General features: G+C 45.8%; 1 protein-coding gene across 3 annotated transcripts; it reads left to right on the top strand.

Moving 5' to 3' along the window:
• The first annotated feature begins 51,396 nt into the window (after positions 1-51,396).
• On the top strand, positions 51,397-71,853 carry KMT5A (lysine methyltransferase 5A). 3 transcript variants are annotated; one of them, XM_073676189.1, is made up of 8 exons: positions 51,397-51,560; positions 56,927-57,024; positions 58,768-58,921; positions 62,770-62,965; positions 63,724-63,811; positions 63,908-63,967; positions 64,435-64,625; positions 70,218-71,853. In XM_073676189.1, the coding sequence occupies exons 1-8, from the start codon at positions 51,551-51,553 to the stop codon at positions 70,426-70,428; spliced, it is 1,008 nt and encodes a 335-aa protein (XP_073532290.1). In that variant the 5' UTR covers positions 51,397-51,550; the 3' UTR covers positions 70,429-71,853. The 3 variants fall into 3 exon arrangements, with proteins under 3 accessions (XP_073532290.1, XP_073532292.1, XP_073532291.1); XM_073676191.1 differs by lacking the exon at positions 56,927-57,024 and having other exon boundaries at positions 51,399-51,560; XM_073676190.1 differs by lacking the exons at positions 51,397-51,560; positions 56,927-57,024 and adding an exon at positions 56,780-56,926.
• Positions 71,854-72,089: the final 236 nt, after the last annotated feature.

The following is a 72,089-nucleotide window of genomic DNA, read 5'->3' as shown; positions in this document are numbered from 1 at the left end:
CAGACACAAATATCTCTTTGACAAACTGTGAGAAGCCCTGCTATAGGTCTTTACTGCTGCGAGGGGGGGGGGGGGGGGAGTCTCCATAATCACACATTCCTCCTGGCTCCACAAATATCTCTGTGACAAACTGTGAGAAGCCCAGCTATAGGTCTATACTGCTGCGAGGGGGAGGTGAGGAGGGGGAAGTCTCCATAATCACACATTCCTCCCAGCTCCGGGTCATGCAGTATCTATCTTCTCAGTCATCTGCCTCTTGTTTTCAATAATCAGAGCTGTGTACAACCCCCACTCTCCTCACAACCGGGAGGGAGCAATAGTGACATATACAGTTATTTGAAAATTGTGCAATATTTGGAATTATTCACCTTATTAATTTTCCAAACATATTCACTGAATATTTAACTTCTAAAACTTGCATCATAAACAACAAAATCTATTAAAGGTCTTGCGCAACATGGTGAAGCCTGTGTGTTGTATACAACAATGTGTAGCAGGCTTCACCACGTTCCGCACAACCTCTAGTGATTGAAATGTTGAGGGCCCCACTATGAAGTTTTGCCCCGGGGCCCCGAAGTTTATAGTTACGGCACTGCACAAAGTGTATTATTTCACCTTACATAAGTTTGTTTAGATCAAAAGATGGCTGCCATTTCCTGTTTCATCACATCATGCTCTGTTCTGGAAGAAAGCTGCATTCTATAGAAGGACTAACCAACCACAGAGCGACACATCGCATAGATCACGCCCCCTTATGACCTCATGGATTACGCCCCCTGATGACCTCATGGACCAACCCACCCTGATGACCTCATGGACTACGCCCCCCTGATGACCTCATGGACCACGCCCCCTGATGACCTCATGGACCAACCCACCCTGATGACCTCATGGACTATGCCCCCTGATGACCTCATGGACCAACCCACCGTGATGACCTCATGGATCACGCCCCTGATGACCTCATGGATCTGCCCATGGACTAACCAATGAATACATCTGGTTACTCCCATTCTAGGGTGAACCGAGCCCCTATTTACAGTTTATATAAGTCTATGTTCGCGTTGAATAAAGACACTTGGAGCTGTGCCATAACTGATCAAGGAGAGCTTACATCAGACTGTGTGTGTCTGATGTTATTCTTTCTTGCATGCACTTGATCATATTCATTAGGCCAGAAGCAGGCAACTAGTGAACATATCAAAATGTTCGCCCTAACATTTTTGGCTGCCCAACGTGGGGCCAGCAGAGGAAGAAACACTACACCATGAGGACCGGCAAGTGGAACGGCAGGACGCACTGAATACCCCGAGCCAGGAGACTTGATCACCTCCATAACCAAACACGGTAAGTCTGCTGATTTTTATAATCTGTAGTCTTTTCCTGTGTTCCTCGGGGTATCCTGTGCAGATTGCCTGACTGTGTCCGGTTTTCGAGGTATCAGTAAGACGGCAGAAGGGTCTCTCCGCTGCTGGCCATTTAATTGCAGAAGAACCGTCACATGCTCAGGTGCCTGCTGCCTATTATGTGTCATGTTGAGGGGAGATTGACTGGTATTAAAGGGAGCAAGTTCGTTTTTGAGCGGTGTCTGGAGAAGTAAAGGATATTGTCTGTGGTACAGTTCACGCTTGTCGCCTGTGATACGATTTTCAGTTCTGGTGGAGAAAGTAGGGATAGAATCATAGAATCATAGAATGTAGAGTTGGAAGGGACCTCCTGGGTCATCTGGTCCAACCCCCTGCTCAAAGCAGGATTCACTAAATCATCTCAAACAGATGTTTGTCCAGCCTCTGTTTGAAGACGTCCATTGAAGGGGAACTCACCACCTCTCGTGGCAGCCTGTTCCACTCATTGATCACCCTCACTGTCAAAAAGTTTTTTCTAATATCTAATCTGTGTCTCCTCCCATTTAGTTTCATCCCATTGCTTCTAGTTTTTCCTTGTGCAAATGAGAATAAAGATGATCCTTCTACAATGTGACAGCCCTTGACATATTTGTAGACAGCTATTAAGTCTCCTCTCAGTCTTCTTTTTTGCAAGCTAAACATTCCCAAATCCTGCAACCGTTCCTCATAGGACATGGTTTGCAGACCAGTCACCATTCTGGTCGCTCTTCTCTGAACTTGCTCCAGTTTGTCTATGTCTTTTTTAAAATGTGGTGCCCAAAACTGTACACAGTATTCCAGATGAGGTCTGACCAAAGAGGAGTAAAGTCCGATAATGACTTCACGTGATCTAGACTGTATGCTTCTGTTAATACATCCCAGAATTGTATTTGCCTTTTTTGCTGCTGCATCACACTGTTGACTCATGTTCAGTCTATGATCTATTAGTATACCTAAGTCTTTTTCACATGTACTGTTGCTTAGCTCTATTCCTCCCATTCTGTATATGCTTTTTTCATTTTTATTGCCCAGATGTAGTACTTTGCATTTTTCCCTGTTAAAAACCATTCTGTTGGTTGCTGCCCACTGCTCCAGTTTATTTAGGTCTTTTTGAATCCTCTCTCTCTCTTCTCTAGTATTAGCTATCCCTCCTAGCTTTGTGTCATCAGCAAATTTAATCAGTTTACCCTCAATTCCTTCATCTAAATCATTGATAAAGATGTTGAACAATACAATACAACAATACTTAGCCTAGAGTGAGTGACTCGGCGTGGCCTAGAGTGAGTGACTCGGCCTGGTACCGACACGGAGCCTGGAGTGAGTGACTCGGCCCGGAGCCTAGTAAATTGAGTTTCGGCACGTAGCCTAGAGTGAGTGACTCGGTACGGAGCCTGGTAATTGGAATTGTAAATTGAGTTACCGGCACGGAGCCTGGAGTGAGTGACTCGGCATGGAACCTAGTAAATTGAGTTTCGGCACGTAGCCTAGAGTGACTGACTCGGTACGGGGCCTGGTAGTTGGATTAGTAAATTGAGTTTCGGCACGTAGCCTAGAATGAGTGACTCGGTACAGGGCCTGGTAATTGGATTAATACAGGTGTTTTATTTATTTATTATATATATATATATATATATATATATATATATATATATATATATATATATTTATATATTTATATATATATATATATATATACGGAAATCAGACAGGGACCACATGGCAGGACGGAGATGGATAGAAAGTGTGTGCTGCAGACTCAGTTTTCCTTTAGAATCTCAGGTTTGAGTCATTCTCTCCCGTCTTATTGTTTGTTTTGTGTTTATCTTGGTCTATATAGAGAAAGATGGAGAAATTAATGCAGTTTTGTCGTATTGGCACTAAGCCGAATTCAGATGTCAAGTTGGACCCGTGTACATTAGTCACGACTCATGAAGGGAAAAGTCATGTTAAACAATGTAAAAAGCTTATGAAGTTGTGTAGAATGCCAGAAGGGGGGAGGTTACAGCCCCTGGAGTGGAAGACTGTCTTAAAAGAGAGAAAAGGTACTTTAGAAGATAATGGATTGTTGTCTACAGCTAGGGCATGGGAAAGAGTCTCTGAAAGTTTGTATAGAGAAAATTGGGTAGAAGAGGAAAGGAAAAAGGACAGAGTTTTGAGTTATGTGTATTACAAAAATGTATCCTGTGAGCGGCCACTGCCATATAATGGTGGTGATGGTGGCACATTGCCATGTGCTGTTTCTGGTGGTGGCCATTTTGTGGATGGCACATGTGCTCCTTCTGGCGGCAGTCATTTTGTGGATGGCAAAAGTGCTCCTTCTGGCGGCAGCCATTTTGTGGATGACACATGTGCTCCTTCTGGTGGCAGCCATTTTGTGGATGGCAAATGTGCTCCTTCTGGCAGCAGCCATTTTGTGGATGGCAAATGTGCTCTTTCTGGCGGCAAACATTTTTGTGGATGGCAAAAGTGCTCTTTCTGGCGGTGGCCATTTTGTAGATGGCACATGTGCTGTCTCCGGTGGTGGCCATCTTGGAATGTTGCCCCAGATCATACAAACTGAGTCATATCATCATGTAACTGACATAGATCCGGCTAAATCAAGTGAGGCATAATCCAGGAATATACACACGACTTTCGGTGGTGAACATACTAGCCCAATGCTACACACCACAAGACCAGATCCTTTTTACCCAGTAATGACCACTAATGGCCAGCACTATACTCCTTCGGGAAGTGAACAGGCTTTACCCATGTTCCCTGTCACAACGGTGTCCAGTGGGCCACCGACCCTTTCACCTAATACTCCCATTGTGAGCCCAGCTATCCTCCCCACCTGGATCATCCCCAGCACCGACCCTTTCCATTGTCACTTCCACTGGCAACTCAGCCGCACGTCCACACGAGCTACTTCAAGCAGCGACCTCTCCTCCCAACACTTCCGCTACAACAGCACTCTCATGCAGTCTACTTAACTCTATTCCCAGTACCTCACAGCCGAGCGCACACCTGTATGGAACGGTGGCCACTGAATCAAGGAGGGGCTCAATCTTGGGGGGGGCACCAACATCACAGGAAGCACAAAGGGGAGGGAATGTTGGCAACCCATTTTTTGAAAAAGAACTTCCCGAGGGACCCTTGTTAGTGGTGGGTAAGGGTGACAATGGAAACGGACGCTATTGTTAATGCTGCCAACCCTCGGTTAGAGCACAACGGAGGTGTGGCTAGAGCTATAGTGGAGGCAGGAGGGGCGACTATTCAAACTGACAGTCGTATAATTGTTGAGCCGCGTGGTCAGATAGCTGTTGGGGACATAGCAGTGACTAAATCTGGCAATCCTCCTTGTAGAATGATCATACACGATGTAATCCCTACTTTTGACCCTATTCATCCAGATGTCAGTGCTCGACAACTTCGCACTGCAATAACTCGTATCTTAGAGTATGCGAATATTAGTGAGCAGATTTAGACCTTGACAATTCCTGCCGTTGGTGTTGGCATCTTCGGGTTCCCTGTTCATGCGTGTGCTAGGGACATTGTTGGAATGGAATTATAATGAACAAGTGTAGCCCCCCAAGCATTTGCTGCCTCTCCGAAATCAGGTTAATTAGTAATGAGGACAGGACTGTTAAAGCTTTTAAGACTGCCTGTGTCATCTGGACTCCACCCCATGATATAGGAGCTTCCCAAATAGAGACCCTCATTCCAGGACTGTTACCTCCTCCTGCTCCTCATACACAAGTAATTACACCTGTATTTCCGGTGCCATCTTTACTCCCGCCTCAAGTGCCACCACCAACCGTGCCAATGCCCACGTCTGAGGAGACCACCCTTTGTCAAGTTTACCCCCCAACAAGCTGCTACTCTACTGAACCAACTCCCAGATCCAGAAAAACAGCCAATGCCTTTCTATAGAAGCATGCTTCAAATCCAAAGGAATTACTCAGCCACATGGCAAGATCTCATTTCCCTGGCAAATCTTAAAGCAGGCGATGCATATTGGCCTGTTATGGACACTGCATTTAATGATGCCTCACTTGTCAGTGACACCACATGGGACTCTGGTGCTCAGTTCTGCCAACAACTTAAGCTCCGAGCTGTTAATGTGGCAACCATACTAGAAAGTCCCATTGTGCCCAATCCACATACATTGTTGTCAGAAATACCATCAGATGCAAAACGTTTCACTGTCATCGATCTGGCCAAATTCAATTCATCGCACACTCAAATGTTGTGAATGCAAAAACAATTATTAATACACAGACAATTTGTTCAAACCCAAGTGCAAGGCGACAGCGGTAAGACGTTTCGGCCTCAATTGCGACCTTAATCATTTAGTCGCTTCCTAAAAAGGAAAACATACAGGTGTCAGTACCAGATTTGTAATATCATAATCAAAATCAAAATTCCAATCATATTGTCGAGAAGTATGACGAAGAGGTAGGGGTGGAGGGGAAGACGGGGTGGGGAAGAAGACGGGAGGGAGGTGGAGGTAAGGAGAGACGAGGGTGAAGGTGTTGGGGTAACATATAGTATATACAGTATAAACACGCAGAGCAGGGTATAAAAACCATAAGAGTAAAAGGTAGATAAAAGCCAAATTTGTTCTTACTTGTATGGGTGGTTTGAAATTGTTTAGAGTCTGAGAATAGGGCTAAAGTCCAGGAAAGATGAGAGCTGCAATATCAAGATGTTACAGTTGAAATATATTACCCATGATTTTGCCAGTAAGATGATTGTATAGTCTAGGGTGGTTACCTCAACAAGGTCCAATAGTGGTGTGGGGCCACGTAGATCTAAAGGATAGTATGGAGAGTTAGAGATAGTTGTATAATGGCATGTGTAACCCATCATATGTTGGCTGGACTGTAGCTTACCATGCGGTCATATGGAGTCCATGCATAGTCAGGGTGTAGGTCCCGGAAGGGGTTGTATCATTCATTGGTGGTATAGAGGGGTACAGCGGTGCTCCTGCACCTTGCTGTGGCTCTGGTAAATGTCAAACTGAGGAGACTGTACTTTATACACCGGCGAGGAACGCCGGACCGGAAGTGCGTCATTTGTGGGGGCGTGTCACCGGAAGTGACGTTCTGCGAGTCCCCCACTGCGTGATTGGATGGCCGGACATTGCCTGTGTTTACAGGCACGGTACCACCTCTCATGTTGTGTATGGTGGTAGTCAAGGAAACTGAGCTGTGGCGCATGTGCAGGGGACAGGCTGTGCAGACGCAAATAAAGTTGCTTGCATATATTAAATGTATTGTATGGAGGTATGTTACATATTTGTCTCTAGGGCACAGTATGTTGTACATGTCATTATAGTCCCAGTGCATGACATATAATGGATAGGTTTAATAAGACAGTGTTAGATGGTAGTGAGTGGTAATCATGTAGTTGGGGCATAATTATAGAGTATAGTAGGTGTTGGGTTGTAACATGGAGCACCTTGAAATATTATAAAGATTATAAACACATTAATATATACATACGAATAGAAGTTCATAGAGCACCTTGTAACATTATAAACACATAATTATATACATACAGTACAGACCAAAAGTTTGGACACACCTTCTCATTTAAAGATTTTTCTGTATTTTCATGACTATGAAAATTGTACATTCACATTGAAGGCATCAAAACTATGAATTAACAAATGTGGAATTATATACTTAACAAAAAAGTGTGAAACAACTGAAAATTTGTCTTATATTCTAGGTTCTTCAAAGTAGCCACCTTTTGCTTTGATGACTGGTTTGCACACTCTTGGCATTCTCTTGATGGTAGTCACCAGAAATGGTTTTCACTTCACATGTGTGCCCTGTCAGGTTTAATAAGTGGGATTTCTTGCCTTATAAATGGGGTTGGGACCATCAGTTGTGTTGTGCAGAAGTCTGGTGGATACACAGCTGATAGTCCTACTGAATAGACTGTTAGAATTTGTATTATGGCAAAAAAAAAGCAGCTAAGTGAAGAAAAACGAGTGGCCATCATTACTTTAAGAAGTGAAGATCAGTCAGTCCGAAAAATTGGGAAAACTTTGAAAGTGTCCCCAAGTGCAGTTGCAAAAAACATCAAGCGCTACAAAGAAACTGGCTCACATGAGGACCGCCCCAGGAAAGGAAGACCAAGAGTCACCTCTACTTTTGAGGATAAGTTTATCCGAGTCACCAGCCTCAGAAATCGTAGGTTAACAGCAGCTCAGATTAGAGACCAAGTCAATGCCACACAGAGTTCTAGCAGCAGACACATCTCTTCAACAACTGTTAAGAGGAGACTTTGTGCAACAGGCCTTCATGGTAAAATAGCAGCTAGGAAACCACTGCTAAGGACAGGCAACAAGCAGAAGAGACTTGGTTGGGCTAAAGAACACAAGGAATGGACATTAGACCAGTGGAAATCTGTGCTTTGGTCTGATGAGTCCAAATTTGAGATCTTTGGTTCCAACCACCGTGTCTTTGTGCAATGCAGAAAAGGTGAACGGATGGACTCTACATGCCTGGTTCCCACCGTGAAGCATGGAGGAGGAGGTGTGATGGTGTGGGGGTGCTTTGCTGGTGACACTGTTGGGGATTTATTCAAAATTGAAGGCATACTGAACCAGCATGGCTACCACAAAACCAGGGGAGGAGTCCTGAGGAGATAATTTGCATATTCCCACTGCATTTTGGGGTAAGTGAAGAGTCTCCGCGAGCTCAAAGAACACTGGATTTTGGCTGTTGGAGCTAAAAAGAGGACATCGGCAAACCAGGGGAGGAGTCCTGAGGAGATAATTTGCATATTCCCACTGCATTTTGGGGTAGGTGAAGAGTCTCCGCGAGCTCAAAGAACACTGGATTTTGGCTGTTGGAGCTGAAAAGAGGACATCGGCAAACCAGGGGAGGAGTCCTGAGGAGATAATTTGCATATTCCCACTGCATTTTGGGGTAAGTGAAGAGTCTCCGCGAGCTCAAAGAACACTGGATTTTGGCTGTTGGAGCTGAAAAGAGGACATCGGCAAACCAGGGGAGGAGTCCTGAGGAGATAATTTGCATATTCCCACTGCATTTTGGGGTAAGTGAAGAGTCTCCGCGAGCTCAAAGAACACTGGATTTTGGCTGTTGGAGCTGAAAAGAGGACATCGGCAAACCAGGGGAGGAGTCCTGAGGAGATAATTTGCATATTCCCACTGCATTTTGGGGTAAGTGAAGAGTCTCCGCGAGCTCAAAGAACACTGGATTTTGGCTGTTGGAGCTGAAAAGAGGACATCGGCAAACCAGGGGAGGAGTCCTGAGGAGATAATTTGCATATTCCCACTGCATTTTGGGGTAAGTGAAGAGTCTCCGCGAGCTCAAAGAACACTGGATTTTGGCTGTTGGAGCTGAAAAGAGGACATCGGTAAACCGCGCGCCGCATTTTGAAGCTTTTTTTTTAAGCTTTTTTCACTGTTTTCAGAACATTAACAATAAGAACATGGAAGAGTCCAGGAGCCATTTGGTGAGCTGCATATCCTGCTACATGTTCACAGACTTGCCAGTGGAAAAGCCAAACTTCACATGCCAGAAATGCAAGCTTGTGTCCCTGTTGGAGGAAAAGTTGCGAAATCTAGAAGAGAGGTTAACTACCTTGAAAATCATTAAGGAAGGTGAAGAGTTCTTAGACAGAGCAGAATTATCTCTTCATGATTCAGAAAGAGAAGAAATTCGAACTGCACCTGACGAAACAGAGGAATGGAAGCATGTGACCCACAGAAGCAGGAGGATCGAGAGGCAGTCAGCACCCATACTGCTCAGGAACCAGTACCAGGCTCTCACGCAGGAGAACCATGAAGAAATACAGCAAAATAAGACTTTGCCAGCAATGAATAACCTTGTAAGCCCTCAGAATCCTCCTGGATGGAGAAAGAAGAATGTTGTGAAGAAAAAACGGAGAGTGGTGGTCATGGGGGATTCCCTGTTAAGAGGAACAGAGGCCGCTATCTGCAGACCAGACATAACCTCAAGAGAAATGTGCTGTCTTCCAGGAGCAAAAATTAAAGATGTGTCTGACAGGATATCAAGACTCTTCAGACCTACAGATCACTACCCATTCCTGCTAATACATGTGGGGACAAATGACACCGCAAGAAAGGACCTGGAAACCATCTGCAGTGACTTTGAAGACTTAGGCAAGAAAGTGAAAGAATTGGGAGCGCAGGTGGTCTTCTCATCCATCCTCCCAGTGGATGGCTATGGAACAATGAGGTGGAATAAGATTCTACAGGTGAACAACTGGCTACGTCGATGGTGCCGTCAACAAGGATTTGGATTTCTGGATCACGGAATGAATTACCTATACGATGGACTACTTGCTAGAGATGGGGTGCACCTTACGAAGACTGGAAAACATGTATTTGGAAGTCGCCTTGCTACACTCATCAGAAAAGCTTTAAACTAGAACAATGTGGGAAGGGAAGCAAAAGGCCAGAAAAAGCCATACAGCTGACAAATACTATTGAGATCTCTGCTACTGGAAGTGGAAAGGAAGAACAAAGACAAAACAATTTAAATAATAAAAATATGGGAGGAAGAGAAACCAATCACAAACTAAAATATTTTTATACAAATGCACAAAGCATGGGCAACAAACAAGGAGAATTGGAACTACTAATGCAGGAAAAGGAATATGATGTCATTGGAATCACTGAAACTTGGTGGGACGATACACATGATTGGAATAAAAGGCTAAAAGGATACAACTTATTTGCAAGAAACAGACTTGATAAACGAGGAGGAGGTGTTGCATTGTATGTTAGAAAAGTGTATATCTGCACAGAGATTGAAGCTTCAGAGACTGGGAGTTCTGTGGAAACTGTTTGGGTAAGAATACAAGGAGAGAACAACGGAAAGGACACCATTGTAGGCATTTACTACAGGCCACCTGGGCAAGCTGAAGATATGGATGAACTCTTTATGTATCAAATGACCAAGTTCTCCAAAAAATATGACGTAGTGGTCATGGGAGATTTCAACTATCCAGACATTTGTTGGGAATCTCTCTCAAGTAAAACTAACAGGTCAAGCAAATTCTTATCCTCTCTTGCTGACAACTTTATCTTCCAAAAGGTAGGGGAGAAAACAAGGGGATCTGCTACTTTGGATCTAATCCTTATAAACAGGGAGGAAATGGTTGAGGAGGTAAAGGTGGCTGGGACCCTAGGAGGCAGCGATCATGCTATTATAGAATTTTGGATAACTAGAGGAGGAAGACATGTGAAGACTCAAACTTCAAGGTTAGATTTTAGAAAGGCAGATTTTAAGAGACTCAGAAAGAGAATAGGAGGGATCCAATGGCTGGATGTCCTTAAGGACAAAAATGTCCAGGAAGGATGGGAAATTTTTAAAAATGAGATTCTCAAAGCACAATCGTTAACAATCCCGAAAAGTAGGAAGAATGGGAAGCATTTAAGGAAACCAGGATGGATGAACACAGAACTTAAACACATGCTAAAAAGAAAGAAAGAAATGTTTATTAAATGGAAAGAGGGAGGCATATCTAAAGAAGATTATAATGCAGTCTGCAGATCCTGCAGGGCACGTATCAGGTTAGCTAAAGCTGACAATGAATTAAGGCTTGCAAGAGATGTCAAAAGCAATAAAAAAGGATTTTGGGGGTATGTCAAAAGTAAAAGAAAAGTCAAAGATGCTATAGGATTTTTACAGGATGAAAATGGAGAAATGGTAAGAGAGGATGTTGAGAAGGCCGAACTTTTTAATTCCTATTTTGCATCTGTTTTCTCTCAGAAAGAAAATGTAACATCAACTGATCTTCACTGTCCTTTTAAAGGAATAGAGGAATCCAAGTTATCTGTAAACAGAAAGATTGTGAGGGAATATTTAGCTAACATAAATGAGTTCAAGTCTCCAGGTCCAGATGAATTACACCCCAGAGTACTGAAGGAGATCGTAGAAGAAATTTTAGAACCACTCTCCATAATCTTTGAAAATTCTTGGAGAACAGGAGAAGTCCCAGAAGACTGGAGAAGAGCAAATGTTGTTCCTATCTTCAAAAAGGGGAAGAAGGTGGACCCAGGGAACTATAGGCCGGTGAGTCTGACTTCTATACCAGGAAAGATCTTTGAACAAATTATTAAACAACATGTATGTAAGTACATGGATAAGAATGAAGTGATTAACCAGAGTCAGCATGGGTTTGTAACTAACAAGTCATGTCAGACTAACTTAATTTCCTTCTATGACAGAATCACTGACTGGGTGGATCAGGGAAATGCTGTAGATATAGTATATCTTGACTTCAGCAAAGCATTTGACAAAGTATCTCACACCATCCTTATTGAAAAAATGACCAAGTATGCAATGGACCAGGCAACTGTTAGGTGGATTCATAACTGGCTTAGTGATCGGACTCAAAGGGTGGTTGTAAATGGCTTCACATCCAGCTGGATGAATGTCTCAAGTGGGGTACCACAGGGCTCCGTCCTGGGACCTGTATTGTTCAACATCTTTATCAATGATTTAGATGAAGGAATTGAGGGTAAACTGATTAAATTTGCTGATGACACAAAGCTAGGAGGGATAGCTAATACTAGAGAAGAGAGAGAGAGGATTCAAAAAGACCTAAATAAACTGGAGCAGTGGGCAGCAACCAACAGAATGGTTTTTAACAGGGAAAAATGCAAAGTACTACATCTGGGCAATAAAAATGAAAAAAGCATATACAGAATGGGAGGAATAGAGCTAAGCAACAGTACATGTGAAAAAGACTTAGGTATACTAATAGATCATAGACTAAACATGAGTCAACAGTGTGATGCAGCAGCAAAAAAGGCAAATACAATTCTGGGATGTATTAACAGAAGCATACAGTCTAGATCACGTGAAGTCATTATCGGTCTTTACTCCTCTTTGGTCAGACCTCATCTGGAATACTGTGTACAGTTTTGGACACCACATTTTAAAAAAGACATAGACAAACTGGAGCAAGTTCAGAGAAGAGCGACCAGAATGGTGACTGGTCTGCAAACCATGTCCTATGAGAAACGGTTGCAGGATTTGGGAATGTTTAGCTTGCAAAAAAGAAGACTGAGAGGAGACTTAATAGCTGTCTACAAATATGTCAAGGGCTGTCACATTGTAGAAGGATCATCTTTATTCTCATTTGCACAAGGAAAGACTAGAAGCAATGGGATGAAACTAAATGGGAGGAGACACAGATTAGATATTAGAAAAAACTTTTTGACAGTTAGGGTGATTAATGAGTGGAACAGGCTGCCACGAGAGGTGGTGAGTTCCCCTTCAATGGACGTCTTCAAACAGAGGCTGGACAGACATCTGTCTGAGATGATCTAGTGAATCCTGCTTTGACCAGGGGGTTGGACCAGATGACCCAGGAGGTCCCTTCCAACTCTACCATTCTATGATTCTATGATTCTACAGCATCTTGCAGCGGCATGCTATTCCATCCGGTTTGCGTTTAGTTGGACCATCATTTATTTTTCAACAGGACAATGACCCCAAACACACTTCCAGGCTGTGTAAGGGCTATTTGACCAAGAAAGAGAGTGATGGGGTGCTACGCCAGATGACCTGGCTTCCACAGTCACCAGACCTGAACCCAATCGAGGTGGTTTGGGGTGAGCTGGACCGCAGAGTGAAGGCAAAATGGCCAACAAGTGCTAAGCATCTCTGGGAACTCCTTCAAGATTGTTGGAAGACCATTTCTGGTGACTACCTCTTGAAGCTCATCAAGAGAATGCCAAGAGTATGCAAAGCAGTGATCAAAGCAAAAGGTGGCTACTTTGAAGAACCTAGAATATAAGACATATTTTCAATTGTTTCACACTTTTTTTTTAAGTATATAATTCCACAGGTGTTAATTCATAGTTTTGATGTCTTCATTGTGAATGTACAATTTTCATAGTCAAGAAAATACAGAAAAATCTTTAAATGAGAAGGTGTGTCCAAACTTTTGGTCTGTACTGTAGGTCTAGAAGGTATGGATTAGGTGTATTGTATAGGGGTATGGTATACAATTGTCTCTAGGGTACGGTATATAGCACATGTCATTGTGATCCTAGTGCATGGCATATAATGGATGGATTTACTGGGTCGGTGTTGATAGTGTAACCTGGGCACAATTATGAAATATAGAAGTTATTGGATTGTCACATGGAGCATTATAAACACAATAGTAAGGATAGAGACACTCACCCAAAGGTCAGGATGGATTCAGTGTGTCTGTGGAGGGAACAGACCAATGAGTCAATAAATCCAATCGATTTCTCTATTCAAACCATTAGGCGCAAGGGTTTGCAGGGTGTAGATCCAATATGCTTCCCGTTGTTTTAATAATTTCACATGGTGACCACCCCTCCTAGGTCTTGGGACATGTTCGATGACTTGAAAGCGGAGTTGTGCTACAGTGTGTTTCGCTTTCGAAAAGTGGTCTGGTAGTGGTAACCAGGTTTTACCGCATCTAATGGTTGATTTGTGACTTACTATGCGATCCTTAACATGTTGTGTTGTTTCACCCACATAGAGAAGGCCACAAGGGCACTTGACTAAGTAGATGACAAAATTGGAGTCACAAGTATGAAATCCCTTGATGGGGTAACTTTTGCCGGTCCTGGGGTGCGTGATGTTGTCTGATTTGATTACATTAGAGCAGGTGGCGCAGCTCAGACAAGGAAAGGTCCCGCACCTGCGGGTACTCAGTAGACGTTGTGAAGGTGTGGTACGTGAGCTACCTTTGTCAGCCTTAACGATCTTGTCCTTGATGTTTGGGGCTCTCCTTGTGTACAGAGCTGGAGTGGTAAAGGCTGGAATGTGGGGGTGTGCTTTGGTGAGGAGGGGCCAATGTTTCCTTATGGTAGTGTGAACTTTGGACATGAGTGGATGATAGGTATGCACAAAGGGTACCCGCTCTGGTTTGGGGGAGGGGGATTTGGTAGGTCTGGGTTCCGGTAATCTAGATCTTTCATCTAAAAGGAGTCAACTAGGGTAGTTCCTCTCCTGAAATTTAAGTGACATCTCCTCAAGGCATAGGGGGAGGGTGTCAGGGTTAGAGACAATTCGCCTAACTCTGTGGAATTGGGAACAGGGCAGGCCGTCTCTGGTGGCCTTGGAGTGGCAACTTGTGTAGTGCAATAAGCTATTGCAATCGGTTGGTTTTGAAAAAAGGTCGGTTGTAAGGGTGTCATTGTCCCCGCGGATTACCATTGTGTCCAGAAAGTAGATTTGTTGTGGATTGTAGTTTAGTGTGAATTGAAGTTCTGGTCTGATAGAGTTGAGGGTGGTTAGGAATGAAGAGAGTGTCTCAGTTGACCCCTGCCAAATGAGGAAAATGTCATCAATATAGCGGTGGTAGGCGGTACAGTGTCTTTGAAAGAGCTCATTGGGATAAACAAAGTCAACTTCAAACTTATGCATATACGCATTAGTATAGGCTGGTGCTACATTCGAACCCATCGAGGTGCCCTGTTCCTGTACAAAGAACTCATCTCTGAACATGAAGAAGTTCTCATGGAGAACTAGTGACAGGAGTTGAAGGCAAAAATGGAGAGAGGCAGGTGACAGGTCAGACTGTGTGCGAAGATAGGAGGAGGCCTCCAGGCCTTTGTCATGGGTAATGGAGGTATATAGACTGCATACCTCCATTGTGGCCAACAGGCTGCCTTTGGGTAGGGCCGGCAGATTTTTGATAATGCCTACAAATTGACTGGTATCTAGTAAGAAGGATCAGGTTTTCTTCACCAAGGGGGTTAAGATTTTCTGTAGGTAGATGGCAAGGAGGGAGAGGATGGAGTCCGTGGAGGCTACAATGGGTCGGCCTGGTGAGTTGATCAGTGATTTGTGGATTTTAGATAAGATATAGAATACAGGTGTTATCGGATGTTGATTGGTCAGGAACGTGACTGTCTTGGAGTCTATTGTGTGTAGATGAAGGTGTCTAGTGAGTATCTCTTGTATTTTGGTATGGATGGTAAGTGTGGGGTCGGTATTGATCTGTCTATAGGTAGTGGTGTCTGCTAGTTGTCGATTGATTTCACTGATGTAAGATGACTTGTCCATAACTACTGTGGCACCCCCCTTGTCAGCAGGTTTGATGACCATAGAGTTATTGCTTTGTAGTGAACTAAGGGCGTGTTTTTCCTCATTCATTAGGTTCTGGTGTGTAGGGAAAAAGCCGAGTCGTTGTTCGTGTATCAGATTTTTTATGTCTCTATCAATGAGTGCTATCGTTGTTTCTGCCACATGGTTGGTGTGGGTAGGATAGTAAGGACTAGTGTTGCGTAATCCCAGGGCGGTAATGGAGAGCTCCGGGACAGGTGAACCCCCGGATGGAGGTGCCCTGTTCACGGAGGTCTCCTTAGATACACCATAATGAGTCTTTAAATGGATCATCCTATAGAACCGCTGGAGGTCCTTCTCTAGCTGGAACGAGTCCCAGTTAGGTGTCGGACAGAAGGAGAGACCCTTCTGAAGGACTGAGAGTTCAGTGGGAGTGAGGGTATAGCTGGAGATGTTCTTCACCAGGTTAGGTGCCTTACCTGGAACCGGGTTGTCATCCTTTCTCCTCCTCGACCTCCTTGTAGGTCTGTACGTGGTCGTCCTCCTCTGCGATTTTTCCATAAAAAAGGTTGTCCACTTGCACCGGTTGAGGAGTCGCTGCCCGAGCTGAAGGACCCCATGTTGCGCTGGCCGGGGTAAGGTCTGTGAGTATAGGTGCCTGAGGATGCGTTCCATCGATATACACGGTTGTTGGTGTAGTCGTCATGATCTCTTTGGAACTTTTGTCTCTTCCGCTCTTGGAGGTTTCTTTGATGGTCCAGGAGAATTTTGTCAGTTTTGGATTTTAGGTTGCTCCAATCAGTAGAAGATAGATTAGCAGATAACTGTGTTTCAATTGTAGTGATGGTCTTCCTACTTTCCTCGATTGCCTTCTGTAAGAAATCAACTGTTAATATAATTATATCAAGAGAACATTTATTTAAGATCTTCCTGAATTTTTTGCAATACTCTTGGTTGTCTACAAATAGGGTTGGGCGGAGGTGACTTCTCAGCCCCTAGGGATTTTCCCTTGTTTGTGGTATTCGGCTAGGGTTATCGAGTGTAGATCATAGGAAACGAGCTTTCGTCTTTCCCTCTCGTAGTCCCTACTCCTTATTTCCTCAGACGGAGTCTTGAGGAATTCGTTAGAGTTTGTGACCAGTGCCAATATGCTGTTGCTGGTCGTATCGTCATAGGCAAATGTGTCAGTCGACATTGGAGGACAGGTGCAGACGCACAAGAGTTTATACAGTTCAAAATAATAGTTTGCATGCACTCTGTCAGAAGTGGAGGTGCTGATGTAATGGGCAGCAAGTGCCCCTTAACTGTAGAAAATTCAATTCATAGCACACTCAAATGTTGTGAATGCAAAAACATTTATTAATACACAGACAATTTGTTCAAACCCAAGTGCAAGGCGACAGCGGTAAGACGTTTCGGCCTCAATTGCAGCCTTAATCATTTAGTCGCTTACTAAAAAGAAAAACATACAGGTGTCAGTACCAGATTTGTAATATCATAATCAAAATCAAAATTCCAATCATATTGTCGAGAAGTATGACGAAGAGGTAGGGGTGGAGGGGAAGGTGGGGTGGGGAAGAAGACGGGGGCGGTGGAGGTAAGGAGAGACGAGGGTGAAGGTGTTGGGGTAACATATAGTATATACAGTATAAACACGCAGAACAGGGTATAAAAACCATAAGAGTAAAAGGTAGATAAAAGCCAAATTTGTTCTTACTTGTATAGGTGGTTTGAAATTGTTTAGAGTCTGAGAATAGGGCTAAAGTCCAGGAAAGATGAGAGCTGCAATATCAAGATGTTACAGTTGAAATATATTACCCATGATTTTGCCAGTAAGATGATTGTATAGTCTGGGGTGGTTACCTCAACCAGGTCCAATAGTGGTGTGGGGCCACGTGGATCAAAAGGATAGTATGGAGAGTTAGAGATAGTTGTATAATGGCATGTGTAACCCATGATATGTTGGCTGGTCTGTAGCTTACCATGCGGTCATATGGAGTCCATGCATAGTCAGGGTGTAGGTCCCGGAAGGGGTTGTATCATTCATTGGTGGTATAGAGGGGTATAGCGGCACTTCTGCGCCTTGCTGTGGCTCTGGTAAATGTGAAACTGAGGACATTGTGCTTTATACACTGGCGAGGACCGCCGGACCGGAAGTGCGTCATTGGTGTGGGCGTGTCACCGGAAGTGACGTTCTGCCGGCCCCGCACTGCGTGATTGGATGGCCGAACATTGCCTGTGTTTACAGGCACAGTACCACCTCTCATGTTGTGTATGCTGGTAGTCAAGGAAACTGAGCTGTGGCGCATGTTCAGGGGACAGGCTATGTATTATGGCGCTGTGCAGATGCAAATAAAGTTGCTTGCATATATTAAATGTATTGTACGGAGGTATGTTATATATTTGTCTCTAGGGCACAGTATGTTGTACATGTCATTATAGTCCCAGTGCATGACATATAATGGATAGGTTTAATAAGACAGTGTTAGATGGTAGTGAGTGGTAATCGTGCAGTTGGGGCATAATTATGGAGTATAGTAGGTGTGGGGTTGTAACATGGGTGATTCATGGAGCACCTTGAAATATTATAAAGATTATAAACACATTAATATATACATACGAATAGAAGTTCATAGAGCACCTTGTAACATTATAAACACATAATTATATACATAGGTCTAGAAGGTATAAATTAGGTGTATTGTATAGGGGTATGGTATACAATTATCTCTAGGGTACAGTATATAGCACATGTCATTGTGATCCTAGTGCATAGCATATAATGGATGGATTTACTGGGTTGGTGTTGATAGTGTAACCGGGGCACAATTATGAAATATAGAAGTTATTGGATTGTCACATGGAGCATTATAAACACAATAGTTAGGATAGAGACACTCACCCAAAGGGCAGGATAGATTCAGTGTGTCTGTAGAGGGAACAGACACATGAGAGGTGGTATCGTGCCTGTAAACACAGGCAATGTCCGGTCATCCAATCACGCAGTGCGGGGCAGGCAGAAAGTCACTTCCGGTGACACGGCCCCACCAATGACGCAATTCCGGTCCGGCGTTCCTCGCCGGTGTATAAAGCACAGTCTCCTCAGTTTCACATTTACCAGAGCCACAGCAAGGCACATGAGTGCCGCTATACCCCTCTATACCACCAATGAATGATACAACCCCTTCCGGGACCTACACCCTGACTATGCATGGACTCCATATGACCGCATGGTAAGCTACAGACCAGCCAACATATCATGGGTTACACATGCCATTATACAACTATCTCTAACTCTCCATACTATGCTTTAGATCCACGTGGCCCTACACCACTATTGGACCTGGTTGAGGTAACCACCCTAGACTATACAATCATCTTACTGGCAAAATCATGGGTAATATATTTCAACTGTAACATCTTGATATTGCAGCTCTCATCTTTCCTGGACTTTAGCCCTATTCTCAGACTCTAAACAATTTCAAACCACCCATACAAGTAAGAACAAATTTGGCTTTTATCTACCTTTTACTCTTATGGTTTTTATACCCTGCTCTGCGTGTTTATACTGTATATACTATATGTTACCCCAACACCTTCACCCTTGTCTCTCCTTACCTCCACCCCCCTCCCGTCTTCTTCCCCACCCCGCCTTCCCCTCCACCCCTACCTCTTCGTCATACTTCTCGACAATATGATTGGAATTTTGATTTTGATTATGATATTACAGATCTGGTACTGACACCTGTATGTTTTCCTTTTTAGTAAGCGACTAAATGATTAAGGCCGCAATTGAGGCCGAAACGTCTTACCGCTGTCGCCTTGCACTTGGGTTTGAACAAATTGTCTGTGTATTAATAAATGTTTTTGCATTCACAACATTTGAGTGTGCGATGAATTGAATTTTCTGCAGTTAAGGGGCACTTGCTGCCCATTACATCAGCACCTCCACTTCTGACAGAGTGCACGCAAACTATTATTTTGAATCGATCTGGCCAATGCTTTCTTCATGTAATGCAGCAGGTTGCTAGCATTACTGTAAATGGTCCAGGATGTGCTTACCGGACCATGTACCTTCCCCTTTATCTGACTGGTCACATGACTGTGACATCACCCAGGTCCTGCATGCACAGTAAAGCTCTGTATACATGACTGGGACAGCGCACAGGACCTATACACACAGCTGACTGATCACATGACTGTGACATCAGCAAGGTCCTGTCAGTATGTGGCTGTCTGTGCACAGCATATATAAACCTGCTTAATTTGAGACAGGTGTGTTCGGTGTGAGGCGTGAGGCCTGTTCCCCATGTGTGTGGGATACTGTGATACCGTTTGTGAGAGGCCTAGTGAGGCCGAGAGTGAAGCCTGGCAGCCTGAAAGGCCAAGCCTGGATCCGATGCATGGATGTCAGTGGCCTTTGAGGGAAAGCCGGCTTGTGGAAGAGTCCTGAAAGGCGCAGGCTGGATGTGAGTGGAGACATACCAGTAGCCTTAGACGTAACGACGGCTGGAGACCCCTACCTGGGAAGCCGCAGAGCCACAGTGGTGGCAGAGTAACGGACTGAGACAGCTATACCCGGCAAAGGTAATACCCGGTGCTATATGGACATTGTGATATGAACATTGCTACTTTATTACCTTGCCGTAAGCTGTACCCTGGAGCAAGTGGGCCGGTGTGCCACTTGGCTCATGAATTGTTTATGTGTGTAAACCTGCCGGTGGCGGACTAAGATGAACTGTGTGTGAACAGCGGTTTATGAAGTGCCATAATAAACTGCAACACTGTGTGAAAAACGTAAAGACATTGCACGTGTGCATTGATTGACGCAGCGAAGCGAGTTACCCCCAGTATGATGACGAGCGCTGCCTTACATATGGTTCGAGAGTGCGGGCAACGGCAGCCCGGTTGCTAGGGGCAACGGCACAGGACGACGAGTGTGGATAAAGCATCTTGCGGCAACTCGGCGGGGTTGCGAAGATTGGCGTCGCACTCAAACCTGGTTTGCTGTGGCTCGGCGGGGCTCACGAAGTATAAAGCATCTTGCGGCAACTCGGCGGGGTTGCGAAGATTCTCATCGCACTCAAATCCGGTTTTGCGGTGGCTTGGTGGGGCCACGAAAATTTTTCCGGGAGAGCGATGAAGTGCTAGTGTGAACAGTGTACCGCGATGGCTGTGAGCAAAGCAGCAGATCTGTCTGGAGCTATTGAGCGGTTGAAGGGCCGGTTGGGACCGGAGCAGGTATTTGGGAAACTTTTACTGGACATGGTGCAGGAACCGCAGGAGCTGTGGGCACCATATGGAATGGCGGCAGTGGACCATTCTATAGACTCTCCGGGGGCGCCAGTGTTGTCCCAGAGTGCCCGGGGAGGTGGTAAGAGATGTTGTGAACTGAGTCCTAAGACTACTGCTGATTTTTTGTGTAAAAATTACCCTGCCGGTGTGGTTGTTAAAAAGGGGGCGGAGTCTAAAAAAGGGGCGGATTTTCACAAGAGTGTGGAGTGTAGAAAACTGAAAATTGTTACTGGTGGTGGGTTGGTGCCTCCTAAAAATGACAATGTGACCGTTGATAACGTGGTAACTCCAGTAGAAGGGGGTGACGTCAAAGTGGGAGGTGACCTGTTAGTCCACAACACCATGGGTAGTGACACAGACCCCGTAGCTGACTGTGACACTATGAAAGTAAAAAGTGAGTTCAGTCAGGAGGGGCTAGACGAGGTGAGAGAGTCCCCATCTCGTAGACGGCGCAAGGGCCACAAAAAGGTTGCTCCTGTAGACTTGGCTGAAAATGAAAATAAAAAGAATGTAGTACTGTGTGCCTATGCTTCAAGTGTGGATCCTCCTTTAGAGGTAGAAGAGGAGGTGACGTTTCCAGTAGCAACCTCCGGTACGGTACTGAGACTGACGGATCAGGATCTGACAGCCCCGAAAGAGAAGGTGGCCAGTCATGACCAGGAACTGGAGCCTATCAGGCAACAGTGTCAGAATGACGTGTCCGCAGACCAGCTGAACCTGGAGTCTGAACAGCAGAAAATATACCAGGTTATGAGGAACTGGCAGCGAGACGTGGAGGGAAGCAACACGGAAATTAACCATTGGAAGGAAATGTTCTACGCAATTAAGGAGGACCGCCGCAAAATCAAGGAAGAAGTTTTGCAGTTGAAGCTTGAGAAGGAGGCGCGGCAGGATGGTGTTTCTGGACGTGAACAAATCCTAGAACGACTGCGCAAACAGCTCAACCAGGAGCTGTGTGACTCCAAGAAGGCGTGTGGTGAACGCAGTAGGGAACTGCAACAGAGTAAGAGAGATTATGAGGATCTCCTCAAGGTGAAGGAAAAACTAGAGGAGGATAAGGCGGGTGCAGAGCAAGTGCGCCAAGTGGTTGAGACCACTCTGCAAGACACCCGTGAGGAGAATGATGGTCTCCGGGGAAAGACCCTAGATCTGGAAGCTCAGGTGAAGGAGCTACAGATGTCCTGTGATACTCTCCAGAGGGCGGAGACGTGCCTTAAAGAAACAGTCAGCAAGATGGAAGCTGAGCGGAAAAAGATGGAGGAGTCCGTCAGAGAAGCCACAGACCAGGGCCAGGAGTTGGCCGCTGGTGAGGGGAGGTGTGAAACAGATACCTCCTCGAGTGATGCGAGCTTGGATGATTCGGTGGAAGTAAGAGCCGAGATCGGGGAGCTCAAGGAGTTGCTACAAACCCAGTGGACGCAAGAGAAGCGTGAGAGACTGGCTATTGAGAGCCGAGTGGGCACATTGGAGACGGAGAGGTCTGAGAGAGCTCTGCTGCTGGAAGAGCAGTTGAAGCAGGAAGAGCTTCAGAGACGGGCCGCTGAGAGGCGAGTAACTGAGCTGGAAGGAGAAGTTTTAGAGCTCAAAGGTCGCCTAGCAAAGTGTCACGTGGTGAACGAGGTCTCCTTGGAGAAGGGAAAAGGCAAACAAGTTGCACTTACTCCCTTAGACCCTGAGAAGGTGGACCTGAGGAGAGCTAAAAGTATGGTGTTGGAAGATAAAGGTGAAGTGGAGGTGGTCAAGACGAAAAGTTGTGAAGTGGTAGCTGTGAGTCAGCTCAGGGGAAGCGTCCAGGGTGAAGAAGCTGGAAGTCAGTTGTCCCTGAAAACTGAGCTGGTTGATCGTCTGGAAACCACTGGTGAGACCGAAACGTCTCGGTACAAGTGCCTCGTAGATGTACCCGAGGACTTGAGGGAAGAATGCACCCGTGAGTTCGTGCATGAGGAGTTTAAGAAAGCCGTGGGAGCCTGTAAGGTGTACCTGACCTCAGAAGCTAAACAGCTGGTGGTCCTGTCCACGACCGAAGTCACAGTGAAGAGGGTGGCTATCCTAAGTGACATGCACTGGCGATGTATTCGTACGAAGCGGTTTCTCCGGTTGAAGACGGAACAAGCCGTTAGGCAACTGGAGCTTAGGAGAAAAGCTCACAGTATGCGTGAAGAGGTCATCCGGGTGACTCATGTTCTGGTGAGAAAGCTCATTGGGAGAAGCGGTCGAGCCATGCAGATGATGGTCAAGAAGTCTGGTGTGGTGAAAGTAAGCAGTCCACGTGATCATCAGGACTGGATACCAGACGAAGACGGCATGGTGTCCTTCTCCACTGTAGGAACAGAAGAAAGCCTAGAATATATACGCATGCTGATTGAGTACCGAGTGACCTACCTGCAGGAGGTAGAACAATTGAATCTCGCTAGACTGCGAGTAGATAGACAGCATCATCTGAGCAGCAGAAGATGGGAGCCGTCTAGAAATAGTGAGACCCGACAGAGAAAGGGCCCCCTAAATAACAGAACAGCTAAAGCTGAATTTAGGGACCTTTCAAGATGTCCTGAGAGTAGTGGGCGTGGGTTTAGAGGTAGTGAGACCTCCAGTAACTCAGGTTTGAGCAGTCCGTACAAACGACCCAATAGAGGACAGGACAGTACGGAGTCGAACCGGACCTTAGATACCAGGGCATGTGAGTCGCACTGCTGTATTGACCGCTGGGAGCGGGGAAGACCTGACAGGGTTTTGATTGACCGCTGGGAGCGGGGGAGACCTGACAAGGTTAAAACTGACCGCTGGGAGCGGGGGAGATCTGACAAAGTTACGACCCGGAAAGGTGACCTGACGAAGTCAGTGACAGTGACAAATGGTAGGTCCCTAAGGAATGGGCTAATGTCATTGACTAAGGTTCCAGGGGCTGAGTAGCACAATTGTAAAGTTCATGGTCTATATGTGAGCTGGGGGTTATAATGTTATTGTGTATATTATGTGTTCAACCCCACAAGTTTGAACAGAGGTGGGGGATATGTAATGCAGCAGGTTGCTAGCATTACTGTAAATGGTCCAGGATGTGCTTACCGGACCATGTACCTTCCCCTTTATCTGACTGGTCACATGACTTTGACATCACCCAGGTCCTGCATGCACAGTAAAGCTCTGTATACATGACTGGGACAGCGCACAGGACCTATACACACAGCTGACTGATCACATGACTGTGACATCAGCAAGGTCCTGTCAGTATGTGGCTGTCTGTGCACAGCATATATAAACCTGCTTAATTTGAGACAGGTGTGTTCGGTGTGAGGCGTGAGGCCTGTTCCCCATGTGTGTGGGATACTGTGATACCGTTTGTGAGAGGCCTAGTGAGGCCGAGAGTGAAGCCTGGCAGCCTGAAAGGCCAAGCCTGGATCCGATGCATGGATGTCAGTGGCCTTTGAGGGAAAGCCGGCTTGTGGAAGAGTCCTGAAAGGCGCAGGCTGGATGTGAGTGGAGACATACCAGTAGCCTTAGACGTAACGACGGCTGGAGACCCCTACCTGGGAAGCCGCAGAGCCACAGTGGTGGCAGAGTAACGGACTGAGACAGCTATACCCGGCAAAGGTAATACCCGGTGCTATATGGACATTGTGATATGAACATTGCTACTTTATTACCTTGCCGTAAGCTGTACCCTGGAGCAAGTGGGCCGGTGTGCCACTTGGCTCATGAATTGTTTATGTGTGTAAACCTGCCGGTGGCGGACTAAGATGAACTGTGTGTGAACAGCGGTTTATGAAGTGCCATAATAAACTGCAACACTGTGTGAAAAACGTAAAGACATTGCACGTGTGCATTGATTGACGCAGCGAAGCGAGTTACCCCCAGTATGATGACGAGCGCTGCCTTACATTCAGCATACCACTACATCCAGAAGATTGATACATGTTTGCCTTCACTTACAGAGGATCACAATACACCTGGACGGTCTTACCACAAGGAGCACAGAACTCACCAAGTCATTTCTCTCAGGCCCTTGTCTCTTGTTTACGGCTGTGGAGAGAGACTAACCATCAAGTTGTCTTTCTTCAGTATGTGGATGATCTCCTACTATGTTGTCCGGATCAGACGACAACTGAAGAGTCGAGTCTCAGTCTTCTCCTTCATCTTGCACAATAAAACTGCAAGGTGTCCCTCAACAAAATCCAGTGGTGTCAGCCCAAAGTTGTGTTTTTAGGCCACTGTCTCTCTCCAAACCTGAAACGCCTAACGGGTGAAAGGAAACTTGCTATTGAGACCGTTCCTCTACCAAAAGGACCTGAGCAATTACAAGCTTTCTTAGGACTTATCACATATTGTCGCCAATGGATTCCAGATGCCTCAAAGCTGATGCAACCATTGTATGATGACCTCAAGACATCAGCTTTTCCACTACGTCCCAAATCCGTGGAAGCCTTCTACGCTCTTAAACAGGCCATACAGTCTGCACCAGCCCTTGGAATCCCAAATTATCAACTACCTTTTTACTTGTTTGTCAGTGAAGTAGCAGGACACGCTTCCGGAGTCCTAGCACAGAAACATGGGGGAAGAACAAGACCCATCGGCTATTACTCTGCCCGCCTGGACTCGGCGTCTCAAGCTTCCCCGACTTGCCTTAGAGCCGTACATGCTGCACATATGCTTCTGGACAAAACTTCTGATATCATCTTAGGACATCCGGTTCTTTTAATAGCTCCACACGACATAAAAGCTATTCTTGACCAAACTCAACCTAAACACCTGTTGCTGCAGCGTCATATGAGACTCCAATGTTCCCTCTTGATTCCGGATAATGTCACTCTTGTGCGCTGCACCATCCTCAACCTGTCCACGCTACTTCCTCTTTCCAGGGGGGATGTGGATGATGATACTGATGCTCTCGGTGAAGACGCCTTTACACACTTAGAGAATCATGATTGTCTCAAACAGATGCAGGAAGAATCAGCCTCCAAGAGAAACGTGTCTGAAGACCCACTCCTGCATGCTGACCTGACGTTCTTTACCGATGGTTCCAGATTTGCAGATGAAAGAGGAAGATTCCATACGGGATATGAAGTGGTTACACATGACCAGGATTCATTTAGGAAAGAGAAAGCAGCGGTGTACGTGTCTCAAGACACTGAAGGAGGGCCTCAAAGCTCTCTTATGAAGTTTATCCGTTTACATCAAGACAATACACCGGATGATGAAAAGAAGTCGTGGCAAGAAGAAGGAGCTTAAAAGGATGAAGATGGAGTCTGGAGGAAGAACAAAAAGATCTGTCTACCTAGTAATCTGTACCCCTCGGTGACAGAATGGGCAGACGGTATTACCCATAGAGGCAAGAATCAGATGAATGACTTGATTTGGAAGACTTATATGGCACCTGGGTTTTCTACTGTCACCCAAAAATATTGCAAGTCCTGCTTTGTGTGTGCAACATGCAATCCAGCACCGCCTCAGAAAGTTACTCAGAAACATTTGGCTAAACCACTCTATCCCTTTCAAAGAATTCAAATCGATCATATTCAAATGCCAAAAGTAGGTAAGTATGAGTATGTACTGGTAGTGACTGACATGTTCCCGGGATGGCCAGAAGCCTATCCAGTAACCAACATGACTGCCAGAGTGACTTAAGAGACTGATGACTTAGGTAGTATGCAGATATGGAATCCCAGCGGTGACTGAGAGTGACCAAGGTCCCACATTCATTGCAGCACTGACTAAGGAACTATGGACATTAGTAGGGGCTGATTTGGGTTTACATACTCCGTATCACCCCCAGAGCAGTGGTAAAGTAGAAAGGCTAAATGGCACCTTGAAAAACAAAATACTGAAAGCCAGTCAGGAGGTCAAACTTCCTTGGACAGACATTTTGCCCACTGCCTTATATTCAGTCAGAAACACTCCGAGAGGTCCCACTAAACTTACACCATATGAGATTCTTTTTGGGGGGCCTCCAAGGTTGGGTCAATATTTTCCACAACAGCTAGCCTTAGGAAGTGATACTCTAGTAAATTATGTCATTGCTCTTACTAAAGAATTGTCAGTAACACATGCATGAGTTTTATCATCCATTCCAGATCCAGATTTTAGTGAAGGTACTCACACTTTCCAACCTGGTGACTACGTGCTGGTAAAGAAGTTCACCAGAAAGACATCCCTGGAGTTGAGATTTGAGGGTCCCTACCAAGTGCTCCTGACCACTCCTACTTCAGTCAAACTTGAAGGAAGACCAACGTGGATACACGCCTCCCACTGCAAGAAGTTTATGCCTCCATCAGAACCTTCTACATAATGTTGCATATCCTTTACTTTGTGTGTTGTGCCATTCTATACTCATTTGTAGGAGGACAACAGGTCGCAATCACCCAAGCAAGGGGGGTGATCACTCACTGATGGGTGAGGGAACCACAGTAGGGACAAAAGGTTAATAAAGTATTTAGGGGGGACTGTTGAGGAGAGCCACAGGATCAAATGCTTAATTAACCTCCAGACATAGGAGATTGAGAGAAAAGACCCACAAAGTGTATTATTTCACCTTACATAAGCTTGTTTAGATCAAAAGATGGCTGCCATTTCCTGTTTCATCACACCATGCGCTGTTCTGGGAGGAAGCTGCATTCTATAGAAGGACTAACCAACCACAGAGTGACACATCGCATGGATCACGCCCCCTGATGACCTCATGGACCAACCCACCCTGATGACCTCATGGACTACGCCCCTGCTGACCTCATGGACTATGCCCCCTGATTACCTCATGGATCACGCCCCCTGATGACCTCATGGATCTGCCCATGGACTAACCAATGAATACATCTGGTTACTCCCATTCTAGGGTGAACCGAGCCCCTATTTACAGTTTATATAAGTCTATGTTCGCGTTGAATAAAGACACTTGGAGCTGTGCCATAACTGATCAAGGGGAGCTTACATCCGTCTGGAGTGCACAGAGAGTGATTCAGCAGTTCCTCTGAAGAGTTCCTGCAGTAGAGAAGCCTGAGAGAGGTCTGTCTGCAGAGGAGCTCAGTCTAGTTTAGAGAACTCAGCTAATAGTTCAGCAGTGGAGCACGAGGCTCCTGCTAGCTAGATTCAGGGAGCTCAGTTAGAGCTTAAGGTGTGCCCACGACATAAGAGCGGTGAAGAGCGGCAAGCTGCCGTTAGTGTGAGTAGCCTAGTGAAGGCCCGAGCGTGGCCGAAGGCGAGTGGAAAATGAGTAGCAGTGGGGGCATAGGAGCGTACCCAGCTCACCCCGAAACATATACCGGACACCGGGTCCGAGCTTACCGGGATCTCTACGACCCAGTAAGGCATAACCGGAATCCCTGGAGAAATACAGGTCCCAGGTTTACCAGAGAGCTGATATGTAACAGAGCCAGGAGACACATAGGCCCCGTAAGCTGGGAGCGTGCACTCCAAGAGAAGGCCCTACCACAACGTCAGCCGCTGCTGGACAGAGATAAAGTTAGGCATAGCTTCAGGCAGGTCAGAAACTTACTATGCAGAGGCAAGAAACAGGAGGCCCTACACCCGCTCATTGGGGAGGATCCTGATATGCACCCTTCACCCTACAGTGCTCCGGGATGTGACTGATTTTCCACCAGTAAAAGGTACTGAAGTGACTACCGTGTCCGTCCCCGTTCTTGCTCTGACCCGGCTGGGTCTCGCCTGTCCTGCATCCCCCTCTCCATACGCTGCCCTGAGGCCTAGCTCCACCTGTGGGGAGCTATACCATCGAGCTGCCTTATCACCGGCTCAGCGGACTGCCGCAGCGCTGGTGATTCTCACCAAAAACCAAAGGTGGCGTCACGAACTTTAATAAAATTAACAAACAATCCCCTTTTAAAAACTGACCCCAGGGTACGGGCCCGGGAGCTGACCACTGCGACATCCCCAAGGCCAGGCAAAGGCCTGGGTACCGAGTCGTCCCCATCCTCCTGGGCTAGTCATCTTTCCTGGCGTCACGAACAGGATCGCGTGCCTGCTGCAACGACGGAGTGTTATGCCCATTGCCACCGGGTACTGTGCGCCTTTAATTAAAAACTGTGTACCTTAAACTGTGGTGAAGATTGCTGCCATTGTTGGGTCGCCGAGAGAGAAGAAGGGCGTAACCGCGGGAAACTCAGGGGCGTACCTGCAAAAGCGTGCGAAGCCCCGGACACGCCCCACGCCTCAACGTCAAACCAGGAAGCGCCAGGTCCTGGAAGGAGCGTCACCGAACGCTCTGACGTAGGACGCAAGCGACGCAAGGTCCTGAAGACGACCGTCACCTGTGGAGCTGCAGCCTACCGGAAGAAAAGAAAAGAAGGTAGGCCACGGTTCGCTAGGGGGGCGCCAGAATGTCTGAGGAACAGCACGACGCTGGAATACCGGTTAACGGACCTGATGTTCAACCCGAGCCCAACGCCGAGCAGGCCGAGGCGGCCGCTCCACCAGCAGCGCCTGTAACTCCTGTCATCCCCATAACTCTACCGTACATTCCTGGAGCAAAGTGGCTCCCCCAGTACAACGGCAAACCAGATACCCTGTCTGGATTCAAACAGAAGATATGCGGTATCTTGGACATGTACTCTATGACAGGCAAGCAGAGGGCCGCTGTTGTATTAGGACAACTGACTTGGTGCTGCGGAACGGGAAGTGGAAACATGGTCAGCCGCAGACCAGGAGTCAGTGTCCGCAATCTTTAAAAAGCTACAGACTGTTTTTGAGGATCATACTGAGGCGGACCTCCGGATGAGGTTCTACAACTGTTCCCAAAAGCCGGAGGACAATGTTCGGGACTATGCCTGGCGTCTACAAGGGGCCCTGCAGGCTCTGAAACAGGTTAGTCCGACCAGCATCGAAAATGAAAACAAAATGCTGAAGGAACAGTTTGTCTGGGGACTGAGGTCTCCAGAGGCGAGCAGGACTGTGCGTTGGTGGTCCTTAGATCATCCAGATGCTACCTTTGACAATCTTAAGGGCATGGCTATGAAAGGACTGCAGCCCCTGGAAACAAATGCCATCCAATGTTACCAGGGTGGGGCTACCCCAGTGCCTGCTACACCCACCTTTTCCCCAGTGGCTGCTGAAGCCAAGGTTCCAGCAACGTCCCCTAGAGAGCTGGACAGTCTGCGCTCTGAAGTGCGCCAGTTGAACAAAACCCTGACCACTGAGTGCTCTGCAGCTGCGGACGGAGCCCGAGGAAGGAGGGAAAATCCTGTTAGCCGATAGCCCTGAGGATGTCCCCTGGATGCGAAGGAGGAGGAGGACAACACCACCCTCTACGAGGATCAGTGACCAGCGCCGTCCACAGAAGGACCCCACCTGCTACCGCTGCCGCAAGACCGGACACACCACCCAGAATTGTCCGTTAAACGAGAAAACCCTGGGGCCGAGGGCCAACACCCAGGAGTAACTCAGCCAGGCCCATCAGACTGGTACAACAGGTTCGTCGGAGGAAGACCTTTCCTGTCCATTGTGCAGGACGGCATCCCGACGCACGCTCTGCTGGACACAGGATCTCAGGTAACCATAATGCCTGACTGTCACGCTGTCTCTGTATACTGGAGGTAGGGGGCCTAAGCTGACCCTAAGCTGGGGCCCTGACTAATCCCTCAACCAGGAGGTACTGTTAAAGGTACAGAGGTCCAGGCCGCCAGCGTAACCCCTACCTCCTGAGGATCCCTGCACCTAAGTAATCTAGTCCTGAGAAGGACCCCGATCACAACAAAAGGGGACAAGTAATAATATGCCCACACACAGTACTTAGACGAACGAGACAGTACAAGGTAAAAACCAAAACCACCTTGCATACAAAAACTACACAACTACAACAGAGGGAACACCAACGGGAAAGGAGATAAATGATAAAGCGAGGAAGGGAAAAAACTCTCCGAATACACTTATCTCTGAAACTCCAAATACCACGATCCGCTCTGTTAGTCTGCATGAAATGCTTTCACCGACACTTCCCTAACAGACCAGCAGGCATTTGAAGGAGTCTCACTACAGCAGCATTGATTGCAGCTGGGCGAGGCTGGACCTCGTCTAGCACAGAGAGAGAGAGAATTAACTCCCTCACTGCCGAAAAACACAAAGCACCAAAAAGTCAGCTGCGAGAAGTCAGGCTGTGTAATCGTGACGATCTTCGTGGCGACACACCCGTGACACTGACGTCCTCTACAAGAGGTTCTGGTCCATGGACGACCTACGTCCGCCAGCTCCAGATCTTTCTGTTTATGCCTCAAATGGACTCCCCCTTAACCTAATCGGGGTTAAGAATGTGACAGTAAAAGTGGGGAGAGTGGAGCTGAAGGACCAGGGACTAATTGTAGTAGAGACTAATCCTGATGATACCAATCCGTATATGGTACTAGGCACTAACATTGTTGGTAACTGTTTGGGAGAAGTTGTGTTCTTGCTCCAACAGATAGCTGACACTGCCAGACCCGGACAGAGGAGGGCGCTGCAGAAGGAGATCCGAGTCCTGATGTACCAACAGCAAGTAAGGTTAACAGATGGTGAAATCGGTAATGTACGGGTGACGGACCCCATACCCATTGTGATCCCCCCAATGAGTGAAATGCTTATCTGGTGTAGAGCCGCCATAGGTCTTAGAGGACAGAGCTACCAGGCGGTAGTAGAACCCCTTTGCTCCGAGCACAGACCCACACTCTTAACCACCAGAGGAGTGGTAGATGTACGCAATGGGAGGGTGCCCGTTCGTCTTGTCAACTGTGGGGAATATGATGTCAGATTGCCACGTTATGCCACTGTTGCCAAATTACACGTTGTAAATAACAACTGCATTCACAAGGCGGAGTCATTAACCTCACCAGACGAAGTGGAGGATGATGACCCTGCAACCCAGGTGGAGGATTGGTGTCAACAGCTCCATGTTGGGACAGACAACACTCCTGCCCATCAGAAACAGCGTGTACACCGGGGGGTTCAAGAATACGCGCAGGTGTTCAGTAAACATCCACTTGACTTCGGGAGGATTAAGGGGGTTCAACACAATATCCCCACAGGTGACCATCCACCCATCAAAAAACGTTACAGGCCTATACCACCAGCTCACTACCAGAAGGCTAAGGAAATGTTGCACGACATGAGAAAGGCGGGGGTAATAAGGGATAGTTGTAGTCCCTGGGCAGCTCCCCTAGTGCTAGTTAGGAAAAAGGACGGGAGCATGAGAATGTGTGTAGATTACCAACAAGTAAATCGCATTACACATAAAGATGCATACCCGTTACCACGCATAGAGGAGTCCCTAGTTGCCTTAAAGTCTGCAAATTACTTTTCCACCCTTGACCTCACTAGTGGGCACTGGCAAGTAGCTGTGGATGAGGAGGATCGGGAGAAGACGGCCTTCACTACCCCGATAGGACTCTGCGAGTTCAACAGTATGCCGTTTGGACTCTGCAATGCCCTGGAACGTTCCAGAGATTGATGGAGTGCTACCTGGGACACCGCAACTTCGAGACTGTGTTACTATACCTGGATGACGTGATAGTGTACTCCAAAACGTACGAGGACCACTTGAAGCACCTGGCAGAGGTATTTGAGTCACTGTCCCGGTACGGGATGAAGTTGAAGCGCTCAAAGTGCCACCTGCTCAAGAGAAAGGTACAGTACCTGGGGCACATTGTCAGTCCGGAAGGGGTAGCACCAGACCTGGAGAAGGTCACTGCCATCCAGAAGTGGCCGGAGCGGAGGAACCTCAAAGAGGTGCGTCAGTTCTTGGGACTAGTAGGATACTACCGGAGGTTTGTAAAAGACTACACCAAGAAAGCAGCTCCTCTGCAAGACCTCCTGGTAGGGCAGTCCCCCAAAGGCAGAAATCCCCCATTCCACTGGGGTAAGGAGCAAGCCGAGTCATTTCAGGAGATGAAGGAGATCTTGACAGGCGATGAGATCCCAGCCTACCCTGACTACAGCCAACCGTTCCTGCAGTATACTGATGCCAGCAACGAAGGGCTGGGCGCTGTCTTAAGTCAGAAGCAGAATGGCCAAGAGAAGGTAATCGCATACGCAAGCAGGAAGCTCCGCCCGACCGAGAGGAACCCAGAGAACTATAGCAGCTTTAAGTTGGAGTTCCTGGCCTTGGTCTGGGCCATCACTGAAAGGTTCAAGCACTATCTAGCCTCCAGTAAGTTCACTGCCTTCACGGATAACAACCCCTTGACTCATCTTGAAACAGCTAAGCTAGGAGCACTGGAACAATGATGGATGGCCCGGCTGTCAAATTATCAATTCACAATTAAATACCAGGCGGGCCGCAAGAACGCCAAAGCCGATGCCCTGTCCAGGATGCCTCACCCATCAGACACAGAAGAACAAGTGGATGACCTGGAAGAGATTGAGCTACCTGCCTTTCACCGGAATGGGATGATCCACGAGCAACGAGCCTCCAGGAGGCAGCGTGGAAAGACGTTAAACCTCCTGCCTCACCACAGCTGGAAAGAGACCCAGGACAGTGACCCGGTTGTCAGCTGCATCAAGGAGCTGATAACCCAAGAAGGTTCCTCCCTGGAAAAAGAAGTGTCTTTGCAAGCAAAGCAGCTGTGGAACGAGAGCAGCCGGCTGTTTATCTACCGTGAGAAGCTGTGCCGGAGGTACGTCAATCCAAAAACCCATGAGATGGTGTTGCAGATAGTGGTTCCCAAGACAGACATCCAAATGGTGTTGAAGGCCTACCACGATCAGGCGGGGCACTTTGGATGGAAAAAGCTAGAGACCCTGCTGAAGTGTTGATTCTACTGGGTAGGAATGCGCAGCTCCATTGAGCAGTGGTGCCGGGACTGTGGACCCTGTGGCCTTAGAAGAAAAGACTACAGCAGCCAGAAGGCACCCTTGCAACCCATCAAGACGACTCTACCCCTGGAGATCGTGGCCCTGGACCATGTCAAGCTGTCCCCCAGCAGGTCAGGGTACTCTTATGCTCTGACCATGGTGGATCACTACGTTTCCTGGTGGTCGCCCCCGTCAAAGACCTGACGGCAGAGACAGCAGCAAAGACGTTCCAAGCGTATTTCTGTAGACCCCATGGTTATCCTGAGCAGGTGCTGACGGACCAAGGCCCGGCCTTTGAGACCGAGTTGTTCAAGGAGTTCTGCCATCTATACAGGTGTAAGAAGATAAGAACTACACCGTAGCACCCACAAACCAATGGTCTCTGTGAGAAGATGAATAACATCATCATCGACCTGCTAAAGACCATACCACATGAGGAGAGAAATCAGTGGCCAGACCTACTACCTGACCTAGTAGATCTGTACAATCACATACCAGTAAGTTCCACCAACTGTACTCCGGCATATCTCATGCGAGCAAGGCCAGGAAAGCTGCCCATGGACCTGGAGCTTGGTGTTGTAGAACCAGAAGCGGATGTGACCACTGAGGACTGGGACACGACCAGACTAGAGCAGTACAGGACTGTCGAGGACAGTCTCACTCGGGTGAGGGACAAGCAGGAAGCTCAATACAACAGAGGTGCCCAAGCAGAACCCTTCACACCTGGTGAAGTAGTATTAAAAAGGAAGAGAAGAAACCACAAACTTGATGACCAGTGGGAGAGGGAACCCTACACTGTGTTGAATTCAAAATTTGATAATAAGAAGACCTGCATAATTAGTAGAGACGGTGGAAGGATGACTGCAACAGTATCCAGGGATCACCTGAAGTTGTGTCCAGATCTGCTAAAACCCCAAGAGGAAGTGCCTCTCGTTATCCCGGAGGAGCCTAAAGAAGCAGTAATACACACTGACTTAGATTTCCCGGCAGATTGGCCCCAACTAGGAGGAGCAGTAATCATTGCTGCAATCATCTTCTACCCACAGCAAGAAGAGCCTGTAAATGCTGAGAAGGAGCCAGCTCAAGAGGAATCCCCGGACGAAGGATCCCTGGTAGGAGAAGAGCAAGAAGGCCCAGCCAATGGTGAACTTGTCAGTCCTGTAGAGGGGTCAATGCAGCCTTGTAGCCCCTCCACACCTAGTACTGACACATTGGGAGGTAGAGCACCTATTAGTGCCTCACGCATCCCAGTTTTGTGCAGATCAACACTTACCACGCGAGGTCAACCCCCTGTCAGGTATAATCAGTAAGATAGCTAAACTCTGACATATGTAGATAGTTACCCCTGGGGTATTAAACTGTATTTCTGTGTGTTTTCATGCATATGTATATTATTTTGTGCTTTACTTTATTACTGAACAGTTCAATTTATATGGATACTTTGCCTAATGACTTCCTTATTTATCTAAGAACTTTGTGGCTGAGGACTGTGTGCAGCCCAAAAAACTACTTATTGTATATAATTGCGCTCCCTGGAGTGCCCCTTTTAGGTGACCTCAGAAGTAAAACTTGTCTGGAGTGGCTCTACTGGAGGTCCAACTCGGGATCTTCATGCCCTGCAGCCACCCCAGGGCCTACGTTGAGGGTTTGGGACAGGTCCCTCAAACCACCAAGTACTCTACCCTGTGAGATGGACATCCTGTCTGGGAACCTCACCACAAGAGACTTGAATTCTGAGGACGCTTTGTACCTGTTTATGTTATTACGCAACGTTTAAGAAATGTGCCTCCCATAAAGGGAAGAGTTATTGCATTGTAAATGTTTACTATTGTTGTTTTAAAATGTACTTCAGCCTGGGAGTGCTGAGCTTTGCTATGGGGGAATGTGGCGCCCAGCTTGCTTGGTACCACAGATCCTAGAAGTGTGCATTAATGGAATCCTCCACAAGAGGCCCCCATAAACATTCACACATTTCCACCTTCCACCTCAGACCAGCAGAGGGAGCCCATTAGGGATATAAATAGAGAAGGTGGAGCTAGGCAGTTAGTTAGTCTGGAGTGCACAGAGAGTGATTCAGCAGTTCCTCTGAAGAGTTCCTGCAGTAGAGAAGCCTGAGAGAGGTCTGTCTGCAGAAGAGCTCAGTCTAGTTTAGAGAACTCGGCTAATAGTTCAGCAGTGGAGCACGAGGCTCCTGCTAGCTAGATTCAGGGAGCTCAGTTAGAGCTTAAGGTGTGCCCACGCCATAAGAGCGGTGAAGAGCGGCAAGCTGCCGTTAGTGTGAGTAGCCTAGTGAGGGCCCGAGCGTGGCTGAAGGCGAGTGGAAAGTGAGTAGCAGTGGAGGCAGAGGAGCTTACCCAGCTCACCCCGAAACATATACCGGACACCGGGTCCGAGCTTACCGGGATCTCTACGACCCAGTAAGGCATAACCGGAATGCCTGGAGAACTACAGGTCCCAGGTTTACCAGAGAGCTGATACGTAACAGAGCCAGGAGACACATAGGCCCCATAAGCTGGGAGCGTGCACTCCAAGAGAAGGCTCTACCACAACGTCAGCCGGTGCAGGACAGAGATAAAGTTAGGCCTAGCTTCAGGCAGGTCAGAAACTTACTACGCAGAGGCAAGAAACAGGAGGCCCTACACCCGCTCATTGGGGAGGATCCTGATATGCACCCTTCACCCTACAGTGCTCCGGGATGTGCCTGATTTTCCACCAGTAAAAGGTACTGAAGTGAATACCGTGTCCGTCCCCATTCTTGCTCTGACCCGGCTGGGCCTCGACTGTCCTGCATCCCCCTCTCCGTACGCTGCCCTGAGGCCTAGCTCCACCTGTGGGGAGCTATACCATCGAGCTGCCTTATCACCGGCCTCAGCGGACTGCCGCAGCGCTGGTGATTCTCACCAGAAACCACAGGTGGCGTCACGAACTTTCATAAAATTAACAAACAATCCCCTTTTAAAAGCTGACCCCAGGGTACGGGCCCGGGAGCCGACCACCGCGACATCCCCAAGGCCAGGCAAAGGCCCGGGTACCGAGTCATCCCCATCCCCCTGGGCTAGTCAGTACCAGGAGAAATTGGACCCCAAAAGTTGTGCAATTTCTCCCGAATACCCTGATACCCCATATGTGGGGGAAAGCCAATGTTTGGGCACACGTCAGGGCACGTAAGGGAAGGAGTGACGCCTTGGAATGCAGACTTTAATGGAATGGTCTGCGGGCTTCATGTCACATTCTCAGAGCCCCTGATGTGTCTAAACAGTGGAAACCCCCCACAAGTAACCCCATTTTGGAAACTAGACCCCCCATTGAATTTTTCTAGATGTGTTGTGAGCACTTTGAACTCCCAGGTGCTTCACAGAAAATTATAACGTTGACTTGTGATAATAAAAAAAAACAACACATTTTTTCCACAAAAATGTAAAAAAAAAATATTTTCACAAGGGTAACAAGAGAAAGTGGACCTCAAAATCTGTTGTCCAATTCCTCCTGAGTACGCTAATACCCCATGTGTCGGAGAAAACTACTGTTTGGGCGCAAGTCAGGGCTCAGAAGAGAAGGAGTGACGCTTTTTAATGCAGACTTTGATGGAATGGTCTGCGGGCGTCATGTCACGTTCTAAGAGCCCCTAATGTGCCTAAACAGTGGAAATGCCCAATAAGTGCCCCCTTTTTGGAACTGATACCCGATTTGTGAATAATATAATGTAGTGTTATACGTCAGTTGTGTAGGACAACCTGGCGAACACTACACAACTGACGTATGACAACCTGACGAACACTACGTCAGTTGTGTAGTGTTCGTCAGGTTGTCATACGTCAGAAATTAATTTAGTAGTGCATGGAAGTATGGTACCTCTTGAAGCATTCTTTCATGCACAGACCAGGTTTGTCAGGGCAGGTGTCACATTGGTAAGTGGTGTCCTTGCGTATTCCCCTTTTGGAACACACTCAGCACCTCTTTTGTGACTTACCTTTTTTCCTGTTTGAGGGACCTCTCCCAGGAAATGCTTGCCTGGTACAATTCAAGGTCCTTCAGTTCCGGAAGTACTGGGGCCCGCTCCGTCACCACTGCCAAATATCAGGGCCTTGATAACTGTCTCCTGGAAGTGAAAATACGACTTAGAAGACTCACCTGCACATTTTGACAGAAGGAAAGCGTTGTGCATTGCCATCTGAACGATGTGCACGGCCAGCTTCTTATACCATACCTTGGCCTTTCTCAAAGCACTGTACGGGTGGAGGACTTGATCAGAGAGATCAACTACCCCCATGTACTTGTTGTACCCCACTACACAGTCTGGTTTGACGACCTGTGTAGTGGAACCTCGTACAGTGCTGAGGGTGCTGCCATCACCATGTATGGTGGTCATGAGAAGGACACCCCTCTTGTTCTTGTACTTGACCACCAACAGGTGGTCGCTACATTGGGCTCTGCTCTAACCCCTTCTGAGCAGCTGCCCAATTAGAATCTTTGGGAAGCCTCTCTGATTTTTGCGGACAGTACTGTAGGCTGCGGTACATCGCACAGAGAGGGACTTGAAGAGCGATATACTTGTATAAAAGTTATCCACGTACAGGTGGTAACCTTTATCCAGCAGTGGGTGCGCCAAATCCCACACAATTTTCCCACTCACTCCCAGGACAGGGGGGCATTCAGGGGGTTCAATCCGGGAGTCCTTCCCTTCGCAAACTCTAAACTTGTGAGTGTACCCTGAGGTACTCTCACAAAGTTTATACAACTTGATTCCGTACCTGGACCTTTTACTGGGCAGGTACTGTCAGAATCTAAGCCGCCCCTTAAAATGGATTAAGGACTCATCCACACAGATGTCCCTTTGGGGCACATACACATCAGCAAACTTACTGTAGAAGTGCTTGATGACCGGCCGAACTTTGAAAAGACGATCAAAGTTTCGGTCATCATGTGCAGGACACCTTGCATTATCGTTGTAATGCAAGAACTTGTGGATGGCCTCAAAACGTTTCCGGGTCATGACCATTCGGAACACTGGAGTGTTATACAAAACATTAACACTCCAGTATTGCCGAAGTTCTGGCTTCTTCAGGATCCCCATATGAAGGACCAGGTCCCAAAACGTCATAATTTCTTCTGCGTCTACAAGAGACCAGTTAGAAAATGATGAAGAGGTGTTTTGTTCCAAAAATTGATGAGCGTACAAATTAGTTTGGCCCACCATGAGGTTTACAAAATCCTCAGAGAAAAAGACTTTGAAAAAGTCTATTTCTGTGAGGCCGGTGGTGTCAAACTTGATTCCTGATTCCGCCACGAAATCAGAAATCAGTGGCTCATAATTTTCGGAGGGCGAGGTCCATACGGGGTCAGTAGTGGGGGGCACGGTCAGTGTCGGAGGCAAGGAAAGCGTATGCCTCCTTAGCTGAATAGCGAGTTTGGGATGAGCGGGACATTTTTTGTTGTGTTTGTGGTGCGTGTGTGTCAGTACTTTATTTAGCGTGTGTGTGTGTCAGTGTGCTTGGTGTGAACTTTTTTTTTTCTGGAAAAAAAAAAAGAACAACCGTAGGTGGTGAAAACAGTGAGCACGAGTGCGGATCAGTGATATACGGTCACTAATCAGCTCTCAGCCGCTGCAGAAAGCACGATAAAAAAAAAACAGACAAAAGTCGAGCGATCAAGTACTGATCAAGTAATGATCAGCACTTGGTGGCAGAAAGGCGGATGGGAAGGGGGGAAGAGGAGAGGGGAGAGAGGGGGATTGGGGTGGATGAAGACAGATCAAAAAATCCTACTTACAGTTGTCTTCTCTCAGATGTCTTCTGTAGCAGGAGCGGCGATTGTGGTATCACAGGCTTCTGTGGCACTGCAAGGTCCAGCATGGCACACAATCAGACAGCGCAACCGCCCTCTACAAAAAAAAAAGGTTAGTGGAAAAAAGAAATGTTAAGTAGCAAGCGCGAGTGCATCACCGATCAACGTTCAGCGGCAGCTGGATGCATGCATGGAGGTGGTGCAAAGTGGGAGGGGGGGTGGACAGTGGCAAAAAAAAGTCCTGCAAAACAGCGAGCACGGACGTTGATCAGTGACGTAGTTACTGGTCAGCGCTCGGCTGCTGCAGGACGCATGAAAAAAAAAAACGAGATAAAGGGGATAGCGAGGGTGGTAAAAAGAGAGGGGTGAGGGGGGTAAAATGAGGGGGAAGAGGGGGAGGGGGATTGGGGTGGGTGAGGGGAGAACAGAGATGGACATCGATCGCACCAATCAGAGATGGCTCGGGCCCGGGCACGCACCACAGGGAGGTGACAGGCAGGTCACAAGCCGGTCACCGCCCTGTGACTGCCCTGTCACTGCCCTGTCACCTGTGTTCAGGTACTCTGATTGGAGCGATCGATGTCATCTTACTCAGTATTATGTCCCCACACAGCTCCTCACTCAGAAGGATGTTCCCACAGAGCCCCCTTTACACAGTATTATGTAACCAAACCAAACCCATGCAGAAATATGTCCCCACGCAGCCCCCTTACACAGTATTATGTCCCCACGCAGCCCCCTTACACAGTATTATGTCCTCACACTGAACCCATGCAGAATGATGTCTCCACACAGCTCCCTTACACAGTATTATGTCCCCCACAGCAAGCCGATGTAGAATGATGTCCTCACAAACAGTGGCGTACCGCCAATGGCGGCAGACCACGCGACTGCTATGGGGCCCGTGAGCCGTTGGGGCCCCATAGCAATCCAGGGGTGGACAAACGCCGCCGGTGCAGCTGCGCCGGGTCCCCACCATGCAGCTGTACCAAGGGGCCCGCAAGGTGCAGCTGCTCACTGCACGCGGCGGTCAGGGAGCGATCCCTGCAGCTCCGCTGCTGTCAGGAGGAGAATAGCAGCGGAGCTGGAGGGTTCGTCCTCTGCTCCCTCCCTGACCCAGGCGCGCGCATCTTGATGACGTCATCATGCAGCGCGCGCCTGGGTCAGGAAGAAAGCTGCCGGCAACCAGGAGGATGCTGCTGCAGGGGAGCGAGCTGAGGTAAGTTGTTTTTTTGTTTTTTTCGTTTTTTTTTTACTAAAACGCTGGGGAGAGAAGGTGGGGGGAGAGCAATGGTGGGGCTGGGGAGGGGAATGATGGGGCTGGGAAGAGCAATAATGGGGCTGGTGGGACTGGGGAGAGCTATGATGGGGCTGGGGAGAGAAATATTGGGGCTGGGGAGAGGGCTGATGGGACTGGGGAGAGCAATAATGGGGTTGATGGGGCTGGGGAGAGCAATAATGGGGCTGGGGAGAGGAATAATGGAGTTGATGGGGCTGGGGAGAGCAATAATGGGGCTGATGGGGCTGGGGAGAGCAATAATGGGGCTGATGGGGCTGGGGAGAGGAATGATGGGGCTTGGGATAGGAATAATGGGACTAATGGGGCTAGGAAAAGCAATAATGGGGCTGGGGAGAGGAACGATGGGACTGGGGAGAGGAATAATGGGGTTGATGGGGCTGGGGAGAGGAATAATGGGATGGTGGGGCTAGGGAGAGCAATGATGGGGCTGAGGAGAGGAATGATGGGGCTGGGGAGAGCAATGATGGGGATGCTGGGCCTGGGAAGAGCAATGATGGGATGGTGGGGCTGGGGTGAGCAATAATGGGGCTGATGGGGCTGGGGAGAGGAATAATGGAGTTGATGGGGCTGGGGAGAGGAATGATGGGGCTGGGGAGAGGAATGATGGGATGATGGGGCTGGGGAGAGCAATAATGGGATGATGGGGCTGGGGAGAGCAATAATGGGGCTGATGGGGCTGGGGAGAGGAATGATGGGGCGGCTGGGAAGAGCAATAATGGGGCTGATGGGGCTGGGGAGAGGAATGATGGGGCTGGGAAGAGCAATAATGGGGCTGATGGGGCTGGGGAGAGGAATGATGGGGCTGGGAAGAGCAATAATGGGGCTGATGGGGCTGGGAAGAGCAATAATGGGGCTGATGGGGCTGGGGAGAGCAAAGATGGGGATGGTGGGGAAGGGGGGAGCAATGATGTGTTGCTGGGAGAGAGCAATGATGGGGGTGCTGGGAGAGAGCAATGATGGGGGTGCTGGGAGAGAGCAATGATGGGGGGCTGGGAGAGCAATGATGTGGGGCTGGGAGAGAGCAATGATGTGGAGCTGAGAGAGAGCAATGATGGAGGTGCTGGGACAGAGTAATGATGGGGGTGCTGAGAGGAAATGATGGGGGTGCTGGGAGAGCGCAATGATGGGGGTGCTGGGAGAGAGCAATGATGGGGGTGCTGGGAGAAGCAATGATGGAGGTGCTGGGACAGAGCAATGATGGGGCTGCTGGGACAGAGCAATGATGGAGGCTGGGAGAGAGCAATGATGGAGGTGGTGGGACAGAGCAATGATGCGGGTGCTGAGAGAGAGCAACGATGCTGGTGCTGAGAGAGAGCAATGATGGGGGTGCTGGGAGAGAGCAACGATGAGGGTGCTGGGACAGAGCAATGACGGGGGTGCTGGGACAGAGCAATGACGGGGGTGCTGGGACAGAGCAATGACGGGGGTGCTGGGACAGAGCAATGACGGGGGTGCTGTGAGAGAGCAATGACGGGGGTGCTGTGAGAGAGCAATGACGGGGGTGTTGGGAGAGAGCAATGACGGGGGTGCTGGGAGAGAGCAATGATGAGGGTGCTGGGAGAGAGCAATGACGAGGGTGCTGGGAGAGAGCAATGACAGGGGTGCTGGGAGAGAGCAATGATGGGGGTGCTGGGAGTGAGCAATTATGGGGGTTTCACTTTGCTTGTACTGTGAAGCCTTGTATGTTTTCCGTGTGCACATAGCCTTACAGTTAATTGCGGAGAGTCACAGAGACTGAATAATTTATATTATTGGCTGGTGGAGATTATAGTTAATGGGAGGCACAGTGCTGCTTATCACTTTATATTTTGATTACTAAGTGGCTAATAGTATATTAATGGGGGGGTTACATATCTGTATTCGAGGACGCAGAGCGGGGGAGACACATGTATGTATACAATATATGTGACCTTGTTATTTTCTAGGCTGGAGATCGTCGTGACAAGATGAGTCGTGGCTTTGAGATGTCGACACGAAGGTCTGACCAGATGGAGAAGAAGCAGCAGAAACCGACTCTGATCAGATGAGACGTCAGCGGTAAGTGCCTGGATGTAAATATTATTCTGTATCTGTACTGTGTGACTTGGAGTGATAATGTTATCTGTAAAATCCTTTAGGCCACATTCTCACATTTGTGTGAAATGTCCGTGTGCTGCCAGATCTTTTTATCGGATGGTCCACGGACTCGTAGAGTTTTATAGATCCATTCACACATCCATGAAAATCAAGGATCTGAGAATGAGATCTAAGAGAGTCAGAGAATGTCCTGTTCTGATCCGATTTTGAGGATCAGAATAGGACATGCTCAATGCGTCAGTAAAACAGGGCAGCACACAGACACTGCACACAGATGCAGGAATGTAGCCTTATTATGTATAGCACAGTCCCTTAGTATATAGTGTACTCACTTATTATGTATAGCGCCATCCTTAGTTATATAGTTTCCTCTTTTATTATGTATAACACCCTCCCTTATTATGTACCATCCTCTCTAGCGGCTCACAGTTGGGGGATCATACTGTGTTGGGGTCAACATACTTTACCCTGGGTGTTGAGGTGGGGTACAGTAGGGTCATTATACTGTGCATGTGGAGGAATTCACCATGGGGGTTTCATACTGTGTTTGGGGGGCCCTTTTATTGGAATCACACTTTATGGGGCAATGAAAGAGAGATCTAGGACATCAGCAGGAGGAAAATTACAATGTAAAGGATGGAAAGTTGTGAGATCTGATCTTTGGTGACCCTGACAATTATTTTTATTTTTTTTGGGGGGGGGGGGGCCCAATTAGAGCTTCTGCTATGGGGCCCCATGATTCCTATGTACGCCCCTGCTCACAGAGCTACCTTACACAGTACTATGTCCCCTCGCAGCCCCCTTACACAGTATTATGTTCCCACACCGAACCCATGCAGAAAGATGTCCCCACACAGCTTCCTTACACAGCATTATGTCCCCACGCAGCCCCCTTACACAGTATTATGTCCTCACACTGAACCCATGCGGATTGATGTCTCCACACAGCTCCCTTACACAGTATTATGTCCCCCACACAGCCCTCTTGCTCACAATGATGTCCTCACTCACTTCCCTTACATAGTATTTTGTCAACAGCTCACCCTCACCCCTCCCCCGCAGAATAATGTAAAAAAAATTATTAAATAAAGCTACTCACCTAACTCCATTCTCTGATAGCTCTGCGCTGTGTACTGAGGCACTGCTGGTACGATGTAGTGACGTTATCGTGCCTGCTGCGCTCTCAGGTGCACAGGCTCAATGATGGAAAAGGGAGCTCATGGCTCCCTGTTCCATCATTCTATGCATGAGAATGTGCATCCCCAGGATGCTGAGATAAGTGAAAGTGAGATGCCGAGCAGAGTGAGGCTGCGTGGTGTGGGATGCCATTGTGTAAAGCCATTTTTGCTGTCCAGGTCCGCGGGCCATTTTGAAAGAGTCAAAAGGCCGCATGCGGCCTAAGGGCCGCACTTTGCCTAGGTCTGCTCTAGATCACATAATCTTTATTAATATAAGAAAAACATTTAAATAAATTACAGAATAACTCCATGAAAGGCTAAAAAGACACCACTGGAGGGCAATAATACATAATATAATGCACCAAATCCCTATTTGAATAAAAATATCCAAGAAAATAAATGTATAGGACACATGTATTAAAGCAGCGGTGCACAACATTTTTGGTCCAAGAGCCATATTCTCATACTGAACCAATTTTCAAAAGTGCAAAAAAAAATAAAAGTGGTATTTAAATGAAAACATTATCAGAACCACCGTCTGTACATGAATACATCACAAGAAACAAGTTTTGAGATCATGAAGAGGTTCTTTAAAGGGATGAGCGAACATGCTCGGTGATACTCGGATATCACTCGAGTATCACGGTACTCGGATATGCTCGTTACTCGGCGAGCATTAGCCGGTGCTGGAATTTCAAACTTGAATCCCTACCCCGCATGTTTGGCGCCTGTTACATAGCCAATAAGCATTCGGGGATTGCCTGCGAGTCACTGTAATGCCGTAGCCATCTTGGTAGTGGCATTACTGCAATTGGCTGGGCGTATGACATCATCAGGGATTATAAAAGGACAGGCGCCGCCAGGTTCGGCATACTGACGGCATTGCACAGCTCTGTGAAAGTTCTTATTGGATGGAGAGTGCTTGTCCAGGCGTGTGTGTGCACAGCTTAACAAATCAGAGTCATCTAGTGTTGATACTGTTGACCACATTCTTTTTTTTTTTAGGTGAAAAAATGTACTACATTGTCATCCATAGAGTATTACGTGCTTTATGCTACGTTTCTGTGGTATAGAACACTCCAAAAAAGAGTTGAAAATGTTTCTGTATTCAATTACTCATATATAGAGTATTACATGCTCTCTGGTACAATTCTGTGGCATATAACACTCCAAAAAATCATTGAAAAATTTTTCTGCATTTAATTACTCATCCATAGAGTATTACATGCTCTGTGCTACATTTCTGTGGTATATAACACTCCAAATAAGCGTTGAAAAAAATTTCTGGATGGAATTTGTCATCCATACACTTTTACGTGTTTTGTGTTACATTAATTACCGTGGTATTAAACAAAGAGAAACGCTTTGACTGCTGCAGGTGACCATTTTCTTTTTATTACAAATAAAATTGGTTTCAAAAGACCTAGCAATTAGAAAATGCGTAAGGAAGTGGAAGTGCTGATTATGGTGCACGCAGGTGCCAAGGACTTGAGGCAGGTTCGACTATGCCTGTTGTTGGAGCACAAGAAACACGCCCCTCCATCACACATAGGTTCTTGTCCCACTTTGCAAGGAAGCACGGACATCACTTCTGAAGCCAGAGCAGTTTGAACAGGTGGTCAGTTGGATAGCAGATAATGCTTACAGCAAGCTTGACAGAACCACTCAGTCTTCCACATGGTCCAGTCTCACTAGCCAACAGTCTGGATCACTTAATCCTCACCCTAATCCTTCTTCCTCCCACCATGTTGAGTCCTAAGAAACTAGTGATCCCACACTAGGACACTCCGAGGAGCTCTGTACAACATCACTTCTTGATTGTGGCCTCTCACCCTGCATGTTCCTGCATGCTGTTTAGTGATGCAAAAAACTTAGAGCAGCCACGGCCATAAAAAGATGACGGTGGAGAACGGCAAATTTTGTCTAAGGAGGAAGATGATAATGAGACACAGTTGCCAATAAGTCAGGTTGTTGTTAAGTCACCAAGTCAGGAGGACCAGGGTGCGGTGGTGGAAGACGAGGTGGTGGATAACAAAGTCACAGACCTTATCTGGGAAGCTGGCATACAGAATGAGGCCAGCAGCTCTGAGGGGAAGGGATCGGCAGCACCGAAACAGGCAGGAAGAGGCAGTGGGGTGACCAGAGGGAGAAGTCGAGCAACTGTTCTGCAGAGCACCGACACTCGTGAATTTCTCCGTCAAAGAGTTAGGTGTTCCCCAGTCTGGGACTTTTTTAATGAGAGTACTGAGACAAAAAAAATGGTAATTTGCAACCTATGCCATGCCAAGATCAGCAGGGGCCTAAGATCAGCAGGGGTCTGACCATTAAGAGCTTAACCACCACCAGCATGATCAGGCACATGTCATCTAAGCATCCGACTCGGTGAGCCAAACGCCTGGGTCCACGATTGGTGCCAGCACGTGCCACCACTGCCTCTTTCACTGTGCTAGGTTCTTCCCAATCCAATGTCCATGACACTGGTGCAGATGCCTCCAGCCCTGCACCTGTCCTTGCACATTCTGACGCACCATCATCAGGCACTTCCAAATCCTTGTCCCAGCTCAGTGTTCAGTTGTCCCTACCCTAGGCTTTGGAATGAAAGAGGATTCCCGCCACCCACCCACAGGCCCAAACGCTAAATGGGCACATTTCCAGGCAGCTTTCCATGGAAATGTTGCCGTTAAGGCTTGTTGACATGGAGGATTTCCACCAACTCATGGCGGCAGCCGCCCCTTGGCACTCGCTCCCAAGCTCCCACTTTTTCTCTAGGTGTGGCACCTTGTACCAGCACGTGTCCAGGAACATCACCTGTGCTCTTACATATGCGGTTACTGGGATTGTCCACTTAATGACCGACACGTGGACAAGCGCTTGTGGCCAGGGACGCTACAATTCCCTGACGGCACACTGGGTGAACATTGTGGAAGCCAGGGTTGAGTCCCACCCTGACACGGCACATGTGCTCCTGATGCTGAGAATTGCTGGCCCTACTTCTAGCAGGGTTTCCTACACCTCCTACATCAGTTCATGCACCCCCTCCTGCTCTTCCTCATCCTCCATCTTCGAATGTGTTATCTCAGAGCATGTCGTCTACATCAGCCGGAAGCTCTGCAGCACTGCCTCAGCTAAGCGGCAACAGGCTCTGCTGAAGCTAATTTGTCTAGGATACAAATCACACACCTGGAAACTTGAATTAATTTATGTTAGCTAAGTATTCCCTCACTATCTCTCTGTTTATAGATAGTGTGGATTCTTCTATTCCGTCAATAGTACAGTGAAGATCAGTTGATGTTACATTTACTTTCTGAGAGAAAACAGATGCAAAATAGGATTTTAAAAGTTCGGTCTTCTCAGCGTCAGTTTTTACCACTTTATCATTTTCTTCCAATATATCCAATAGCATCTTTGACTTTTCTTTTACTTTTGACATAGCCCCAAAATCCTTTCTTATTGCTTTTGACATCTCTTGCAAGCCTTAATTCATTATCAGTTTTAGCTAGCCTGATGCGTGCCCTGCAGGTTCAGCAGACAGCATTTTATTCTTCTTTAGATATACCTCCCTCTTTCCATTTGATAAACATTTCTTTTTTCCTTTTTATCATGTGTTTAAGTTCTGTGTTCTTCCATCCTGGTTTCCTTAAATGCTTTCTATTCGCAGCATGAGGCCCGCCAGTTGTTGCCTTTCAGGGGTCTATGGATGACTGGATGACCCTCCTAATAATTTTTTCCTGGCTTTGCACTTTCTGCAAAGCCTTTATGAGTGTAGAAGTACAACAACTACACTTTCAGAATATTTAAGTTCAAAAAAATTTTCTGGATTCAATTAGTCATCCGTACAGTTTAACGCAGTTATTATTACATTACAGTGGTATATAAAATTCAAAAAAAGTATTGAAACATTTTTCTGGATTCAATTACTCATCCATTGAGTATTACGGACTTTCTGTTAGATTTGGTGGTATATAACAGTTCAAAAAGCTCAGTGTGAGAATTTTCACAGTAAGGTTAAAGCAGTTCACAGGCCGGCTCACACACAGCTTACTGTGGGAACCTGCGGTAAGCTTAATTATGTCACTGCAGCCGGGTTCTCGTGGTACTCTCAGTGTGTTCTGGCTGGCGTGGTGGGCAGTCACGTTACTGATGTTACCACTCATCACACATCCGGATGTAGCAGAGCTGGGGATCGTCGTGAGACCTCTTTATTATGGAATTACAGTTGACTATAACTTTCATTTCTATGGGAATAAATGGCTAAAAAAGGGTCGGTGAGTGTTTTTTTTCAAAGGACTTTTCTCAGTGTGTCTTTAATAACCTTAATATTAATCTTTTTATTTATATGGCACCAACATATTCCGCAGCACTTTACAATTCAGACAATTTACAGACACTATCAGTATGTCTTTGGAGTGTGGGAGTAAACCAGAGGAAACCCACGCAAACATGGGGAGAACATACAAACTCATTGCAGATGTTGTCCTTGGTGGGATTTGACCCAGGACCCCAGCGCTGCAAGGCTGCAGTGCTAACCACTGAGCCACTGTGACTAAGGGGTTAGTAATGGGGGTGTCTGATAGACACCTCTCTATTACGAACCCCTGGGCTTGATGTCAGCGGACATAAAACTGCTGACATCAACCCCAAAACTATTACCCCACTTGCCAATGCACCAGGGTAAGTGGGAAGAGCCAAGAATAAGCACCAGAATTAGCGCAGCTAATGGATGCGCCATTTCTTGGGCTTCTGAGTTTTGGTGTTATTAGTCTGGGAGGGGGCCAATGGCTATTGGCCCCTTCCCAGAATAATAACACCAGCTGTCTGCTTTCCCTCAGCTGGTTAAGAAAAATAAGGGGGACACCATGCCGTTTATTTTTTAAATTTATTTATTTAATGTTCGCTATTCACAGACAGCGGGTGCTGACTACAACTCTCATCAGTGTTGCTTGGTTGCGCTGATCACAGGGAGACCAGGCAACGATGATGATAGTTGGATTCAGCACCCGGGGCCTGGGAACTGCGCTAACTGTACTGCTTTTCCCAGACGCTGGTACGTGTCACACTGATAACACATGGATGTAACAGTGACGCCAGCGCTGATTAAGCGCTGGGCTAACGTGGTGTAACAACCTCACGTGAGCCCCAGGAATTCGAGTGGCGACAACACTGGAACAGCGCCGGCATCAGAGGTGAGTATAAGTGTTTTTATTTTAACGGGGACAAACATTCAGATTGAGAAGGGGTTGTCCTAGTAGTGGAAGAAGCAGATATGGGGAGAAATGAAGTTATGTTCTCTCTGTAGCCACTGGCTTCCAGTCATTGGGGTGGTGCAGGGTTTGTAACAGTCATCTCTCACTACAATATGACCGCTGCTGAAATCACTCCATGACAGTTTGATTGACAGCCTGCTCGGCAGCATATATGTGGAGTGTATGGATGCAGAGCAAGCTGCCAATCAATGTACCACGGAGTAATTACAGTGCTCTCACTGTATAGAGTGCGGTGACTGTTACAGCTACCTGTATCTCCCCGATGATAGATGATGTCAGCTGCAGTGGGAATATAATTTAATTTTCTCCTTGGAGCTGCTGCACCACTATACAGGGCTCAACTGCTACTTACTTACAGATTAACCCTATATCTGCAGGTAAGTAGCCTTTCTTGAGGTAACAGGTTCACTTCAAAGTATGTAAACCTGGAGTGCTGTATTATAATTAGGGAGGGTTGACATCATGTTATGCCCTGTGCAGACATTCTGTTTACATGTGGATACTAGAAAGCATATTTAATTGTGATCCTGGACACTTACTCACTTACGTGGGGCAAACAGTCTAAAAGATGAAGCTTTGGGCTTCTGACCTCCTTTTTGGTAGTGGACGTTTTTTTTTTTTTTTTTTGGCACAAACATTGGCAAAGTCCACTGCATGTCTGACAAAAAAATGAACAACACCCATCCAGAACACATAAGGTTCTAGGCAGCGCTCACATCTGGATTGGAGGATTTTTTCAGAGCTTCCTTCACAGGGGCAGTGCAGTGCAGTGGTTCAGTGGTGAGCACTAGTGTTGAGCGAACGTGTTCAGATAACGCGCTATCCGAGCATGCTGGATATCTTCTGCGTGCTCTGCTGATATGTTTGACCCCCTGCGGCAACATGCTTTGCGGTGGTAGACAGCTGCAACACATGCGGGGATTGCCTAACAAACAGGCAATCTCCGCATGTGTTCTGGCTGTCTACCGCGGCGCTGCAATACATGCAGCCGCAGGGTGTCAAACATATTAGCAGAGCACGCCGAAGATACCCAGATAACACCCGAGCAAAACAAGTATGTTCTCCCCGTGTTGGCGTGGGTTTCCTCCAGGTTCTCCGGTTTCCTCCCACACTCCAAAGATATACTGATAGGGAATCTAGATTGTGAGCCCCAATGGCGACAGTGATAACGTCTGTAAAGCGCTGCAGAATATCATGGTGCTATATGAGGAAAGCATAATAAATTAGCAAGAAATACTGGGAAAAATATTGTCATCTTATAAAATGAAGGAAATCAGATTATTCTAGTCACTGTGATCGTTCGGTCAGCGCCGGTTCACGCTGTGGTAAGGTTTTTCAGAACCGCTATTATTTTAATTCTTCTGTTGCTATAAGGGAACAGAGGAATGGACATAAATGCAGATGTGAACAGAGGTCTCTTTGTGACTAGGGATGAGCGATCCCGAACTGTAAAGCTCAGGGTTCGTACCAGACACCTAGTGTCCAACCCCAAACACTGACTTTTTACCGGAAATCCGGTTTACTGTTCAGGTTTCGATGCCTAATAAAATTTGTTGAAAGGCTGCAGCGAAGCTTTTAAGCTGTGGGCACTTCCAAAGCCATCACAGCCAGGTATCCGAAAAAATACAAAAACAGTGTTATCTACCTCCTCCTCCCCTGCCTCTTCCACCTCCTCCTCCACTTGTACCTCCGCCTCCTGGTTCTAGATTTTTTTATGCTGTTATTTTGTCATTTCCCTATCCACATTTGTTTGCAGGACACTTGTCCTCCTCTTACCCCCATTTAGCTTCCTTTTGCAGCCCCCTAGCCCTGACTAAGACCATTTTACAGCCATGTTAAAGCTCTGAAGTTCAGGTCCCCATAGACTTCTATTGTGTTCGGGGTCAAGTTCGCCCATCCTTATTTTTGAAACATTGTATGACTGACTACTAAATAAAAAATGGTTAACTGCACCAATACTGAACCGTGCATCACCCCAGCCTTGTCTTAGTGACTAGTAATGAAATGGTTAACTAACTAAGCAAGTGATTGATGAGAACAGCACAGAGCCTCCGAGCAGTGAGGACACGTGCAGTCGCCCGGATAACTGTATTCTCAGTGCAACCAATCAGCGTGCAGATACAGGTGTATAATACAGCCAATCAGATAGCTTCGAGGAATTTAAAACTACATGCACCATACAGAGGGCAGAAAGCGCCAGGGGGAGGGACATTGGGCGGGTTAATGCCTATCTACCAATGCGAAGACTTGATAATCTAACAGGCAGCATTTTGAGCCAATCCAAAGTGAGATGGGCGGTGAGATTCACTCGCTCCGCCCCCAACACGGCAGATACTGCCTGCGGCTTTAAACTTTGTTGGCGAGGTTGTCGGTAACGGGTTAATTTGGCGATTTCCCGGCTGGTTGTAGTTATTCTGTAGTTTTTTCTTACCGGACTTCCACGATCTGCGCCGGAGACATCATGGGGAGAGGTAATGATAACGGGCTTGCACCGATTCCCCCTTATTGGGACGGGTCCACGTGTTAAGGCTTGTATTGGGGGTCTTCTAACCGTCATTAACTGTAATGTGCGAATAAAACGTCCTGGAGCAGCCGCCATCGGGCTGTGCATTAGTCTGGGAGGTAGTGATGTCTGATCCGTGCTGGGGAATGGACCTTATTATATGTCCCTGGTATAAAGGATTTGTGGCTGGAAAATTGACCTAATATTGGGGAAATGGGGGTTTGTATGCTTCCCAAAAATGTAAACATTACCTAAAGCTGCTCACAATAGGATCCAGGATCCACACCAGCAGGACGGTCGGCGGGGAATTGCATCAAATGCGCATTTAAATGTTTATCCCACGATCTCCAGAGGCGTGCACCTCCGCTCCATTCATTGTCTGTGGGACTGCTGGAGAAATCTTGGGAAAATTGGGGGTCAAATAGGGTGTAACTTGTAATTTTGGGAAAATCCCCTTTAACCACCCAATTGCAAACCATCATCCTATGGAGAGAAGTTGGCCGTCTCGTCATCTGATGGTCCGTGAAAGAACTTTCTGCGGAAATGGATCTGTGCTGCAGAGTTATTCGGTGGATTTTACCATTTGCTGCATGATACCCATGTAACGTGTGTGGATTTTCCTTGCTGATTAGTTGCAGTATTGTGGTGAAATCCCTGCATGCACATGTAGCTTTAGGCTGTGCCCACTATACGTTTTTTTTTCAAGCATTTCTGCAGCGGCAATTCTGCCACAGAAACGCTTCAAAAACGCATGGTAGAAGGCCTGCCATTTTCCCTAATGATAATCCGCATGTGCTATGCACATGCTGCGGAGATTTCCGCTACGGATTATCATTCGCAGCACTACCCATTATGTTGCGTAATTGCGGCGTTTTCGCCGCCATGGACTTGCATTGAATCGCTTAATATCCGTATGACTACATGTGCACATGCAGATATTAAGCGATTCAATGTACGGATGGAGAAGAGGAGACTCTCCTCCAGACCCGGGTACCATAGTACCTGTGAAAAAAAAAAAAGAATTTAAAATAAAAAAAACACATTGTACTCACCTTCTGATGGCTTGCGATGGAGTAAAAGGACCTTCCATGATGTCATTCAGTCACATGACAGGTCACGCGACCTCTGACATCGGTGGTCGCGTGACCTGTCGCATGACTAAATGACGTCATGGAAGGTCCTTTTACACCATCTGGGGCCATCGGAAGGTGAGTATAATGTTTTGGTTTTTTGTTGTTTTTTTTTTACCATTTTTATTCTTTTTTAACTAACTTGGTCACGCTATATAAAATCCATGCCGTTTGCATGGATTTATATAGTGTGACCAAGTTGTCAAGCACTTTCCAAGTGATGCTAAAATCGCTTGGAAAGAGCTTGACACCCCGCATGAGAAATCGCATGCGCAAAATGCGTGAAAAATGCTTGTCCCTGCCTGAAAAAAATGCATGTAAAATCAGCATGTACAATCCGCATGCGTTTTTTCTGCCAGGTAGATGCGGAAACGCTCAAGGAAAATCCGGAGCACTTCTGCATTGTGGGCACATAGCCTTAAAGGGAATCTGTCACCTTCCCTGGGAGATATCAGACCTCTACTATGGCCATACAGGTTATAGAAAAGTAAATCTATACTTGCCTGTATGGCCCATAGTAGAGGTCTGATTGCAGATAAATGTGTTTTTATAAAATCTTTTCTACATGCCTGGTGCCCGGGGGGCGCCAAGAACTCTCCGCCTATGTGATTAGGAAGCCCAGAAATCCCCACCTATCAGTTTATTTAGCATATCCCCCCCCCCCCCTGCACGTCATAGGGCCCTGTGACATGCACTCGTCTCACTCCCTTCCCGCGCATGCGCACATCACCGCTATCATCAGGGGCGCTTTTTTTTTCCTCCCAGCCCAGTTTGTCTCTGCAGTGTTTTAGCGTGCAGGCGCCCAAAAGTCGCAGTGACTCCCAGCGCCTGCGCGCTAGAACACTGCAGAGAAAACCTCGCTGGGAGGAATAAAAGCGCACCTGATGATAGCGTCGATGTGCGCATGCGCGGGAAGGGAGTGAAACGAGTGCATGTCACAGGGCCCTATGACGTGCAGGGGGGGGGGTATGCTAAATAAACTGATAGGCGGGGGTTTCTGTGCTTCCTAATCAGATAGGTGGGGATTTCTTGGAAATACAATACTACTTTTCTATACCCTGTATGCCCGTAGTAGAGGTCTGATAACTCGCAGTAGGTGACAGATTTCCTTTAATAGGAACTTGTGTAGGATAACCCTGTTAATCTGCATGTTAAAGGGAATCTGTCAGTAGGATCAACCCTCCTAAGCCGTCTATATTGACATGTAGGTCATAGAGAGCAGAATAACATGATACCTGTAATATCTGTGATCTGATATCTTATTCCAGAGAAATCCATGGTTTTTGTTTGTTTTTTCTTATACATAAATGAGCTGTTCAGGACTATGGGACGGGCATAGCTCTCCAGGAGAATCAGCCTCCAGATCTTATTTTACATTAAAAGGGATGTTACCAGTGTGATGGCTGCGCTCCTGACCTGCATGTCTCACACCAGTAAAATAATCTGTGGAGGCGGAGTCTCATACAGATCAGTGTCCGGCCCATAGATCTTACCAGCTCATTTACATATAAGAAAAATGTTAGATTGCAAATATCAAGATATCATTGTATTCAGCTTCCTATGACTTGCATATCTATATAGACGGCTTAGGAAGGGTGATACTATTAGCAGAATCCCTTTTAATAGTGTTATGAAGGTGCCCGGCTGCCATGCTGAAAGTCCAGCTCCTGGTAAAAGATGACCTTTATTCCTCCTGGCAGCCACCATCTTGCAGTCATACCAGTGTACTGGCGAGGCTTCAGTCACCGCTCAGTACATTTTTAGTGACGGCACTTTGGCTGACAGCCGGCTCATTGATGCAATAGCTGGGATAGGTGATGATTGACAGTTGGGACCTGCGGCATAGTTCTGCGGACGGCCTGAACTGTGGCTCGCTGCTGGTGTGAGCAAAGGCAGCTTTGTGGCATTGGAGGAGTATAGGGGAACTGAAGCTGGTATATCCAGCGATCCCGCCAGCTTCAGAGCAGCATTTGCAAGTACTGCGCTTCTTACCTAGGAGACCCACCACTACTAATACACTGCAGCAGTGGCTGGTAGCCAAGGCAACAATCCATACACTAACAAATTAAAAATCCCTCTGTTCTTGAATGGAGAGGATTTTTAATAAGTGGTGAATTGTAAAATTGCTTGCTTTTAAGAGCAAGATGAGACCCTTTAAAGGGAATCTGTCACCAGGTTTTTGCTATTCCATCTGAGACCAGCATAATGTAGGGGCAGAAACCTCGATTACAGCAATGTATCACTTACTGGGTAGCATGCTGTCATTTTGATTAAAAATCTGTTTTATTGGCTGCAGATCTACCAGTTCTCTGAATGCTGAGCGCTGTATAATTCAGCCCATACCACTGGCAACTTTCTGCCTATGCAGTGTACAAAGAAAGCTGTCGATCAGTGGTGGGGGCAGGGTTATACAGAGCTAATGAATAATGGAGGACTACATGTTAGCAGGTCTACTAGTCTTCCGGTGATTTCTTCTTGATAAGTGATTTGATCAAAATTACAGGAAGCAGCCCAGTAAGTGACACATCGCTAGAATTGGGCTTGTGGTAAAAACCTGGTGATAGACTTCCTTTTAAGGGGGCATCCACCAGGTTGGTTGGATATGCATCAGATCCAGCCAAAACATCCACTGTGTATTACAGTAGCAGCATTGTGGCTGAGATTTCATAAAATCTTACCGACAAAGTACAGAGAAAATCCTCAGCATAAATTTAAGAGGATTTGACTTTGCAATGGGGGAAATCTGAGATAAACCGCAGCAAAATCCATTCATCTTGTGTGGCAGCGCCATAAAGGGAACATGTCAGACTCCTATCCCTCTCCCCCACCACTTACAAGCCTGTGTAGCCCCTTATGACCACAAGCTAATGCTGCCGCAGCACTAGGTCCTGTTTTGCAGTTCAGTATACACCAGTCTAGAGGTGCATTGGGTCATGATGATGCACTTCCAGCTCCTCAGTCTCACGCTGTATTCTCAGTCTAGTACCACCCTCTTGTAGTTTGACAGGCCGTTTGCTCTGGTATATGGTCGAAGACCAGTCAATCAACCAAGGACAACATCTGCAAGGAGTTTGTGTGGGTTTCCTCCCACACTCCAAAGACCTACTGATAGGGAATGTAGATTGTGAGCCCCAATGGGCACAGTGCCGATAATGTCTGTAAAGCGCTTTGGAATATGATGGCGCTATATAAGTAAAATAAATGGGGTAGTGCTAGGCAGGGAATACAGTGTGACACTGCGGAGCTGGAAGTGCATGGTCACGTCCCAGTGCACTTCCAAATATATGGATATAGAAGTTGAATCTGAGATTATTATTTTTTTATTATTATTTCTTGCTGCTGGAACAGCGTTTTGAAGTGCTAAAAGAAGTCTGAATTCACTCCATGACTGGCGGATTGTGACCGTCTGCCATTCCTCTGTATCCCCCGAGCGGGCAGTCATGTGATCGCATGTATGTAATTTGGCTACTTGCGGTCATGTCTGCTAGTCTCACTCAGCTTCCCTCAATTCTCTTCTGTTTTTAGACGCCGGATTGGACTACCTGGCACATGACCATAAGTAGGCATCACGTGACGGCCCGCACACACGGGGCTTACAGGGGAGTCGTGCCAGTGGCCACATCACACTCACAATTCGGCAGTCCCTGAGTGACCGCAGACACTTCTTCTGAGACCGGACAACCCTTTAACGGTCTTATCTTTTGAAGGACTAAATAGTCCTATAGATGGTGTAGATGTTTCTGACAGGTACCTTTAAAGTCAATTGTTTTTGTTACTTGTGTTTTTGTATTTTTCTCATCCACCCTGATGCTTTAATATACTGCAGATTATCTGACACCAAATCCACCTAGTGTGGCAATCACTGCATGGGGAGTAATGAATGAAGCAGTGTGCACCTCCTCCGTGTTCTGCCCGTATGGGGGTCTGATCTGGCAGCCTGCACACAGGGATCACATGTATCGCCCCACGCACTTATCACACAGGGCTCCCTGACTTGTGGTGTCCGGGTCTCATCCTGGCACTGCCAGTGGGACAGGTACCGGGAGGCAGTGGGCGGTACCGGGGCTCGGTCTCCTGACAGCAGTGGCCTGAGCCCTCCCTGTTTCCCCGCCTCTGAGCCCTTTAAAGATGGCGGCGCTAGACGCTGTCATAAGTCTCTGACCAGCCCAGTACAGCAATCAATCCCACCCTGTCTGTCTCCTAGGTAAGAAAATGTCCAAGTCTAGCGACGGAAGGAGTGGGGACGCACCGGAAACCTGTCGAACCGGGGGAACCAATGAAAACAACCCGAAAGTGACCGGGGTCGGTGGGCTAGTAACTGTCTTGTGTTCTGTTGGGCGCCCCCTACCTGTAATCGGCCGCATTTCACCGCGGAAACTAGTTCCAGTGTATGGATGAGGTTGTGCAGCGATGGCAGCGGCTGTGGTGTGAGTGTGTAGTGGGGTCTCATGGAGGAGACTGCTGTGTTGAGGTGGGTCTCATGGAGGAGACTGCTGTGTGTGTATCTGATGGAGGAGACTGCCGCACCATTCTTGGATGGGTTTATTTAGGATAGGTCTGGGTTACGCGGAGAGATCATCAGTGACATGCAGGTTGTCTGTGATGGTAATGACATTGCTGTAAAAGCAGTCTGTGTCTGGTGCTTTTTACTTTTATTGATCTAAACACAGAAGTCATCATTACGCCAGTTTCGCCCAATCATCCTTGTCCTCGTAGTTGGTGTAATCAGGTCTTGCCACATTGGCCCATGTGCAGGTACCTGCCTTAAGGGTAGCGATGTGAGCATTATGGGAGGATTTCTCATTGATTTATTCTATGGTATCATCTTGCAGGTGGCATTGCAGAATTCGCTGCCCATGTTTTGTTTTTTTTTAGGTACTCCCACAAGCTTAGACAGCAGATCCCAAATGTATGACTCACTCAGTGTAGGCTGAGCCATTACAATATTAAGAGGATAAGCAAGAACTGAAACCAGTTTTCCAGTTTAGAATGCAGCTAAGTTTTCCCAGTCTATTCACTTGCAGAAAATCTGCTGTGTTCCCAGAGTCGGCATATTAAGAAACCTCATGCACAGGCTGCTTAGTATAGTCAGTGATTACAGGAGCCCTGCAGGAAGCCCATGGGTGCTCCAGATGTAGGTGAGATGCTAATGGTGGGATGTGCGGCTCTCCTGTTCCTCCTTTGCAATGATATCTGCAGCAGTGAACGCGCAGTGGGAGGTCCACAGTGGCAATATATTCTCTTGTAAGAGCAGCCTTCCAATACTGGGAGTTAATCGGTGCTCATTGAGCAATGGCCGGGAAGAGCTTGCATGATTGACTTCTGTTATTGTGGGCAGCACATCCCTGTGTACACAAGGGGGATGTGCTGCCTTCTAACGATTAATATTAACCCCACGTAAAGATGCAATCAGCTGACACAGGCATTTGATCCTTTTGTTGGTTGATGGCTGTCACATTGCTGTGACCCCGGTATTTTGGCTGATCTTCCTGGGCCTTTTTTAGGCTACCTTTATAGCTGGATGTGCAGAAAGCTGATTAGGAAGTACTGTTCCTCTATTATTCCTCGAATACATTGACTATTGGGTGTTACTATTACTCTTGTCAAAGGGGTGTGTTCATACTAATAATAATTATTTTTATATAGCGCCAACATATTCCTCAGCGCTTTGCATACATTATACAGCCTTACACTATGAGCACTGATTGGACAGTGTATGTTCACACCCCCAACTGTTAACATTTAGAAGGAATAACGGATTATCGTCTCTTCTAATTTTTATATTAGGATACATGCAATTATTTACTAAAACAGACATGTCAGGAGAGCTGATACTGATAGTATCTCAGCAGTGGTTAAAGTATTCTTATGGAAAGTACATAAGTGATAGACAGTTACAGATGTTAGTAAGCACTATCTGATCTTTATTTTTTTTTTTACATTTCTTTCATGCTGCTAATGAACCATCTTTGATTTCTAAGAACTGCCTTTATAACCAATTAGTCCTTTTTTTTTTTTTTTTTTCTTTTCTTTTCTTCTCTCCAGGATGTGGGACATGGGGGGCAGTCAAAAATCTACTCTTTTATGAGCCCTACTAAATCTGCCAGTGCAAGACCCCCACTCCAGGAAGAAAACGCTGTGACACACAATGAGGGCAAACATCCGGGCAAAGCTGTAGATCCACATAAGAAAGCCGATGGTACGAATTCTCCATATCCACACCAGAATGTGTGGGCGTTGTATTGTATGCCTTGTATCCGAAACATTCCAAATCAGATTCTAAAAAAACATCTAAAAACCTGTTCAAATCCCATGCAGTGTCTGTTTTTAGAATGTGTCATTTTATTGCACAAATTGACTATGGTTTCCAGTACAGTTAAAATAATCCTAAGCTTATTCAGTGTGAACAAGAGCCTTAGTTCAGGTGCCAGAACAGCTGAATGAATGTGCATGTCTGTTACTACAACCCTTGGCAAAAATTATGGAATCACCGGGCTCGGAGGATGTTCATTCAGTTGTTTAATGTTGTTGAAAAAAAGCAGATCACAGACATGGCACAAAACTAGTCATTTCAAATGGCAACTTTAGGGCTTTAAGAAACACTAAAAGAAATCAAGATTAAAAATGTGGTACTCAGTAAGGGTAATTTTTTTCAGAACAAGCAGAGGGGAAAAAAAAAAAAATGGAATCGCTCAATTCTGAGGAAAAAAAAAATATGGAATCATGAAAAACAAACACACAAAAGAACACTCCAATACATCACTAGTATTTTGTTGCACCACCTCTGGCTTTAATAACAGCTTGCAGTCTCTGAGGCATGGACTTACTGAGTGACAAACAGTACTCTTCATCAATCTGGCTCCAACTTTATCTGATTGCTGTTGCCAGATCAGCTTTGCAGGTTGGAGCCTTGTCATGGACCATTTTCTTCAACTTCCACCAAAGATTTTCAATTGGATGGAGATCCGGACTATTTGCAAGGCCATGACATTGACCTTATGTGTCTTCTTTCAAGGAATGTTTTCACAGTTTTTGCTCTATGGCAGGATGCATTATCATCTTGAAAAAATGATGTCCTCATCCCCAAACATCCTTTCAATTGATGGGATAAGAAACTGTCCAAAATATCAATGTAAACTTGGGCATTTATTGAAGATGTTATGACAGCTATTTCCCCAGTGCCTTTACCTGACATGCAGCCCCATATCATCAATGACTGTGGAAATTTGCATGTTCTCTTCATGCGGTCATCTTTATAATTCTCATTGGAACGGCACCAAACAAAAGTTCTAGCATCATCACCTTGCCCAATGCAGATTCGCGATTCATCACTGAATATGACTTTCATCCAGTCATCCACAGTCCACGATTGCTTTTCCTTAGCCCATTGTAACCTTGTTTTTTTCTGTTTAGGTGTTAATGATGGCTTTTGTTTAGCTTTTCTGTATGTAAATCCCATTTCCTTACAGTTCGGTCACAGACTCCAGTTTCCTCCCATTCGTTCCTCATTTGTTTTGTTGTGTATTTCCTGTTTTGGAGACATATTGCATTGTTTCCGGTCTTGACGCTTTGATGTCTTCCTTGGTCTACCAGTATGTTTGCCTTTAACAACCTTCCCATGTTGTTTCTTTTTGGTCCAGATATTAGACACAGCTGACTGTGAACAACCAACATCTTTCGCAACATTGCTTGATGATTTACCTTCTTTTAAGAGTTTGATAATCCTCTCCTTTGTTTCAATTGACATCTCTCGTGTTGGAGCCATGATTCATGTCAGTCCACTTGGTGCAACAGCTCTCCAAGGTGTGATCACTCCTTTTTAGATGAAGACTAATGAGCAGATCTAATTTGATGCAGGTGTTAGTTTTGGAAATGAAAATTTACAGGGTGATTCCATAATTTTTTCCTCAGAATTGAGTTATTCCATAATTTTTTCCCTCTGCTTGGTCTGAAAAAAAAATTACCCTTACTGAGTACCACATTTTTAATCTTGATTTCTTTTAGTGTTTCTTAAAGCCCTAAAGTTGCCATTTGAAATGACTTTAGTTTTGAGCCATGTCTGTGATCTGCTTTTTTTTTCAACAACATTAAACAACTGAATGCACATCCTCCGAGCCCGGTGATTCCATAATTTTTGCCAGGGGTTGTATATCTCATGTTAGCCCTCCTCATTTTGGTGTCTTAGTGGTCACACCTGTACTGATCATAATTTAAAGAAATGTAGGTATTTGCAGCTGGAAAAAAAAGTACAGTGTGCGCCAATTACGCTTATTTCAGCAGCAAAGAAATATACAGGGTGTGCAATTTATATGGATACACCTAAATTAAATGGGAATGGTTGGTGATATCAACTTCCTGTTTGTGGCACATGAGTATATAGGATGGGGAAAACTTTTCCTGATGGGTGGTGACCATGGCGGCCATTTAGAAGTTGGCCATTTTGGATCCAACACTATTTTTTTCAATGGGAAGAGGGTCATGTGATACATCAAACTTATTGAGAATTTCATAAGAAAAACAATGGTGTGCTTGGTTTTAACGTAACTTTATTCTTTCATGAGTTATTTACAAATTTAGGACCACTTATAAAATGTGTTCAAAGTGCTGCCCTTTGTGTTGGATTGTCAATGCAACCCTCTTCTCCCACTCTTGACACACTGATGGCAACACCGCAGAAGAAATGCTAGCACAGGCTTCCAGTATCCGTTGTTTCAGATGCTGCACATCTCATATCTTCACAGCATTGACAATTTCCTTCAGATGACCCCAAAGATAAAAGTCTTAGGGGGTTCGATCGGGAGACCTTGGTGGCCATTCAACTGGCCCACGACGACCAATCCACTTTCCAGGAAACTGTTCATGAAGGAGTGCTCGGACCTGACAACCATAATGTGGTGGTGCACCATCTTGTTGGAAAAACTCAGGGAACGTGCCATCTTCAGTGCATACAGAGGGCAACACATCATGTAGCAATTTCAGATATCCAGTGGCATTGAGGTTTCCATTGATGAAGAATGGCCCCACTATCTTTGTACCCCATACACCACACCATACCATCAACATACGAGATGCCTTCAGTGTGAATGTACAATTTTCAAAGTCATGAAAATACAGAAAAATCTTTAAAGGAGAAGGTGTGTCCAAACTTTTGGTCTGTACTCTCCCTCTCCCTCTCTCCTCCCCTCTCCCTCTCTCCTCCCCTCTCCCTCTCCTCCCCTCTCCCTCTCTCCTCCTCCTTCTCCCTCCCTCCCTCTGTCCCTCTCTCCCCCTCCTCCTCTCCATCTCAGAAAGCTTGGTCTCAGTCGCAGGTCATGGGTCTTGCAACAGGATAATGACCCAAAACACACAGCTAAAAACACCCAAGGATGGCTAAGAGGAAAACATTGGACTATTCTGAAGTGGCCTTCTATGAGCCCTGACATAAATCCTATTGAGCATCTTTGGAAAGAGCTGAAACATGACGTCTGGAAAAGGCAACCTTCAAACACGAGACAACTGGAGCAGTTTGCTCATGAGGAGTGAGCCAAAACACCTTTCGAGAGGTGCAGAAGTCTCATTGACAGTTACAGGAATCATTTGATTGCAGTGATTGCCTCAAAAGGTTGTTTAACAAAATATTAAGTTAAGAGTACCATCATTTCTGTCCAGACCTATTTCTTGAGTTAAATTTTTTTTTAATTCTATGGAAGCAGAAAAGCAATGTCTGACTTTCATTTGTTAATGTTCATAGAGTTTTAATTTATTACTTTTGTCAGATTCAAGTTATTTCTGTGATCATTGTGAGTTTTTCTTTCATAAAACGAGGGGTACCAACAATTTTGACCACGTGTGTAAATGCTGTGAAGCATGCGGATGCTGTGGATGTAATCTGGTATTTTGTGGGTCCACGTGCAATAGGGCAGCATCCTTGTAGATTTGCGGAGTGGCTTCTTTTAGGGTGAGGAGGTAACAGTGCTTTAGTTAAATAGCAGCAGACTTTCTCTGTATAGTTCCGAAAAGCTTTTAAATATCGGTGTTAGACTTTTTGTATCTGATTTGTCACTTCAGTTGAAAAAAAAAAACTTGGCACCACGTCTAAGCTGTCGAAAGTTGCCGAACACAAACAAAACGAGTGTAGTTCTACAGAAGCAATCAGTGACCAAAATCAATCAGCCCCTGAAACCCATAAGAAATCATCTTTGCCACTTGCTGACAAGAAGTCGGAGCTTCAGAAGATGGTGAAAGCGAAATCTAATAGAAGGAAGTAAGTATAGCTTGTCAGGCCACCCAGACCTGCCCTTGTGTACAGTCTAGTTTTTTTGTCACATAGGCCAACTAGCTCTGCTTTACATATATGCCTGATGATTTAGGGGATTTTTCACCTCTGAAAGTAAAAACAAAAAAACATTGTACTCCTTACCAATCCCTCACTGATTTAGGGACCTGGGGGGGGGGGGGGGGGTAATCTAAAGTATTGCACAACCCCTTTAATGCGTTGATGGTTTTTTTTGAAGACAGGTGATTACACCAAATATTGTTGTTTTTTTTTTTTTTTTTTTTTAATTCACGTTACATTTTGTTAATTGTTAGAAATAAACTATTGACACTTACTTTTGAAAACATTTTTTCCACAGTGCTTTGGCACTGCATGTGTCTAATAGATCTCCTATCTTTATAATGACTAATGAACAAAGAAATTTTATTTATATATACATGCATACATACATACTTTTTTGTTCATTAGTCATTCACGGTCATTCAGAGTTGCTATCGTATTTCACTACTACTGACAAGTAGATCGGTTCTTACTGACAAGATGTCTTCTTGTGGCATCATTCACAAGGCTGTAGATCACCATTCTTGTGCACAACAGACTTCGCTGTAGGCTGTAATCAAAAATATTTGCTTAGGTTCTAACAAACAATAATCACTTGTTCTAAAGTTTTAACATTTGTTTTACATTATTGATTAACTCCGTGTTTTGTTTTTTTCTTGCAATGAATTGTTGCTTATTTTCTTTAGGGTACAAGGAACAAAGTCTCCAAACAGAAAAGTTACCGATTATTTCCCTGTCAGGCGAAGCTGTCGAAAAAGCAAAAAAGACTTGGAGGTAACCATAAATCTCGACCCCCCCCCCCCCCCCCCCTGAAGAAATCCATATGTGTAACTGTAATGGTGCTGATTGTCTTTTCAATTTCTCCCCCAGACCGAAGAAAAGAAAAGAATAGATGACCTTATTTTAAACGGCACAGAAGAAGGGATGAAGGTGGGTACTGCACAATAATGCCTGCATGTAGCTGTGATCATCATTTCTCTGATCCTGGCCCATGTATTTGCTAAGGCTCATCGCATAATTGGTGTTAAAACACACCGAGTGCAATATGAGGATTCACCAGTCTGCAGTCAGTAACTGCAGACTTGTAGCTTTAGACCAGACATCCCCTTCAATGCTTGTCATAAAATCTTGTTTCGTAGAATAATAAACTTATCTGCAAATAATGTTTTTAATTTTAGATACATTACAACAACATAGTTAAAAAATCAAGAAATATTATAAAAGTGGACATCATTGCTATGTTCTTGGGCTCATAGAACGCCTTGAGAATTACTTTCCTTCTCTCACATGACTTGGCCCAATCCTGCTCAAAGCTGAATACATTTCTGCTCAAGAGAAGGTGATCTGCATTCCTCTAAAATCTCCCTCCTGACGGCACCATTTTTTGTTCTCTTCAGGTTGACGTAATTGCTGATAAAGGTAGAGGGGTGATTGCAACTCAGAACTTCCAGCGTGGGGAATTTGTAGTGGAATACCATGGAGACCTCATAGAGACAACTGATGCTAAAAGGCGAGAGGCATTATATGCTGAGGACTCATCCACCGGCTGCTACATGTACTATTTTCAGTATCTGAATAAAACCTACTGGTGAGTTTTTAAAGGCTAATTAGAAGCACTTTGTAGCAAGATGCTTATTAAAAATATATATATATACATACACTGCTCAAAAAAATAAAGGGAACACTCAAATAACACATCCTAGATCTGAATGAATGAAATATTCTCATTGAATACTTTGTTCTGTACAAAGTTGAATGTGTTGACCACAAAATCACACAAAAATCATCAATGGAAATCAAATTATTAACCAATGGAGGCCTGGATACAGGCTGATCCAACTTTGATGTAATGTCCTTAAAACAAGTCAAAATGAGGCTCAGTATTGTGTGTGGCCTCCACGTGCCTGTATGACCTCCCTACAACGCCTGGGCATGCTCCTGATGAGGTTGCGGATGGTCTCCTGTGGGATCTCCTCCCAGACCTGGACGAAAGCATCCGCCAACTCCTGGACAGTCTGTGGTGCACCGTGACGTTGGTGGATGGAGCGAGACATGATGTCCCAGATGTGCTCAATCGGATTCAGGTCTGGGGAACGGGCAGGCCAGTCCATTGCTTCAATGCCTTCATCTTGCAGGAACTGCTGACACACTCCAGCCACATGAGGTCTTGCATTGTTCTGCATTAGGAGGAACCCAGGGCCAACTGCACCAGCATATGGTCTCACAAGGGGAGCAACTTCTGTGGGTTGTAGAGTCCGTCTCATGCTACCACGAGTGTGAAAGCACAACCAACATTCAAAAGTGACCAAAACATCAGCCAGAAAGCAATGGTATTGAGATGTGGTCTGTGGTCCCCACCTGCAGAACCACTCCTTTATTGAGGGTGTCTTGATAATTGCCAATAATTTCCGTCTATTGACTATTCCATTTGCACAACAGCATGTGAAATTGATGGTCAATCAGTGTTGCTTCCTAAGTGGACAGTTTGATTGCACAGAAGTTTGATTTACTTGGAGTTATATTCTGTTGTTTAAGTGTTCCCTTTATTTTTTGAGCAGTGTATTTTTTTAATGATTTTTAAAGGGATGGTCCACTACTCTGACAGCCCCATTTCAATCAGCATGGTTGCCCTCAGTAAAAAAAAATAAGACTTGTACCTCCCTCTGGCGCTGTTCGCGCATTGTCGATACTCGCTCTCCCTGGGGCTCAAATGACATTGTCACGTGATCCCTGAGTTTAATGGTCACTGGGCTCACAAGACATGACATAATGTGATGTGAGGCCTGACAGAGGGAGTGCTGACACCGCTGGAACAACACCAACACAAAAAGTGAGTATAAGTGTTTTGTAATGACAAACACACTGATGGGGGGGGGGGGGGTTGTCATGGTAGTGGACCACCCCTTTAATGATTAAAATCAGAATTGTTGAGATTGGGGTTTATTAACCCCTTAATAACATCTGACGTACTAATACGCGTCTGTGCCCTGGGACTTAAGAGCCAGACCCGTATTAGTACGTCATCGCTGTGCGGGCGCGATTGCCGCCGGGTGTCAGCTGATTGTCACAGCTGACACCCGGTACTATGTGCAGGGAGCGGTCCTGCACCGCTCCCAGCACATTAACCCCCGTGATGCTGCGATCGAAGTCGATCGCGGCATTGCGGGGGCAAGGGGAGGTGATCGGCGATACTCACCTCCTCTTCCGGCTTCCAGCGCAGTCTGCAAAGGCTTCCCGGGTGTTGCCATGACGACCCGATGTCGTCATGACAACATCCGGGTCACCAGAGAGCAGGAAGATTGCTTGGACATGCGCAGTGCATCTCCAAGCAATCTTCACACTGTGCACTTCTGACAGCCTTCATGGCATAGGGATGGTGCTCCATTCCTGTGCCATGCAGGCGATCAGAAAAAAAAAAGTGAAAGTCCCAGAGTGGGACAAAGTAATAAAGTGTATAAACTGTGTGAAAGTGGAAAAAAAAAAAAAAAAAGTGCAAAAATATTATAAAAAAATAAAAAAAATAATACACCAAAAATAAAAATATAATGTACCCATCAATAAATATTATTATAAAAAAAAAAAAAAAAAAAACAAAAGTACACATATTTGGTATCGCCGCGTCCGGAACAACCTGACCTATAAAACTGTCCCACTAGTTAACCCCTTCAGTAAACACGGTAAAAAAAAAAAAAAAAGAAGCAAAAAACAATGCTTTATCACCATACCGCCAAACAAAAAGTGGAATAACACGCGATCAAAAAGACGCATATAAATAAAAATGATACCGCTGAAAACGTCATCTCGTCCCGCAAAAAACAAGCCGCCATACAGCTCCATCAGCCGAAAAATAAAAAAGTTATAGCTCTCAGAATAAAGCGATACTAAAAAATATTTTTTTCTATAAAATAGCTTTTATTGTGTATCAGCGCCAAAACATAGAAAAATGATACAAATGTGGTACCGCTGTAAACGTACTGACCCGAAGAATAAAGCTACCTCATCAATTTTACCACACGCGGAATAGAATAAAAAAAAAAAAAAAAAAAAACAATTCCTGAATTGTTGGTTTTTGTTTATTCTGCCTCCCAAAAATCGGAATAGAAAGCGATCAAAAAATGTCACGTGCCTGAAAATGGCACCAATAACAACGTCAAGTCATCCCGCAAAAAACGAGCCGTCACATGACTGTCTGCCAAAATCTGGAAAAATTATAGCTCTCAAAATATGGCGATGCAAAAACTAGATTTTACAAAAAATGCGTCTTTTAGTGTGTGACAGCTGTCAGTCATAAAAACCCCATATGATTCTGGCATTGCTGTAATCACACCGACCCGAAGAATAAAGTCGTCTAATCACTTATACCGCACAAGGAACGGCGTCAAAAATAAACTCTTGGGTTAGGATTGGGCTGGGTTTGGGGCTAGGGTTGTGCTAGAGTTAGTGCTGGGGTTGGGATTTTTTTCAAAAGTAACAAAAAAAGATGACGATATGGCGACTAGTGTTGAGAGCAAGTGCTCGCTACTTGAGTTTGCATCGGGTGCTCTGGTATGCATTGAGTATCGTGAGTATTTGAGTGACATGCTCGAGTCTCTGCCCCATATGCTTCGCAGCCAAAAAACTTTACGGGGATTGCCTGCCATGCACGAGCGATCCCCGCATGTTTTTTTTTGGGTGTCTAATAACCGTGAAACATGCGGAGCAGGGACTCGAGCATGTCACTCGAGCACACGCTTTACATGGTGCATACCTGAGTACCCGATGCAAACTCAAGTAGCGAGCACTTGCGCTCAAGAATAATGACAACTTATTCAATATGATGACCTAATGTAAACAAATTCTGTGCCGTACCTCTGGGTTCAAAATGTTCACTATACACCTTAATAAAATCCTTGAGGGGTATAGTTTCCAAAATGGGGACACTTGTGGGGGAGCTCCACTGTTTAGGCACATCACGGGCTCTCCAAACGCGACATGGTGTCCGCTAACAAATTGAATGGAAAATCGGCTCAAATTGTTAGCGGACGCCATGTTGCGTTTGGAGAGCCCCTGTGTGCCCAAACATTGGAGCTCCCCCACAAGTGACCCCATTTTGGAAACTAGACCCCCCCAAGGCACCTATCTAGATGCATAGTGAGCACTTGGAATCCCCAGGTGCTTCACAAATTGATTCGTAAAAATGAAAAAGTGAAAAAAAACAACACTTTTTCATTTTTATGAATCAATTTGTGAAGCACCTGGGGTTCCAAGTGCTCACTATGAATCTAGATAGGTGCCTTGGGGGGTCTAGTTTCCAAAATGGGGTCACTTGTGGGGGAGCTCCAATGTTTGGGCACGCAGGGACTCTCTAAATGCAACATGGTATCCGCTAACAAATTGAATGGAAAATCGGCTCAAATTGTTAGCGGACACCACATTGCGTTTGGAGAGCCCCTCTGTGCCCAAACTTTGGAGCTCCCCCACAAGTGACTCCATTTTGGAAACTAGACCCCCCAAGGCACCTTTCTAGATGCATAGTGAGCACTTGGAACCCCAGGTGCTTCACAAATTGATTCATAAAAATGAAAAAGTGTTTTTTTTTTCACTTTTTCATTATTACGAATCAATTTGTGAAGCACCTGGGGGTTCCAAGTGCTCACTATGCATCTAGAAAGGTGCCTTGGGGGGTCTAGTTTCCAAAATGGGGTCACTTGTGGGGGAGCTCCAAAGTTTGGGCACACAGGGGCTCTCTAAACGCAACATGGTGTCCGCTAATTATTCAAGCAAATTTTACAATCAAAAAGTCAAATGGCGCTCCTTCCCTTCCGAGCCCTACAGTGCGCCCAAACAGTGTTTTTTCCCCAAATATTGGGTATCTGCGTGCCCAGGGGAAATTGCACAACAAATTTTGCGGTCCATTTTTTCTTGTTACCCCTGTGAAAATAAAAAAAAAATTGGGTCTAAAGTAACATTTTTGTGAAAAAAGTTAAATGTTCATTTTTTTTCTTCCACATTCAAAAAATTCCTGTGAAGCACCTGAAGGGTTAATAAAGTTCTTGAATGTGGTTTTGAGCACCTTGAGGGGTGCAGTTTTTAGAATGGTGTCACTTTTGGGTATTTTCTGTCATAAAGACCCCTCAAAGTGACTTCAAATGTGATGTGGTCCCTAAAAAAAATGGTTTTGTAAATTTTGTTGGAAAAATGAGAAATCGCTGGTCAACTTTTAACCCTTATAGCTTCCTAACAAAAAAAAATTTTGGTTCCAAAATTGTGCTGATGTAAAGTAGACATGTGGGAAATGTTATTTATTAACTCTTTTGTGTGACATATCGCTCTGATTTCAGGGCTTAAAAATTCAAATTTTGAAAATTGCAAAATTTTCAAAATTTTCGCCAAATTTCCGTTTTTTTCACAAATAAACGCAAGTGATATCGAAGAAATTTTTCCACAATCATGAAGTACAATATGTCACGAAAAAACAATCTCAGAATCAGGGGGATCCGTTGAAGCGTTCCAGAGTAATTACCTCATAAAGTGACAGTGGTCAGAATTGTAAAAATTGGTCCGGTCATTAACGTGCAAACCACCCGCGGGGCTTAAGGGGTTAAAGGGTTCTGAGGGGTTTTTTTTTATTTTACCTGTCCGTACAAGAAAATGTTTAGGGACTTGTTTGCTTGACTTTAAATTGTTAATCTGTAAAAAAAAAAAAAATTTTTTTTTTTCTACCAGATTTGTAAATTACTTAATGTACTTTTTATAGACAGTAACTTCAGTTAACTTTTTCTTGAGTAATTGAAGTCTAAGTGTAGCCCCAACCTTTAGGAGAGTTGTCCAAGCCTTGTGCCACTGACGACCTATCCTTAGAATGGATCCTCTATACCAGATTGGTGGGGGTCCGATGGAATAAGAGCTGAACTGCAGTTCTCGGCACCAGTTACTGCTCCGTGAATGTAATATCATTGTCCCTACTCATTTCAGTGCAGATAAAACTTCTGATTGGTGGAGCTGCTAGGTGTTGGACACCCACAGATGTGATATTGATGACCTATCTTGAACATAGGCCATCAATAGCACAAGACCTGACAACTTCTTAATTAAGGGTGCCTATTTTAGGTCCATTTAAATTCATACTTGCAATTTACTTATCCCATTACACCACCTCACCTGTGATACTTATACCATTTCTTCTCTATTCTTACATCAGTGTTGACGCTACAAAAGAGACCAACCGCCTAGGAAGACTAATAAACCATAGCAAGAATGGAAATTGCCATACAAAGCTACATGATATCAACAATATACCTCACCTTATATTGATTGCATCAAGAGACATAAAGGCTGGGGAGGAATTGTTGTATGACTATGGTGATCGGAGCAAGTCTTCCATTGAAGCACATCCATGGCTGAAAAACTGACTTTCATAAGGACTACTGGATTTTACACCTTGCTTTTTGAACTGGTTTTATCCCTGCTCCCTTCCTATTTGTACATGCACAGGTAATTGTAATGCAGGCCTTCTTAGAGATGAAGATTCTCTGTTTTGCAGAGGGGAGTCTTTGCCTACCCAGCATGCAATTGATTCACATCCTTATTACATTTTTGCTGGGCCTAAAAACTAACAAATAATGTTCCTCTAGGGTACTGATGGCTATCCCAATCTGTAATGACATGGCAGGAAAGAAATGGTTTTGTATAGAAATGTAGCAATATTCTTATCTGCTTGAGACTGTGTTTAACTGTAGGTTTATATATATATTTTTTTTCTACCACCCGACCTTGGTAAAATGGACATGTGAACTGTAATTGTTGGAGTAATCAAGTCTATAGCTAAAGGCATAAAATTATAGTTCTACCAGAATTTGTGACAAAGTTAAAATCCTCGGCTGTGGATCTGTATATGAACGATCTCCTTCTATCTAGATGCACTGTACATCTTAAATACTGTATATGTGCTAGCCACACGAAGCCCTTTTAAACAAATGTGAATTAATATTAAAGGGACTCTGTCAGCACTGAAAAACTGTCCAAACCAAGTACCGGTGCTTGGTGCACCCCTGGTGTGGCCAAACATTTAGGTACATCTTTCTAACTACTTGCTTTCCTCTATCTCCACCCTTCTCTGGCTCTATGAAGCCAGAGCTGTGAATCAAAGAAGTGGGGTGGAGATGGTGGGAAGGTGCACTAATGTTTTGGCCACACCAAGGGTGCACTGGCTTGCCCAGTCATTTTATGCTGACAATCCTTTTGATGAACTTTTTTTTTGGCACAGGTCTATGGGATGTTCTCTTTGACTCTGGTGCTTTTCTTGCCGTTTGAATAGCAGAAGTGGTGGAAAAAAACTAATCCCCTTTTTAGTGTAGATTTTAAGTGCACATTTACAAAGATCTCATGCACACGGAAGCACAGAACTCGTGTCACCAAAGCTCTGTACTATGGAGAGCAAGCACTCCGTATAATGCCATTTTGGTATATGCATTTGGCACAATGCTCCCAGAGGAAACAATATATTAGAAAGAGCATCCAGTGGAGCTGATCAATGAATTATTTTTTTCCTATGGATTCTACATGAATCGTGATAAATTTCTTAATGAAATCCAATGCACATGAAGGTTCAGAAAGAACAAAGATTTCATATTATGTATCTGTAATATGGCTGTGCATGAGGCCTTAAGGCTGTAAGACTTACCTGTTTCTGGATGCCATACAGGCTGTTAATATAGAAGTTCAGATTGCTATAGTGAGATTTTTTTAATGCAGTGAGTGTAAAAGATAACATTGTAATGACTTTTTTTGTACTTCATTGGAAAGACTATTCTGTGGAATAAATATTTATTGATAAAGCGAAAATAAAGGTCCTTATGTATTTTTATTACAAATGTCACTGGCAGTAAAAAGTGTTGTAGCTCATTATACACTGGAGATGTACTATTATCGTAAATGGATCCCACTACTGGGTCCCACATCTCTGAAAATAGGTGTCTGTGTCAAGATAGTTGGTAATTTATATGGGAGTCCTGGAAATTTCAGAGCACGCTGGGCCCTACATCCATCATACATTTATGGCGCATATTCTGTG

This window comes from Phyllobates terribilis, unplaced genomic scaffold (assembly GCF_046119375.1).
Source record: "Phyllobates terribilis strain yellow unplaced genomic scaffold, ASM4611937v1 Scaffold_1__5_contigs__length_1240528914, whole genome shotgun sequence".
Lineage (NCBI taxonomy): Eukaryota > Metazoa > Chordata > Amphibia > Anura > Dendrobatidae > Phyllobates > Phyllobates terribilis.
This window is presented reverse-complemented; position numbering and strand designations above follow the sequence as displayed.

Coding starts and splice junctions, on each gene's coding strand:
- KMT5A (XM_073676189.1), top strand. Junction 63,968..64,434: donor GCACAGAAGAAGGGATGAAG/GTGGGTACTGCA, acceptor TGTTCTCTTCAG/GTTGACGTAATTGCTGATAA. Junction 64,626..70,217: donor TATCTGAATAAAACCTACTG/GTGAGTTTTTAA, acceptor TTCTTACATCAG/TGTTGACGCTACAAAAGAGA.